The 61,576-nt window shown below is 34.4% G+C and overlaps 4 protein-coding genes across 12 annotated transcripts in view; 2 read left to right on the top strand and 2 right to left on the bottom strand.

Moving 5' to 3' along the window:
• The first annotated feature begins 5,315 nt into the window (after window positions 1-5,315).
• tipE (temperature-induced paralytic E) lies at window positions 5,316-16,482 on the top strand. 7 transcript variants are annotated; one of them, XM_028302152.1, is made up of 4 exons: window positions 5,316-5,490; window positions 9,573-10,687; window positions 11,278-11,333; window positions 11,797-16,482. In XM_028302152.1, the coding sequence occupies exons 2-3, from the start codon at window positions 9,726-9,728 to the stop codon at window positions 11,303-11,305; spliced, it is 990 nt and encodes a 329-aa protein (XP_028157953.1). In that variant the 5' UTR covers window positions 5,316-5,490; window positions 9,573-9,725; the 3' UTR covers window positions 11,306-11,333; window positions 11,797-16,482. The 7 variants fall into 7 exon arrangements, with proteins under 7 accessions (XP_028157953.1, XP_028157957.1, XP_028157955.1 ...); XM_028302156.1 differs by having other exon boundaries at window positions 5,366-5,490; window positions 9,614-10,687; XM_028302154.1 differs by having other exon boundaries at window positions 5,366-5,490; window positions 9,557-10,687.
• Window positions 16,483-21,476: 4,994 nt separating this feature from the next.
• Window positions 21,477-25,271, bottom strand: Gas8 (Growth arrest specific protein 8). Its single transcript, XM_028302171.1, is given in 9 exon segments — window positions 21,477-21,604; window positions 21,975-22,050; window positions 22,053-22,116; window positions 22,201-22,303; window positions 23,205-23,332; window positions 23,735-23,922; window positions 24,063-24,755; window positions 25,094-25,133; window positions 25,215-25,271. Coding segments are annotated over 9 exon segments (1,377 nt in total). The 5' UTR covers window positions 25,218-25,271; the 3' UTR covers window positions 21,477-21,522.
• A 382-nt stretch (window positions 25,272-25,653) lies between these two features.
• On the top strand, window positions 25,654-29,305 carry LOC114351109 (uncharacterized). 3 transcript variants are annotated; one of them, XM_028302174.1, is made up of 5 exons: window positions 25,654-25,849; window positions 26,696-26,830; window positions 27,394-27,510; window positions 28,303-28,395; window positions 29,003-29,305. In XM_028302174.1, the coding sequence occupies exons 1-5, from the start codon at window positions 25,745-25,747 to the stop codon at window positions 29,237-29,239; spliced, it is 687 nt and encodes a 228-aa protein (XP_028157975.1). In that variant the 5' UTR covers window positions 25,654-25,744; the 3' UTR covers window positions 29,240-29,305. The 3 variants fall into 3 exon arrangements, with proteins under 3 accessions (XP_028157975.1, XP_028157974.1, XP_028157976.1); XM_028302173.1 differs by having other exon boundaries at window positions 28,291-28,395; XM_028302175.1 differs by lacking the exon at window positions 28,303-28,395.
• Window positions 29,306-58,570: 29,265 nt separating this feature from the next.
• The window catches only part of LOC114351084 (uncharacterized), a 41,497-nt gene continuing 38,491 nt past the window's right edge, over window positions 58,571-61,576 (bottom strand). The window contains exon 3 of the mRNA XM_028302132.1: window positions 58,571-58,935. Within this exon, the coding sequence (XP_028157933.1) occupies window positions 58,786-58,935 (150 nt within the window). The 3' untranslated portion in view covers window positions 58,571-58,785. The remainder of the gene's footprint in view (window positions 58,936-61,576) is intronic.

Genomic DNA, 61,576 nt, shown 5'->3' with positions numbered 1-61,576 from the left:
TCATGATAGGAAAGTATCAACTGACTGAATTATTTTTTTTTTTAATTTTGGAAGAGTACTAAGAACTGTTACTAGTTATGTACAACCTGTGGTAAAACTTACAATGTAAGTGTACGTAGCAACTGAATAAATTCAGCAGCTTAAATTGTAACGCACTTGTTACACGTGCAGCGAACATTTTATTCAACAGCTTTAAAATCTACCTCTGTAAACGCTTGCAAAATGTAACCACCACAACTTACAATTGCTATTAGTGCATTTTATTTTACAGCGGGATATACAGGGTGGTTGCCCAACAAGCTATTCTGTTACTAAATATTGTAACTGGAATTAGACATTGTAAGTGGTATTGAGCTAGTCAATACTGGTCATATCTGCCGTAGAACTGATAGCCGTTGGGATGACTTTCAGTAGAGGTGATTGTGTCTTGGCAATCGCAGTAGTTCAGACGCGCTGCATATAAAATCACATCCGATGGATATGATTTGGCACATTTCATTTAAGCTTAAGTGTAGCAAGGTTTTACCAAAATCCACCCAGTATTTTTTGCGGGAAAAAGTCACAAACAATCATCCATCCATCCGTGGCCCTTTCACGTTTATACAGATTGTCTCATCTGGAAAAATAAGCATTAATTATTTTATAACAAAAGGTTTCTCTTACTCACGAAAACACATTAACTTACACCAGCTATTAAACTAACGTGTCCGTTATTTACCACCCTGTATGGCACGGGAAGCTCTTGCAACTATGAAAGTGGACGTTAAACCACCTGAAACAAAGTTAGCTACACGTGTCGAGTGTATCTAGGACGATACTGTAAGGCTATACGAAGCTCGGTAACCTTTGCTTGATGTCAGTACAGAATTAATTAGATACTATCCCGTACATTGTAGGAATGAACGGGATGATACGAAAAGTGACTATTTTAAAGGGTGACGGTAATAATTTAAAAAAATGAACTTTTTGGATCTCTTTAATTCAAAATATCTTGCCTTTTCCAAGCACAAGAGTAGGATAATTTCAATCCTGCAATTCTCTAGTCTACCTGATTACTGAGAACTCAAAGAGGTTTAGTTTTTACACCTTTTTTGCCCTGGGCTTTATGTTTTGAATTTGCTCTATTTAAATATAAGAAGAAACTTTTCATGTCTAACAAATCTTTTATCATTTAGGTTATAAAAATTCACAATTACAATTTTCGCAAGTCCTGGGAGACGCTCTCTAGAAAAACGAGTGACTATAATATTATTACTTAACTAGCGGCCGCCGGCAACTTCGTACGCGTGGATCCCGTTTTACCCCCTTAGGGGTGGAGTTTCGTAAAATCCTTTCTTAGCGAATGCTTACGTCATAACACCTACCTGCATGCCAAATTTCAGCCCGACCCTTCCATTGGTTTGGGCTGTGCATTGATAGATATAGTTACCTATATCTTTCGAGTTGTAAATATTTTGAAAGCAGAAATAAACACTTGACTAGAACTGGATAGTTACTTATATTTTTTTCGTTCCGTGATTTTGAAATATTAAATTTTCAATATGGTTCATAAAATCTAGGAGCTTAACTGGGTCAGCGCCTTAATTACCGGGTATTCACATTACTGCATGCAGTCAGGGTAATTGCGTGCATTTGACTGGCCGAGTGCGCTGTCGCAGGTGATTTGATAGACCTATTTAGTTGTAAGGTGGACAGACGACCTCATAGAGATAGCAGGAAGGCGTTGGATGCAGGCCACTAATAATGGGGCAATCTGGAAATCATTGACTGAAATGATGATTTTTAGTGGTGGTCTACAATTATATTCATCATCATTGATTCATTTAGTCTCCAATGCATAATCTTGACCATTTTTGACAGACCTAGGCTAATTGATGATTTGTTCTAGCCATCCCCATGCTGCTGTTACCTAACACGAGATGGGGAGGGTTGATTTTCGCATTATTTGTTGGTATCTTAGTTGCCTCCTACGATATTTAAGGTAAAAGTAAAAATATTTGGAACAAATTTAATAAAATAAGTAACAAGTGAACTCTACATTCAATACATGGTATAATCACACCCAAACTGCATTCGACGATGAAAGAACGACACGATATCATTTTGGCTGACAGCAAAGTTTTATGGGAATGAAAAAGAGGATTCTGAGAAATTCACTTGCCACTCATTCGATATGTAGTGCTTCGGAGCATAGCAAAAGACTCTCCTGTCTTCAAGCATTTACAAATTCCAAGTTGAACTTTTCAATTGATTAACAATTTTCATATTCGTCAGGTAATTTTATTGTAATTATGATATTGCGATTTGCAATAGCCTTGTTTCAGACCCCAGTCACGTGGCATTTACTCATTACTCTTGGGAATACCTTGCCAATATAGTTATTTACAAAGTATCAACAGCAATATTTAAGTACGATAGTAATTGCACTATAGGTAGTCAAATAAGCTATATTGTAGGTGTAGTTTAAATGGAGCTCTAGGTATAGGTTTTGGAAATACCAGTATAGGCTAGTTTCCTAAAAAAATTTTTTTAGTCCGTCATGTCTAATATCAAAAAATATTGGACACATATATTTTTATTTGTCAATCTAACAAATAATTACATAGTTATGGTTCGTTGAAGTTCCGCACGACGTCACAACGTGTGGCACTTTTATGCAAGCATTGACGTCACGGGCCTCTTCTTATGAACTTTGGCGCGCTTTATCTCTTTAAATTTTCATTAGTTTGAAAAAGTGAAAAATACGTGTAGGGTATTTTTTGATAAGTTAACTGACGGACTAAGTAAAACTCTTGCTTTTTGACCCAGGAAACATTCCTATTGTAATTAACTACTTACACAGATGCCTCAATCCTCAAAACTAAGGTACACCAGCTCTTAAGCTGTTCTTAAGACTACTATTCAAAACATTACTATGAGGTCTCACAGTGCGCGTGGACGCACAGGGTCACACATGAACCAATCACAGAGCTCTATTCAACGCTTTGCGTTCGATTTGCTTCTTTACTTAAGTAAGCGTCGTTTGTGAATACGGGTGTAACACACATAGCATAGTGCTTTGTAGGATTGTGCGGTAGTGAAGCGGCACGATACGAATGGGGTGACATGACAGCTTATTTCAGTATGTAAACATATCAAAAGCACAGCCTGAATTCCCGCTGACGTTTGACGTAACAAAAACCCGCACCACTATGAAGGATCCAACTCAACTAAGCACTATGCTTGTAGTTAACTGTAGAGTAAATATTTTATCTCAAAGCTGACTGACTGACTGACATAGTGATCTATCAACGCACAGCCCAAACCACTAGACGGATCGGGCTGTTTGGCATGCAGGCAGATGTTATGACGTAGTCATCCGCTAAGAAAGGATTTTACGAAACTCCACCCCTAAAGGGGTAAAACGGGACCCACGCGTACGAAGTCGCGGGAGGCCGCTAGTTAAATATAAACGAGAAAGCAGATAATTTTTCTCTTCGAGAAAACAGAATAAATTCAACTTGACAAAGTTAATATTCCTGCGCATAACTTTCCTGTTTTTAAGTTTCTTTCGACAGTGCAGCTGGCGCAAATTGCAAGCTTTTATTAAAATTTTAGTTCGGATTCGTGACAGAGACAGTGCTAGTTGAAATTGTAGAGCGGCATCCTAGTTATTAAGCCGATATTTTCATATTTTGATTGAAAATAAATGCCCCTGGTTTTTGGAATTAGATTTTGTATTTTAACGACTGCTTTATTTACCTTGTCAACTAAACTGTAGCTTTCTAAATAACAATTTACATAGTTTAATTTTTTCTGCATTTAGCAGACTATAAAAGAGAATTTCAGAATTTTTTTTAAGTGCAATTTTCTTTATTATTATTTCAGTATTTCTTTTTCCAGAAGTAGACAACCAGCGTTGCCAGTTTTTTTTTTCGCCAAGTCGGGACTTTGGTACTTTTTGAGTAAAAAAAGCGGGATTCTTCCGTCAGAAGCGGGACATAGTAAAAAACGTATACATATAATCAAAGGTTTTCAAATATTTATCCTTTTATTTGACTTAAAATTACGTTTACGTGACAATAGATAGCAAAAGTAGCCATAGAAAATGCATTTTAACAAAAAAATAATATTTTAAATCAGATTTACTCTATCGTTAAATTCGTCTTTAGAATAAAAAAAGAAAAAAAAAACAAAAATCGAAATAAAAAAAGTATTCTTTAGAATAATATGGCGTTTCAAACAGCAGTCTGGTGAAGTGAGTGTCTCTCTCCGAAAAGCGGGACAGAGCCTGTCCCGCGCGGGACATTTAAATTTGATTAAAAAATCGGGACGTCCCGCCAAAATCGGGACGTCTGGCAACGCTGTAGACAACTTCCTTATCTACATTTTTATAGGCTTTTAGAGTAGGCGCACACTGTTGATTTTTCGTCGGCCGATAGTTTAGTCGGGCAGTTGATCAGTATGGGCAACATGGGCATGTATGGGAGTCCGCACACTACGCCGATTCGATTTGGCCGATTCTTCATACAATTTAAAATCGGGCACAACTATCGGCCAACTAAAAATCAACGGTGTGCGCGCCTACTAAAAGTTTAAAATATACTGTACTTATTTAGTACCTACAACTAAAACCACATCAATGCTAAGAACTTTTATTGCAAATGTATTTTTTTCTACAATACGAAAGTTTTTTTGTACCTTATTGATAGGCCTCTTTCCCGAGGCTATTAATAGTCGCAGCAGTACTTAACTACTTTAACAGCGCTAATCAATTTGACAGCCTCACCTAAGCCAACCTACCCCAAACTACGTAACGGGCACTCGCCAACGAAACGTCATCCGCCATTACGTTAACGCCCCTTTTCGCGTGCACCAAAACACAATATCCCATGAATATTCTACGCGCATCGTTTAAAAAGCGCAAGCGAAAATAATCCCAATAAAAGCTGGCTGTGAAACCCCAGAATTGTAAAACAAGTAAGACTGTCTGTCGCCGTACAAAGACTCTCGCATGACATGGGCTGTATCGACCGGAGCGGGCGACGCGCGCACTCAAATAAACGAATGTTTGCCAATTTTGTTCAATTGCAAATTCCAATTCCAAATTCAAATGCTCTTTCTAACCCTTCTTTGTTTATTTTTAAATCATTCTCAATTCAAAAAAATGAATTTTTCTTTTTAATTGCAGCTTTAAATTTGAAAAACGATTCCATTTTCAGTTTTTGAAGTTTCAAAATGGGAACAGAATGATTTTTGTTTTTTAAACTCTATTTTTGAACTCTATAGTTTTCGAAAAGAGGTTCCAAGCAAATACATTCAGGTTTTTGAAGTGCCAATACAGCCAATACGAGGCACCCTGCGCCCAGTAGTGAGAGAGTAGCCGCGCAGTCACGACGCGTCCCCGTTCGCCGTCGAAAAAGAAACCAAAGACGTTTGAATTTGCGACATAATGGTCCAGTTGTGAATAGTAAAGTGTATCACTGCATGTGCAATACAACCTCCGCGAAGGTAACAGTGGTGCTTCAATTTAGAGCTGGTGTACCTTAGCCTTCTATTTTGGTCTACACATTTGTAACCGTTCTTTACTCGCCACTTAGTGGTATTAACTGCCACTATTTTGCCTTTGATTAAATTGATAGCTGTAGCTAGAAAAACGGCATTTGCGTTGTCAATATTTACGGGTTAATATCGATTGGATATGCGATACTAAATTATATAACCCCAAAATGCTTTTGTGTTTTTCGCGTATTATTTTACGTGTGTGTGGTTTTTTCGTGGAAGGTTAGGGTTAAACCTTAGAAGTGGCATGTTTATATAATATTAACGTGAATGTTATGTATATCTGATATGAGATTTTGTGCTAATAACTTTAAACAATGACGTCAAAAGTTTCTTTCTGCGGGGTTAGGTTATGTAATAGTAAGTTAATGTAAAAGCATGAAAACGGGAATATTGACCCGTAGAGCTTTGGGCTAAGCTTCTCAGAGCTTTGCTGAAAGAAATTTCGTTGGAAAGCTTTAACGTCTAATTTTAATCAATTTTGAAATGTTGGTAGATTGAAATTTCAATAATAAGTAGAAATAACTGAAGGTTTGATGTTTGAACCATGGCAGGGATTGTTTGTTTTTATCAAGATTAGTAAACAATAGCTTAACTTATTATCGTTAATTGAATAACTATCCAGTTATTTCAAGCAAGATCATTTTAATTTTATAAGCGAATCGATTATAGCACTTTGATTAAATAAAAGCTTAGTTGAAGCTTACGTCAAGTCGATCAAAGGGAATTGCGATCTATTTAAATAGAAATAAGGCTGGATATTGATTTTATTTCAAACTCATTTACTTTTGCACATCGCATTGTAAATAAATAACTTTGTTTAAGATTAATTATAGTAAAATACTTTGGTTTTGTTCATAAGTAACATTTTATTAGGTTACTATGTGACTCAAGTTAGTAAACTACTTTTTTATGATTTTAATCCCTAAATGCAAAGCTAGTTAAATATCCATCTACACTTTTCTGAAAATATGTAAGTGGAAAGCACACCGATTTCATAATGTTGTATCATAATGATAATAGATGGCGTTGCAGAGAAAAACTTTGTCACGCACCCTTAAAAGGTCCAAGTTAAAACTGATTTAATAACTGAGAATTAAATTATTCATCTCCCGAAAATATAAACATTCATAATAATTCATCTATCAAGTTTAATCTTCTTTCATATAAAGTTAACCTTTAAAAATAAGTCCCTAAAGTTAACGGTTTGTGTTGTTACGTATTTTATTAATTTATTTTGTTATTATTTCTTTAAAAAATACAAATTTATCAATATTTTTTCTGTGACTCTACTTTTCATTTTTACACAAAAAAGTTTGTAATATTGTAAAATAAAATTATATACAATTATGCACTATGGTTTTGGTATTCATAAACATTGTTTTATAAAACTTGCTGAAATATTTAATTTTTATTTACATTTCTAGAAGAAACTTGGCCATTAAACATGTCTTTTTATAGTGACAATTCAGCTTTGAGTACCTGCACCATAAAAAATATATCCTTCGTATAGTAGGTACTTACAAGTATGTTTATGTTCCGTGTAAAATGTTTATTATTGTGTCCCTTGAGATATTACGCTAAAGTGCATCCATTATAAGTATTAAATTATACACAATTTATCAAGAGTGGGTAGGTAGATAAGTATCTACTTACTTGTCTACTCAAAATAAATATGCCGTAATTTTTCATTGATTTTTATAACATGTCGACTATTCAAATAACTTAGTATTACTATTTAACTTTACATTATTATTTCTATTTATTTATACACAATTTCATAAAATTGTACCTACTGAAAATGAAAAGTTAAAAATAATAAGTCAAGCTAACAGCGACAAATGAAAGATTAAATTGAAATGTATAAATTGAACTTTTTCATAAAGTACCATCAATAAAGTTATTATCGCTTGTACAAATAGGTCAAGGGAAAAAATAATTGATTGGTAACAAAAATGTGGAGTTAGTTTAATTGAAATGCCACCGGAATTAGTCCGATAAACTAATTTTAGTGTGTGTTTTTACTCGTAGCTGTTTTCATTTAGGTTAAATTTTGATTAAAAGTTGCCTCAAATTTTGCGTACAAGGTTTCACATTATAAAGTTTCATAAAAAATCTTTGTACACAAACTTTTTCACATTAAAATATAGCTACATATACCATTTATACTTAATATAGCATTTCTTAAACCTTTATTTTAAAGCAGGTAGAGTCCATTTTCATTGATAGAAAAAACATCCATGTTATTCAATTTTCTATTCAGCATTGCAAACAAATGCGTCCACAGCTGTATTCCCCCACATTGTTTTGTGTCAGTCGCCATGCTTTCTATTTTGACCCTTATACCCAAGGCATAAAAGGCGTTGTTCGCCAGTGTGCTCCATTTCATGCATTCTACATTTGCCGGCACAAGCCCGTTGTATGAATAAACAGTATTCAATTTAAAATGCCCTCGGTTTATGGCAACTACTAGATTTTTGCGATCATTCAAAATTAATGTGGTTGTTGTTGCCAAAAACTGATCAGAAAAGGCAAGAAAAAAAAAGAATGCATGACTTCTCAAATGATAAATCTACTTACATTGAAGCAGTCAAATGGGAAAAAACATTGAATAAAAACAACAATTGTATGTTCAGGCCATTAAAAAGAACATTTTTGTAAAAACAATTTCACAAAGTTTATAAAAACAAAGATAACTAATTTGTTTATTTCATTAAAAACATAATTTTATTCAATAACAATACTTCATGAAATAGGTGTTCAGGTCTGAAAATCTCATTTTAAAACTTGACCTATTTGTATCGGTGCCAAATTCATAAACTCGTACCTTTCACGGTTACATAATTAGAAACTCGATATCTAGGTAAACTGCATTGTTATTTCAATGTCGCATAGCCACTATTATGTCTCAGCATTCTAAGCTAATTCTAGCCTGAATCGATACCACAAGGCTGGATTCCAGGCAGACAGTCTGGCGTCGTGAGAGCCGAGCGATTTTGTGGCTGTGTTTATGATCTTGTGATTTGATATTACGTGATGTTTCTTACACTATTCAGATTTTTACCTAGATTTGATTTTTAATTTTGTTTGCTATATTATTACATATAGTACCTACCTATTACTTATATTATAGCCACAGTGTTTAATTTCATGCAGCGTAGTTTTTCTTCCTTGAATTTATTGGTCAGATCAGATTTATTTATTCCTTTTGAACAACGAGTTTTGCAGATCTTAATTATAATCCGTCGTTTGGTCAATTTTCACCAAACTGTCATTATAGTCATCCACATTTGAAAGCTTTACAATAAAATTGCAATGTAATTATCATAAACATCGAGTGACTTTCAAAACTTTTCAGCTCATTGCGCATTTCTTGCAGATCTATTTGTCATGGTTTGTTTGTCGACTACAATACTTTTGGCAAGTCTGTTACATAAGTGATCGCCATTTCGACCTCTGTCCAATATACCGAAGAGCGTATTAGAAAAAGAAATTCCGACCTCTGTCGCATTACTGGCGACAGCGTCTCGCTCCTTTTTATTTTGTTCAAAAGAAAACAATACACTGACGCTTGGTCAATTTGGTTTCAATAATACTTTTTTAACGTGTATAGTATGTATAGTTTTGGCCGAAATTCGTGTAAATATTATGAAATATGTACTGTAGGTATGCAAAGTAAGAATCTCAAAAAAGTTTCACATTGCGATGTCAGTGACCGCTAAATGCCTTTGTATTTCGGGCTTTGTATTTCATCCCCGTTTTCGCTATAGACCGTAAAGAATTTTATTGTTTTATCATTGTAATGTCTTCCTTTGATGAACCTAATAAAGCCAGTGCCAGTCGTTAACGCTGTTATGATTTAATTAATCTCGTAAATATTGACAATGGTACCAATTTTTGCCATTTCGTATCTGATTCTCACTTCTATTTTTAAATATGTAGATCTGAGAAATTTATATTTTATCACGGTATTTATAAATAGTGCCTCAAAAAACTCAAACACTAAGTACACCAGCCCTAAAATTTTGCAGATACAAAAAATGTAAATAACGAACTGTGACAACACCAAAAGAACAAACATCGGTTTAAACAACGGAGTCATAAGATGTCATGAAACTTCAGATGACATGACGCAGCCCAGCTAAAACGAGCGCTATGGTCACTACTAAAGTGCCCACGCCAACATGGCCGATGAAGAGAAAATCCCCCCAACTTTTCTTGAGAAACTTCTCTTCTACACCACAGCAAGCTTCGTTCTTCTCGCCATATTCAGCCTGTTTGCCTTCCTATTCTTAGTACCGTTTGTGATCGAGCCGGCGTTCACGACTATATTCATGCAATTTGATCCAGTAGCAGCGTTATGCGTCACAGCCAATGTGAAGCATTTGTTTGGGGTGAGTAACTGCTCGTGGGCCTCCTGCAGGGAGGGCTGCACCAAAGACCTGTACGACTGCACTCAAATCCGAGTCAACTACAAACTTGGGTACGCTGCCAACATCACCGCAACCGAATACGAAAATTTGATCAGAGTTGAACGGGCACTGAGAAAGGACTACGAGTACGAGAACTACGAGACTGCTGCTGACAAAAACTATCCAGATATGGCTGAGGAACAAGACCTGGCTGACGTTCCACCTACAGGTCTCCAAGGAAACGATTCAGAGTGGTACTTCACAGGGGCACGCCTGTTCCCCAACGTAAAAGGATGTGGTTACCCACCAATTTTGAACTGCACCATATTCTATGGAAAATACCGACCAATAGGCACCAACTACACGTGCTACTATAGCAGAGTAGACCCAGGACTGGTGATCACTGAACTGGATATGTGGCAGAATACTTTGAATTTGGTGTATGCTATGGCTATACCAATACCTTCGTTCTTTATTTCGGTGATATACTTAACTTTTGCATACTTTAAGATCTATAATACTGAGGAGGAATCTGAGCAAGCTCCTCTTAAGAATGATGCAGAGGCGATGGCTACTGGTGATGACGAGAAGCCAACGACTCCTGGATCTGACACGTTCAGGGAAGACCTGGCTTGCTTCGGGCACCAGCTGAAGATGCAGCTAGCCAATGAGAAGCCGAAAGAAGGCTTCGAGTCCAACAGTCCACCTATCTCCAACTCGGCATCACTGTCTGGGTAAGTTTTCTTTTGATTTATTCATATTTTAGTATTTTTTTCGGTCAATTAATAATCCTTGCTGGAATTTCGTATAATTAAGTAAATATAAAATCTTGTAAATTCTGAACTCAGTGCTCGAATAAAAAATAAGGAGAGAGAAAAAAAGAAAACTGGTAATAAAATTAAAATGGTGCGAAAGACTCCCAATATTGTTTGTTTTTATACATTAAACATACCTAAGCCTTCTTTATAAAGACGTCTTAAAACACCTGTCTGTCAAAATGAAGTGCGTTAAATGTGCTCTTAAAACTTCATAAGAACAGCTTCGTCTTTGTCAGGCTTATGAGTTTTGACAATGAATATAGAGAATCTTCGACATATTGAAAATTGTCTTTAGTCAGGGGCTGAGCATCGCGCGCGTCCTTCAAAATAAATATTATGGGAAATCAATATCTTGCTCTAAGTCAAGAACTTTTAGTATATTAATTTATAGGTATCAAAGTATTTGATCGAATATAGTTTACTGTGGTCTATTTTCATTTTGTATACATCAATCACATACACATACGAACACACAGTATTGATAGATATTGTTATCTCCCCACCAGGACCAAGTCATCATTCGTGAACGCCTAATGTGAAAAACGACATTATTTACACAGAGGTACGTTGAAGGCTTCAGCTTTTATAACAAAACATCGTAAATGCAAAACACGCGTCTTTGACTACTGCACACAGTAAGAAAAATATAGAGAACATTAAAAAAAACAATGCTTCCAGACTTGGAGAATAAAATAATCTTACGCTAAATATTATTTTCGACGGGGTACATAAAAATAGGGCACAAAATATTTAAATTTTTATCCTTTGATAATTAAAAATAAACACAATAATATAACGCTACATTATGAAAGTTTTGGATCAAAATAATGCTTTGGACGCTTAAAAAAATAACACCATGCACAATGCACATGCATATTAATTAGCATTAGAACGTCAATTTAAAACCCTCATCTAAATAAGCAAAATCCATTTCTTTTTGTTATATCCCGCAGGTACACTTTTTTATTAAACTTAAAAAAACGTTTATTGAAACTTTGTTTAATCAATATCGTTTTCTATTTCAGATGACAGGGATCCTGAAGATTCGGATTTGGTTATAAAGTGCATCACGAATCAAGGTGAACAATGGAAAAATAACTTTTTGAAAGATAATGTGTGCTCTCTTGTGATTTTATTAAAAGAAGTTGAACGCAAGTCCTACTTACACGAGAAAAGTGAATAATTCATGAATATTAGCAAAAAAGTTCGTTAAGACGGAAAATTGGCGAAAGAGAATTTTTATAAAGCGTTGTGAAATTATAAAATATAATATTGAGAAAACAATTTCTGGCAATAATTTCTGATTATATCTGATACAAACGATTTGCCGTTAAGTAAGTCTTGAATTTAATCCTTTGCATTGGGAGTTATTTTTAAGCTACTATTTTTTAAAATGTGTTTTTTTTTTAGTAAGTAAGAAAGGAAAACCCATTTAAACACAAACTTAAGTTAATTAAGTTAATTAAATTCGCTATTAATTGATATATTGCTCAAATCCGCGCGATTTTTATTTCAGAAATTATTGCGAAGAAATCCAGTTGATATTAGATAATAAAGAATTTTATCTCCTATAGTGAATAAAGAAATGAATAAGATTTTAATACGCTCGTATGCTAAAAGTGTCAAATGCACGCGTGCTGTTAATATATACATGAATATATTGTATATTACGACTTATCATAAAGCTGTTTACAAAAAAAAATGTTAATTTTGAAAAGCAATAGTTAGAAGTTCATTGAAAATTATGAGGAGACAGTTATTATATTAAAAATAAAATTATTAGTACATCGACTACATTATAGTACCTAATAATCCCATGTCAATAATCACGATATCATTTTAATTCTAAGTAATAATTTTAATCAGTTTATAGGGATTTAGGAATTTAATTTTCTTAGAAGATTCCATAGATGTATTTTTAAATTAGTGTGGCCTCCTGGTTTTGGGTGTTTCCTAACACAATTAATTGTAATGAGAGTATTGAAGATTTTATTAGCCACCAGGGCGGCGCCACTGTGGCGCAATATTAATTTTTATTGTCCTTGGTCATTATGGAAATTATTGATTTGTGAAACTAGAAGTAAGGCTTTAGCCTGTTCTTTGTGAAACTTTTTTAAAAGGCAGACCAAGGCAACAAAGAGAAGAGATTTATTTGGTATGTTAAAAATTTTATTGGCCCCATAGAAATCGAACGGCGTGAGATGGTTAGTAATTCGTTTGAAATCTAACAGCTCGTATAATGAATGCGTGGAATGGAAACGTTTAAAATAATCCTAGCCATCGCTGTAGGCGATATCGATTCTTCCGTCCCATACCAATTCTATTTAAAAATTCATTAATATTATTGTCCAAGTCGAACCGAACCGTGTATCGCAACAGAAATAGAAATCATTACCTAATCGATATCTCACGTACGTCCCTAACCATTTTGGAAGTCGATTGATGTAATTTTTATATAAGAATTTAATTCTTGTATAAGACTTGTAATGTGCGTAAAATTTTGTGATATAAAAACGTCGACTCGATATGCTTGTGTGTGTGGAGGATTTTTGTTTTACATTTAAAAATATAAAAAGGCTTGTGAATTACTATCGTAATGCTTAAATTAACCCAACGAGACATTTTAACTCGTTTTTTTTATAATTTCAAATTTTTGTGCTGTATTCTGGGACCATTTTTCTGGAAGGTTCCAACTTCTGTAAATAACAATCACTGTTTATTGTTTAATTAATTTGAAATGTACGTACGCTATTGAAAAATGAATAATTATTGTTGGATTCTAATTCGAAGAGTATATGAGAATGCGAAAAATTAATAAATTATTTATTATCCACTTAGACTGGAAATGTTAAGATCTAGTTAGATATCGCTAAAACCTACGCACATGTTTAGAATTAATATTCGAAGATTAAAGTACTTACATAATTTAAGAAAAAGTCGTTCCACATCCATAAATAGAGGTTGAAGTTTAAGTTTTGGGTTTTATTTGGTCGCCTATTATTTATCTAGCTAAGAGGAAAGTAACCAGATTGGTTAAATAATGTGCGCTCAGATATTAACCACCCAATCATCGCTGGATCTTATTACTTTTAACCAATTAAGATTATTGATCTCATGTCAAACACTTTATTAAATTATTAAAAGGAGTAAGCAATATTGTTTACATTACATTTTTACGCATTTGTATATTTTAATTCAGTGGAAAATTCTTTAGTTTATAAATGACGAGTAGTACTTAACGTTTTCATGCCCTACAAATTTAATATTATTATTTTTACTGTGCCTCTGTAATGATACCTCAAGTACCTAACCTACCCTTAATATACAAAATATAATTTTATTCTTTAAAGTACGACTAAATAAATAATTAAAAATATTACAGCTTTAGAAATAAGTGAAAAGCAATTTATAAAATATCATTGTAATTTATTGTCAAATTATTTTAGAATATAAATGTTATAAATTATTTTATTTTCCCTATTGACGTCTGAATTTGGTTGTGTATGTTTAATGTTTAGAAATTTTAGTGTAAAGATGTAATTATTATTATGCCCAAAGTTGCAGTTAATATGTTAAGGATAGAATGCTTTATGTGATGAAACCACTATATTAAAATTTAATGTAATTCACTTTGCTTATGCATATTGATGAATATCAAACGCAACAAAACAAAAAGAAACCATGAAAAAAGTATTATGTAAAAGGAAAAATAAAGTTCACGCTTATGTACAAAAATCTAAATTTTGTTTATTTGCGTTTGTTGTTCATCAATGAAAATATTTACCTACGTTATATTTACATTTTCAATATAAGTGTCAGCTTTATACATTTGAAATCACAATTTTTTCGTGTGATAATCGTGGCGTGATGTATAAATTGTACGTAAAATATAATTGCAATAATTTTCACAACGGTATTATACATAAGTTTGATGTCAGAGTATTATGCTTATAGAATTTTTATTTAAATGTTGTAATTACATTAAAGAGTTTGAAGAATATCAGAGTTGATGAGAGAAATGACAAGCATTTTTGTCAAATTTGTTAACATTTTGAAAATCTGTCACCAAAATGTAACACCTGTATGTATAAATGTAACAAAAACTGAAATTAAAATTCAATCATGCTTGTCATTTAAAATATATTTATTTGGACTGAAATGACTGCTAACTTAAAGCTTTTTGGCTTGTGATTGTATGTGTTGAATGTATATAAAATATATAAATGAGCAAAATTATATGTATTTGACAGTTAGGTATTTTGTAAACGTTGGAACATACAACATTGTTCGAGCTGAAAATAAAATTATCTTACAGACATCAAATGCGAGACTTGACATCATGATAATATTCAAAACAAAAAATTGATGTTTTGTGTAGATGAAAGTCTAGCTAACTAACTTCGCACTGAATTTAATCTGAAATCTAAGTAAATCAGTCTGAGGTAGCAGTAGTAGGCATAATATTTGTATGAGCAATTGCACTCTGTGAAAACTCTTATTAAATTATCCAATCCAGATTTACGCCCGTATTCACAAGCAATGCTTGCTTATGTGAAGCAGCAAATCGATCGCACAGCGTTGAATAGAGTTCTGTGATTGGTCCGTGTGTCACCCTGTGCGTCCACTCGCACTGTTCAACCTCATAGTAATGTTTGTGAATACGGGCGTGAATTTAGTGCGTAATCGCTCTTAAGATTATCATGCTTTCACTGTTACAGTTGTTTCATGAGCATTTCACTGAAACCAGAAATTGATGAAGAGATCCGAAGACACGGAAATATCCTTAGTTAGGACCTATGTTGTATGTTCAATCATTTTACATGTACTTACCTAAGCTATAATTTTCATCCACTTAGAAGTACCTACTTAAGTAAATCAACTCCATATTTGTTTCAAATTACTAGGGATATGACTCGTAAAAGGTGTAGAGGTAAGAGCAAAAACTATTAGTAGTAAATCGCGTAAAAGACGGTTATACACGAGCGGGTTATGAAAGAAAGATAAATTCTTAATTATAGGATTTTCTTTATTACCACCACAGTCAATATGTAGAGTCAAAATTATATCTTGAAAATAAAAGACAAGGAGATATTGACTCATTGTATTACAGGCTTTACTACAAGCATTAATGCATGATAAATTAATGTAAAGATAAACAACTGTAAAAGGCAGATGGAAAAAATGGTAGTTTCTTAATGTCCCCATTGGCGCCCAAACGATGCATCATCTTAGAAAAAAGTGGAAGGTTCTTAGAGGTTACGAAAGTCACACCACCACCAGTGGGTCTAGACAAAGTGCAAATTATAATCGCAAACCAGTCGAAAAGTGGTCGAAAAGCCCCTTTTTTGCATGGAGTTTTGACAGATTCGATTTTCGATTCGATCAAAAAGTGCGTTTTGTCTAAGGGGGCAGGCATTCATAGACGTTTTTCGATTTTGTTAGTGTTGGTGTAATTTTTTCCACTCTTTTTTCAAAAAGTTCGTTCCATCGTTTGGACGCAAATAGGGCTGGCCACATACAGATTTTTTTAGCTAAAAGTTTTTTTATATAAAAGACGCTCGTGTATAACCAGCTCAGCAAAGTGTGGAGCTATTTCTCTTGCTAAAGCGTAAAGTTTTTAAGTCTTGGCCCTGCACTCGTGCGTACCGAAGCGTTCTATCATTTGGAACTGTTGCCTTATGACCGATTTTGTACATAAAGTAAATAAAAATGTTAGTAGGAAGTAAAAATTAAATACACTTATTGGCTTCGATGATGTTTGATTTATTTATTATTTTAATTACCCATTATTTTTAATGTTTAACCCCCATAAACAGCGTCCCAGTCGTGGCAAAGTTCCCAAAAGGATGTGTCCATTTCCACCTTGTTATTTGTTTGAGAGGTGACTCGATTTTCAGTCTTGCAGAAGTCTGCACAGCATTTTTAAATTATTTAATTATGTATCAAGTATAAATAAAAGCAATAAAACTACTACTGTAGGTTGTCTTATTAAATAAATGAATAAACTGACCTACTTTATGTAATTTGTTGATCAGATATTTTTATACATTTTGTACATTTCCAACCATACCTACTCGAAACCTGCAATGAAACTTGTCTTGTAGACCTCATTTTAAAATAATTAATAAACTTCTTCGCAACCTGTATATTGTTAGATATTAATTGCATAGGTATATTTTCTAGCTGAGGCTTGCCAAGATTTAATATTCAATAGGAAGAACTCAATTATTTACTTGCTGAAAAACAGTCCACTGAAAAGCAGTCATAATCGTAGGTAGTTTTGCAATGTGACTCATGTAGAGCATAGTAACAATTATTATGAAAATGCAGGATTCGCAAATAGCGACTTTAGCCATTTTGTATTATCAAAGTTACTGGTAAGAATCTACTGAATCGCTTTTCACTGGAAATTAGAGATAAGTAAAATCCACAGAAGCTAAAAACCATAGAGGTATAGAGATGCCAACTAATGCGCTGAGTTCGAAACTTACTCACATTCAAAAGTGCCACTTGTGGTCTAAATTTAATAAAATATTTTTGATTTCATTTGAGTGTCGCATTAGAAATTCACACACACAAAGTAATCAAAATAATAATATGTGCCCACTGCGGTATCGGTATCTTTAGTTACGCAAGAAATGGTTGCATTATGACGTCGCTGCTGTCATCATTGCTGTCACGAGCAATGTGTTCTGTTTTTGGGCATATTGCTGCGACACCGGCATCGGCCTCGCACCCTTGGCACATCTCCCTTTAGTTTCTGTGATCTGGTGCTAAAAATAGTGTCCAGGAATCACTTAAGTATAAGCTACAATCTACAGTTCACGGTCGACATTATTTCGTTCAAAACATGAAATTATCGTATCCTCCAACTACAAACGACGCCTCTATTAAGTTGCCAGTTGCCAGTCAAACCTCCAATCACACGCCCATTGAAACGACATGTTAGACCAGGGATGGCGAACCAATGGCATCAATGGCACGCGCCACAATATTTAGAGCACGCCACCAATCACCCCAAAATTCACGATGAAATTAAGTAATTAAGTAGTTTTTAATGAGGGCTATCGTATTTGCCCTCATCAATTGGCGCCACTGTAGAGCAAGGTACTGTCACTCGCCAGTGGCGTCACTTGTACGATGATACTCATTGCTAGCACATAGCACAGCATAGTGGCNCAGTGTAACCCTAACAAGGCTCACGAGTTTGATCCGCTTATCCTTGTTCGTCCCAGCCGTTCCTTAACTGCGGTTGCTGCACCTCTTCCTGGCACTCTCCTGAACGACTCTGTGTTACCTACTGTGGCTGCCCCTCTTTCTTGTAGAACGGTTTGTCCAAAACATATGAATTTGGTCTTATTCAATGCAGGATTAAGTGCCCTTTAACCGTCATGAAGACCACTTTTCGATAGGGTAAGTCCTTGACGCGGTATAACCGGAAAACCGAAAAAACGCCCCTTTCGGGGGCCCCCACCACTTAAGCACAACTTCGTCGAAGTCGAAAACTTAGGAGAATCTTAATGGGCAACCAATGAAGCCATTAAAGCAAAAAAATCTTTTGTAGGAATTATTTCCGATTTAATCAATTTTTGTGTTTAATTCTACTGGCCTACTTCGCAACCTGTTAGCTATTAATTGCATAGGTATATTTTCTAGCTGAGGCTTGCCAAGATTTAATATTCAATAGGAAGAACTCAATTATTTACTTGCTGAAAAACAGTCCACTGAAAAGCAGTCATAATCGTAGGTAGTTTTACAATGTGACTCATGTAGAGCATAGTATAACAATTATTACGAAAATGTAGGATTCGCAAATAGCGACTTTAGGAATATTGTATTATCAGTTACTGATAGGAATCTACTGAATCGCTTTTCACTGGAAATTAGAGATAAGTAAAATCCACAGATGCTAAGAACCATAGAGGTATAGAGATGCCAACTATTGCGCTGAGTTCGAAACTCACTCACATTCATGTGTCACTTGTGGTCTAAATTTAATAAAATATTTTTGATTTCATTTGAGTGTCGCATTAGAAATTCACACACACAAAGTAATCAAATATGTGATCATTAACCACTGCGGTATCAGTACTCAACGTTCGAATGATCTTTAGTTACGCAAGCAATGATTGCATTATGACGTCGCTGCTGTCATCATTGCTGTCACGAGCAATGTGTTCTGTTTTTGGGCATATTGCTGTGACACCGGCCCCCGCCCCCTTGGCACATCTCCCTTTAGTTTCTGTGATCTGTGCTAACTATAGTGTCCAGGAATCACTCAAGTATAGCAAGATAGCCACAATCTACAGTTCACGGTCGACATTATTTCGTTCAAAACATGAAATTATCGTTTCCTTCAACTACAAACGACGCCTCTATTAAGTTGCCACTTGCCAGTTAAACCTCCAATCACACGCCCATTGAAACGACATGTTAGACCAGGGATGGCGAACCAATGGCACGCGCCGCAATATTTAGAGCACGCCACCAATCACCCAAAATTCACGATGAATTAAAATAGTTTTGAATGAGGGCTATCGTATTTTTGTCCTCATCAATTGGCGCCACTGTAGAGCAAGGCACTGTCACTCGCCAGTGGCGCCACTTGTACGATGCCCCCTCATTGCTAGCATTAGGCTATGTTCAGATGGCAAAATATTCACGCGCGTTTCCAAATCGCGCGACTAGACATCGTAGTATTTACAGACAACCGATCACATGAGCATACGTTAACGTTACGTTACGTTGACGCGGCGCTCAGAGAAAAAGTCTATAGACGCAGGCGATCGCGCTTTGACAGCTATGTAACATCCGTTGACTGTTCAGATGAGCGCGCGCTTCCATCGCAATAGCTTCTTCCACGTCCATTTTCTAGGCTCTATCGAAACAGACTGACAAGCTCCTCGCAACGCGCGTTAGCGCTTGCCATGTGAACTCTTTATAAATTTAATTCCGCGTTGACCTGCGTTAACGTGCGGTACATCTGAACATAGCCTTAAGTGGCACGTCTNTGCTAGCACATAGCACAGCATAGTGGCACGTCTACGACTACATCAAAATTGTTTTTCGAAAAGTGGCACGTTGCTACATAAAGGTTCGCCATACCTGTGTGAGACCTAACTTATTCATGTTCCGCCTTGTTCAAAATAAAGATAGATCGATGATACCACGTGACTGGCTGGACTCGATCATTTAATGGCATTTACATTTGGCTATTTTTGTTTGACCTTTGATGATGATTGATTGGGGGAAAAATACAAATTATATGAGCAACTAAAATTATTTTAGAAATTGGTGGAGTTATTCTAGAGGTTTTAGTAGTCAGTCCATCTCCTAGAGCGATTGATTGTCATTTATTATCATCTATCTATCTATATAAATTAAAATGAATTGATGTTCGTTAGTCTGATTAAAACTCGAGAACGGCTGGGCCGATTGAGCTGATTTTGGTTTTAAAATGTTTGTCGTAATCCAGGGTAGGTCTAAGCGGTGAGCAAATACGCGCGCAATATTGTTTTTCTGTGACAGACAAAATTCCGTGCGGGCGAAGCCGCGGGCCGAAAGCTAATTACAAATAAATAGTCTATGATCAATCAAATTATGAAATGGACTTTTAGAACTTGTGACGTAAAAGGTGGTAAACATTTTCTGACCGCGACTGTCCATCACGCTATTCCAAATTAGGTACCCTTTCATACCTCCCAAAAAACTTACTTTTGTTCTGTTGTCCGTACATCTACTATATAAAAATAAGTCGGGTTTTCCTCCCTGACGCTATAACTCCAGAACGCACGAACCGATTTCCACGGTTTTGCATTCGTTGGAAAGGTCTCGGGCTCCGTGAGGTTTATAGCAAAGAAAATTCGGGAAAAGGGAGTAAAACAGGATCCACGCGTACGAAATCGCGGGCGGCCGCTAGTGTTCAATAAAATTATGAGTGGGAAGTTAACATTAACTGGTTACTTCAGCTGGAAGCTGGTAGGTAAAAGCTCAGCTTAGCTTTTAACCCATTTAGCCCTACCGTACCCTATGTGGTACGGTACCTTTATGAAAATATTTCGAAGAACCAAACTGTTGTTAATTTGTAAAAATGATTGTGACAGTAAGCTTAAAGTGATTATTTTACATAAAAATATTTAAAAATATGTTTTAACAAGTGGTTTTGGAAATATTTTAAAAATTCCTCGACAGAAAACAAAAAAAAATNATATGCCATGTGTAATACTAGTGATTATGTGATTTTATTTTTATTTTATATCATACAAAAATAAATAAAAACCTTCTTTGAACAACGACTATGTTTTGCTTGCTTATAGACCTACTGTACCCTATATGGTACGGGCTCCCCACGGCCCCCTATTTATGGAATATTTTTTAAAATATTTTTTTCATGATTTTTAGGCTCCCCTTTGTAAGTTTTTGCTGAAAAATCAATTTTTATTTACAAAAATAATTATCGGTCTAAATGGGTTAAGCTCTTGCTAAAATTTAGATCGTGACGTTTAGCCATATTTGGTGTTTCTAATTTATTTTCCGAGTTGAAGCTAAAATTAAAATTAAATAAAGGTTGTTAAATTTTATGTCTACTGCTTGAGTCTGACGAATGAAATTTAGATAAATTAAGAAAACTGGCTGTGAAAACAAACATCAAAAAGAAAAAATGCTGTAAGTAAAGAAAAAATATAGTATATTTTGATTGCACATTGATTACAGGATAAAAATAATATTACATTTCAACAGTTAGGTAATCCTCACTGATCTTTAGTGACCAACCCAGCAGGCCCTTGGCCGACCACTGGTGCCAGTCCTGCCACTGCTACAGCTCTTAGAGGTCTGTAAAGAAAATAAAACAAAAATACATTGTATTTCAATTTTAAGACTTGTCTGAAATGGTCTTCCTGAAAACGCTTGAAGAGACATCTACCAACAAACAAGTAACGATGTACAAAAGCAAGCAAGCTGCATAGTTTAAAGTTAGAAAGTCAATCGCTAGATGGCGCAAAACCATTTTTCTAAATAGCGCCCTCTGTTGCAACTATACGGAACTTTATAGTTACGGTTCGTATTTCCAAGTACAAAGGTGATAGCGTTATGAAGTGCAAAAATAAACTCATAGGTGTCGCTTTACAAGTTCCCTTCTTCTCATTAGTTCCAGTATTGTGGTGTAGATGGCGGTTTTTAGACATAACTACGGAAAACTTACTTGAAGCCAAGTTCTTCAGCTGGGACACCAAGTTTGGCAAGTTTCGCTTCATAAGTTGCTAGCAGATCATCGTGGCTTTTCTAAGTCTGGCAGCTTCGTATCTAAGGTCTTCAACTTGCGTATCTTTTAGTTTGAGCAACTCCTACACAGAAGGAAAAAATTATTAAGTAAAAACCTTATAATTTATTTCGTCGACTTTTCTTTGTCTTCTTATGTAAACACTTACATGCATTTCTCTTGGTCCAAGGTCTCTAGCTTCCATGTTTTTCAGCTTCGCTTCAAGCAGCGCTGTCTTCAATGAAGCCTTTTGTTGAACTTCTAGCACAGCTCTAAAACAACATCAAAAAGAACTTGAGGCATGAAATTTCACGAGTAAATCTTATTTCTTATAAAATTTAAGAAAAATTTTTTAACACCCTTCACTATAATTCATTTAGGCTGGGTTGCACCATTGTACTTTAACTTTGACAAACTTATTGTCAAAAAGTTAAAGTTATGTCACAATCACAGTTACCAAATTATGAATATTGAAACTATACAGACCTTGAGAACCTGGTCTTCAGTTCATCCCTCTCAGCCAAGACTCTGTCAAATCGAACCTGCAACACCTCATACTCCCACTTCAGGACTTCAAACTGCTTCTCCAAAGAAGCCAACTGCTTCGTTTTGGCCTAAAGTAGAAAGAGAATTAAGAAAATGGAATCAAAACATTGGTTACTTAGAGAAGATGCGTAAAGTGCCGTACAATACCTAATCATTGAAGCGGCTCAGAATGTGCTCTTTCAAATAAAAAAATCTAACTGATTCAAGTTTGAATTGATCTCGAACCATGTTATTTTATTTTTAACACCAAGACCTCCATGTTTTTTATGTTTTTACACCCTCGCAACTACGCCGATAGTTGTGCCCAATTCTAATTTGTATCNAACATTTTAGAAATGACTTGAAACATGAAAGTTTCACAATATAAATCTTATGCATATTGAAAGATTAGCTTTCCGCCCGCGGCTTCGTTCGCGTGAAATTTTGTCTGTCACAGAAAAACTTTATTCCGCGCGTCCCTTTTTCAAAACCCGGGATAAAAAAAAAAACTATCCTATGTCCTTTCTCGGGACTCAAACTATCTTATTGCCAAATTTCATCAAAATCGGTTCAGTGGTTTAGGCGTGAAAGCGAGACAGACAGTTACTTTCGCATTTATAGTAATATTAGTATAGATAAGATACAGACCTTGAGAACCTGGTCTTCAGCTCATCCCTCTCAGCCAAAACTCTGTCAAATCGAACCTGCAACACCTCATACTCCCACTTCAGGACTTCAAACTGCTTCTCCAGAGAAGCCAACTGCTTCGTTTTGGCCTAAAGTAGAAAGAGAATGAAGAAAATGGAATCAAAACAGTTATAATTCATTGGTTACTTAGAGAAGATGCGTAAAGCGCCGTACAATACGCAATCATTGAAGCGGCTTAGAATGTGCTCGTTTCAAAGACATAAAAATCTAACTGATTCAAGTTTGCAATGATCTCGAACCACGTCATTTTATTTTTAACACCAAGACCTCCATTGTTTAGGTTTTTACACTCACCGCAACTACAGACTTTTAGTCGGCCGATATCAAATCGGTGTGATGTGCGCACTTTTATAAATCTCTATTGACAGCCCGACCCAACTATCGGGCAACTAATCGGTGGTCTGCGCCTAGGCTTAGTTTCATATTTCTATGGGTACTTATTAGTAAGATAGTCCGTAATGCATACTTACAGCTAGTGCAGCCTTGTCCCTATCATAATTTGACATCTGCCTCTTCAACTCCTTATTATCAATGATAGCAGCTTCTAGCGGCTCCCTCAAACTCTTGGTCTCAGCGACCGCATCTCGAGCGATCTTCTCTGCTCGTTCTTTAACCTTCTGCATGTCTTCCATTTGTATCTTTAGACTGCTGATAAGACCTAGAAAATTGAGTTTTTAATCACGATAATTAACTATGAACTTTATCTTAGTAGGTATCTATTTATAATACGAACTTTACGGAACACAACAGGACATAAAGATTATTGAATGTAAATCAATAGATAGTAAACGCACTTACCTAGATTATTCAACGTGATATCGTTGTAATAGTTTTTCAAATCAGAAAACGCCCTTTCATGATGTGCAATCAGATCTGAAAGCTGTTTATTCTTTCTTTCTTCTACTTCTGAAATTTCTGTTCTGTGCTTCACCGTCAACTCTACTTTTGTTTCATGTAATTTCTTCTCTGCTTTGTCTTCTATCTGACGTGCCCTTTCTTCAAAAACCTCTCTAGCTTTCGACAATTCTTCGGCATGAATCAATTTAGCTCGCCTTAACTCGTCCTGTGCAGCCAATACCTTCTCTCTCATCTCTTGCCTCAGAACTCTTTTGTCATTTAGCAGCTCTAACTCTTGTTCAGCATGCTCCTCTTTAGCAGCTTTTAGTGCTACAAGATTCTCAGCTCTTAAAGCTGCTGCAGCCGCTTGCTGCTCATACTTCAAATGCTTTATCTTTTGCTTTTCAGTCTCCAAAAGCGCTTCATTCTCCTCTTGAGCTTCTTCGGTCGCCCTTTCTCTGTTTCTTAGTTCGGCTTTGGCTTCTTCCAACTGCTGTCGAGTAATTTCCCAGAAGGTTCTTATTTTGTCTCTTTCTAGCTGAAAGTAGTTGCGCTCCTCTCTTTCTTTGTCAAGTTCTTCTTTGACTCTGAGTGTGAACTGCTCGAGCTTTTCTCGAGTCATTTCAGAGGTGTCTACTCCATCGATGATGATTGCTAAAAAATAAATAAACATTAGAATACCTGCAATCTAAGCCTGATAAGAAATGTATCTATATATATAAAAGAAAGTCGTGTTAGTTACTTCGCTTATAACTCAAGAACGGCTGAACCGATTTAGCTGAAAATTGTCAGGGAGGTAGTTTAGAGCCAGGAGAAGGACATACTTTTTATCCCGTTCGAAATAAAAAAAAAAGTCTGCTTATTTATTGCCATTAAGGCGGAACAAAGTTCGCCGGGCCAGCTAGTTAATTATAATGCCCACTTATCGAGTTTGTTATCATCGTGATCGTTACGAGTTTTTAGAACATTTTCATGAAAGAAATTATAAATACCTGGAGCCTTTTTTCCACCTCCTTTCCCTCCTTTTGGTGGCTAAAATAAACAGATAAGTAGGGTAATTAAAAGATCACAAGAAACGTAGACAATGAGACAAACAGTGATCCAAACACTTACCATTGTGATAGTTTATGTGTAAGTCTTCAAATATTTACAATTTTATAATATTTTTAGGGAGTTTAAACGATTTGTTTTAGCTTTACAAAATAAAATGTTTTTACAAGTGGCACGTTGTTGTCAAAATAAGTTTTGACTTGTTGTTATGGTAAATAAACACTCCATGCGTTGTTATGGTTACCTTAGGTTCCGTAACAATTTATCAACCTTATCTTTTCTAACAAAGCGCAAAGAAGATAATATTTTTTAAATATCAGTTGGAATTATGAACAATTGTACTATCTATTAAATATTTTTTCGTTTTAATCACAATTTATTTGATAATATTTTACATCCATCTGCGTCATTACAACCTTCACCGAAACAAACTATGACCTCATTAAAAAATACGATTGCCAAAGTTTCGTGTCATTTTGACTTTCTTGAATCCACAATCCGCAGATTTGTGATCTAGAAAAATTACCCGTTTATCCTGAGAGCCATGTAGGAATTGACCGAAACCTGGATTTGAAGGCCCAACCCTGATCAAAATGCTGGCCCAGGTCTACGACACGCTCGTGTATGGAGCCATATTCTTGAGCCTGTTCTTCATTGACTATATCTTGGGGAATGGCTTTGTCGATGTGTCACAGAAGGTGAAGACAACAGTTTATATTCTTGTAGTTTTGTTTTGTATTTGACCATCGCGAATTTGAGTAAAAGCATTAAGGTTTGAGTCTTCTGCCTCTACTTTTGTCAAAATAAATAATCTCATTAACTCTTTGTGGTAAGTTAAATATGCTTGTGTTACCAGTGGTTTCACCAGATTATTCCAGTGGCGGTGGGGTTCAAACCCGCATTCCTTGGAACTCGGCCAGTTGGACACCGTAATCATTGTGGGCTATTGTCGCAAAAGACAATTCCGGAAATTGGCGTCTTTTTTTTTCGCGCGGCCATCGGCCAAACTTTGTTTTTATACAAAATAGTGTAATAAACCAAACTTACTATGACATGTATACCTCTAAACTCAGTCTGAACTGAGTTACGAGCATTAGAAGTTTGATGATTTACATACTAGATTTGTTTTTTGCGCGCAAAGTTTTGTAAGAAATTGCAACAAAATAGTGAGATTGTATGTGCAAACAAACAATATCATCCATTAAAGGCTCCAGACATCAGTATGGAGCAGAATCAGTGCAATAAAAAATAGCGCAATATTTTGTTGCAATTTCTTACAAAACTTGCGCACAAAAAGCAAATCTAGTATGAAATCATCAAACTTCTAATGCTCGTAACTCAGTTCAGACTGAGTTTAGAGGTATTCATGCCATAGTAAGATTAGTTTATTACACTATTTTGTAAGCAAAAAACAAAGTTTGGTCGTTGGCCGCGCGAAAATAAAAAGACGCCACTTTCCATACAAAATCTGGCATTGCCATTTATTGGGCTATTTTAACCATCAAATTTTTTGTTGGCATTTCTAAATTGTTTCACTCTCTTAGGCCTTCTGCAAGGTAGCATGCTTCATCAAGCGGTCGATCAGGGAGGAGGCGAAGGTGGCGCAGCTCACCACCGAGAATCCCATCAGTGTGCCCGTTCTGTTTGCCGAAATTTTGGCGTTGTCACTTACTATTGCAGTAAGTTACTTTTTTATATTCCTATATTTTGTACGGACGACGGCACGTCAACGTAACCACTGTGGGTTCTTGTGCAGTTGTAATAGGGGCGAGTTTGCAACAAAAATGGGTAACCTGATGTGCTGTCGTGTGTACAATTTGTAAGATTGCCTATGGAGTGTACAATAGAGACGCTTGCGTTTGGGACTATGTCTGTCAAAGATTAAATTTTTAGAATCTAATATGAAAGACAATTTTAAAATTGTGATCGATTAGAAATTCGTCTTAATTAATGTTATGAAAAATCAAAGTATAATGGTAAGATGAAAAAAAAAGTGACGAAATGTTATACGCATAAAACGCTTTCTGAAACTAGACGTGCTTAAAAATTCTGCAAAAGAACCCAATGGGGAACTGAATTCAGAACCTCGAGTCAAGAATTTCCAAATCGCTAACCAATGGAAAAGTAGACATCATTTACAAAAAAAAAATCACTGACGTTTAAATTCTTTTAATGAAATTATTGAGGGAGGCCTATGTTCAGCTGTAGACGTCCTGTTTCTGTAATGATGATAATGTTCTAGATCCTAAAGAAATACAAGCACATCCGCGGCAAGGATCGAATGGATGAACTGCTGCAGGAGAGCCGCGATGCGCTGCGGCAGACCAACGAGTTCCTGGAGAAATGGCGGCTTAGACGAGTGAGTAAGCCAAGGTATCATTAGTTTGTTCTTTTCAGCCATATTGACGTCAACTTCTGGGCAAAAACCCCACAAGGATTTCCACAACAATCGGTCCTGTGATGCCTGCATCTAAAGCCTGGTCCGTGAGCACGTAGAATCCCGTCCAATGACCCCAAGCTACCCATCCTTATCGCTCGCGCGTAATTATATTGCTGTCGCGACTGTGCGACGCGCGCCCGCAGTGAGTGTGCGAACTCGACAGCAACGTAATTACGTGCGAGCGACAAGAATGGGCAGCTTGGGGTCATTGGACGGGATTCCACGTGCTCACGGACCAGGCTTTAGGTAGGTACTTACGTCCCACGTTCCCAAGTATTGTTCGTTCGTTCTTTTTAACCAAATGACGTTCACTGCTTGATAAATAAAGCCAACTTCCACAACGACTGGTCCTGCGCTGCCCGCGTCCAGGTACTTCCCGCGACCTTCACCAGATCGTCGGTCCACTTAGTGGGGGGCCTGCCTACACTACCATTTTTCTGTCATCCTCTGAGTAAGAGTAACCTTTCTTATCTGTTCTGAAAGCAGTACATCAGGATTACCATTATGGAATCTTGTGTAGTTGTAAAAATGAATTTGTGATTTGTTGTTGACTGTAAAAAATCTTCATATGTACATAAACTTTGAAGACACTATCGTTTGATATCTACCAACAATACCAGTCATTTTCTTCATCTTCTCTAATGAGCATTTTAATCAAAGCATTATGTTCCATATTGACGGTGTCAATTAAACTTTTAGATAAATTGGCAGGTGCCCACCGAGTACTCCTACCTGGATGACGAGCCGCAGGAGATCAAGCCCCTCAAACTGGAGGTGCCTATACTCCATATGGCTATCATAGATGTAAGATCTGCTTGGTACATCCTTAAAATATTTAGCGCTTTCTGACTAGCAATTTGCCTCGCCGTCACGGCGTATACTGAGCTGATGCCATTTTGGTGCTTGTAGACGTTCTGTTGTCTAGTTTTAGTTAAATTATCTTGCTGTGTACCTACTTGCATCGAATAAATATTTTTCTTTCTTTCTTTCTTTCTTTCGCCTTCTCACTGTGAAATTGCCGGTCTAATTGCGAGTGATTACTGACTAAACCTACGTTATGTAGGTACAAGTGGTAGAACATAGGTACTCGTAGTTCACCAGATCTTAGTGAAGTAACATTTAAATTATGGACAAGATAAAAATTTANAGAATTAAGGTTGTGAGATCAGCAATATTTTAGTCAAAGGAAAACTACTTAATTTGGTGAATTCATTATGAATTAATTTTGAAACCTATGAAAATAAAACTGCGCCGTGTGGGGACGGCCGTAAAGAATACTCTTCCCCACCGCCAACAGGAGGCGTGTCGTAAGAGGCGACTAATTCCTGCAGTACCGGACGGGCAGCAGCGTCTGCTTGCGAAACCAAACAAAAAACTGCGATCTATACTATCTTTTATATTATCTTTTCAGACTCTAGGAACCACTCGGAGCCAGCCTGAACGAGGGGACGCAGGTGACACAATCAACATCACCGACTCCACTCTCCTCTCAGTAACTTCTCTCCTAGATGACGAGCTGGAATCCTCTGACAGTCAGGATCCAGTCAACGCGAATGGCGAGAAAGCTTCAGAGAACACCCGAGTGGAGTTCCGCAATAGGTACCTCTGGGACGTCATGGAAGAAGATGCCGCTAATCTGGAGGATTGATAGAAACACATGATCAAAAGCAGTCAGACTCAATGTGAATAGTTTTAACGCGATCACAGTACGGTGATGCAGTGTGTATATTTTTGGTTTTAAATAAATATTTGGTGTTTTAATCAGAATTTGACTTTTTGTTGTTAATTAAACAGTTTATCTTTCTCCCTGTACAGCTAGATCCTACAGCTTGACGACCAAATTACCTTCATACATTATTACTTTTTAATAATACTATGCTAAAAAAAAGTATTTAGTTCAACTGCTGAAATCAGTAGTGCTAACAATATTCCGTATACTAACACCATCAATAATGATTATATTTTTATAATTTGGTATTAGTCTTATACACTATACGAGAAATTAATGAAACAGAAACGCGAGCACGCACGCCGAAGTACAGGCGACACACGGCGAAATTAACTGAAGGGAGTGCTTACACTATGTCTCAATAAACTTGTTGCATAGTGTACCTGCGCCATACTGCCTCTAATCGGCGACTGGCAATCGCACGATAAAAATTAAAAGAGGGTAGTTCGGTTTTACTTTTCAAATTCTAACGGTGCATTCTAGCTTCGGACAGTTTCTCAGTGCGTGTTACGCATAAAAGTCGTGTCTCGTACTTTATAAAACCGTAGGATTTGGACTTTATTTTCAAAATTGACTTTACTACATTTTATTGTGTGTGAGGTTGTGAACTATCTAGTTTGTGTCAAGGGTGTGTTAACCAGCAATAAAATGGACCTTGAGAAAAACGTTCCAGGTCAGTGAATGTTTAATTTTTCACCGAATTTATGTAGGTAACTAGCTTTTGACCGCGGTTTCACCCGCGTTATTAACTTTTATTCCCATCAAGCTTGCCACCCGGGGTGGTGGTTGGCACTTAATAGGTCACGTTTATATTCCCATCTGCCCCCTTATAACTTACCACCGGGGTGGTGGTTGGAACTAAATAGGTGGCGTTTATATTCCCATCTGCCCCCTTATAACTTACCACCGGTGTGGTGGTTGGAACTAAATATGTGGCGTTTGTATTTCGCATATGCCCCTTTCAAACTTTGCCATCAGGGTGTTGGTTGGCACTAAATAGATAGGTAGCGTTTGTATTCCCATCTGCCCATTTCGAACTTTACCACCGGGGTGGTGGTTGGCACTACATACGTGGCGTTTTATATTCCCATCTGCGGCATTAAATAGGTGGCTTTTGTATTCCCATCTGCCCCCTTTGAACATTGCTAACGGGATGGTGGTTGGCACTAAATAGGTAGCGTTTGCCACCTCAGTGGTCGATGGCACTTATTTTGTTTCATATGCCCCCTTCAAGTATACCTTCGGGGTGGCGGTTGGCACTAATCTAGTGTATTATCAGTTTTTGTAGACGGTGAACATAAAACAAGTAATAATCTGTTTGGTGTTATAAAAATTAAATATGCTTTATTCTAAGAATCAAATCACAGCCATGAAATCGAACCCAATAATTTCGTTGTTCAAAAANTCCAAAATCCCTGTTCATCACGCAACTACCACTTTACAAAGTGACAACTGTCACTTGTTCCTATTAAACTGTGATTAGTTAACACTTTCGGCGTCAAACGTTACTTTATAATGGCTGGATTGTCATTTAGAGCTGTCCATTACTAATTTGGTGCTTTCACTTAACAAACTTATTAAGTACTTATACAAAACACTAACGGTTAAATCTTTGAACCTTAATTGGTTAAACATAAGGTCTACGGTTATTTTTAAGCTATATTAAAGTGGTAGGAATCCAGAATGTGGATTTGATGATCCAATTGAAGGGTATTTGATCGAAAAGTGATTTAACGGTTTTCATGGAAGCTTGATTAATGTAATTGAGTATGGTAACACTAAAATGCATTTGGTTCAATTGTTTCCAAGAAAAATAGCTTTTGACGAGTACTTTCCCGAGTATGCATTTTTACAATTTGCAGCTTTAGTAAAAGATTTCTTTAGGAGAATTTTTTTTAGGCGATGACTAATATCCTTGTTAACCCCTCCAAGTAGTGTAGTGCTAAATATTGGTATGTTATACTTGTGTTCGGATTAGATTCACCACAATTAGTGCAGTGGTCGACGGGGTTCGAGCCAGCGATCTTCCTTACTGGCATCGTTGGGCAGCAGCTGGCACTATATAATTTTTAGCCTTATAATTATACCTATATTTTTAATCACATTTTTATATATTTATGATTTTTCGTATATCTTCTACAGTACAAAAGGCGAACATAATACCGTATCTAATTTACCAGTTACTTTATTTTTGCAAAATAATTACCTTAAAAATTACAATTTATTGAACAATGATTTTTATCCCATTAGAATTATAACTTAAGTATTGAACCTATTTTTATCCCATTTTTAATTAAACTGTCTACCGACATCCTGCTGTTATTGTGACATCAAAGCATTCCGCTTTTTCCTTTCAACTTTCATCCCCCGTTCTTTATTGCCTTTGAAATAAAGTCTACAAACGAACCAATATAGATAGATGATGTAATATTACATGTGTCAAGATAGTGGCAAAATTAATATCGTCTGCTTTAGTACTATCGATTGGTTGAGGGTCTGTTCGACACCAGAAGTGTGGGATATTTTAGTCCCTTTGTGGATTAGCGAGGATTTACAATGTTAAATAGATAAGTAGCGCGGTTGTTAAGCTGCTCGAATGAAATGGTTCTAATTATTATTCGTGGTTTTCATAAAGATAGTTTTAAGATAATTATTTTAAATAATTATAAATTATTATCAAAGTACAAGGTTTTTTTTTATGTGACAGGTGGCAAACGAGCAGACGGATCACCTACGTTGTTATTAAAGGAGTCTTAAATGTGACTACTTACCTTCTTTTTCAAAATTAGCAGTGTAATTAGGTGCCTAGTTTGCTGCATGGTTTGTTTCTTTCGTAAATCACATTCATGACATAATTTATTAGATTTTTCAATGCTAACAATTTCGGCTGAAACGAGCGAATAAGTTCAGTTTATCCCGTACTTCTATAACCCTCATCAATTATATTGTAACTATCTATACGACGAAGTAGTACTAGCATAGCGTTATTATTTACTGACTTATAAATAATTGTATATCTCGCCAACTAGTAGGTACACTAAGCCCCTATTCCTCAAACCGCGCGACATTTTTCTCGCGTCTCCGGGATTAGCCCCCGCTTTGTGGTATTACAGCAGCTTACGGCGCTTATTAAGGGCGGTAGAGATTATTTATGCATTGCTGGCTGTTAATAAGTTTGAGGTAATACACTCGACATCAAATAAATCGCACCTCCCACGAGAAGCATTTTCAAACGTATGCATCCCCACTTCCCACCAATATTGTAATATATTCGGCCACTTNTGTCGTTTTTATCGTTAAATCGCAACTACACACAGAACTCAACAAAATATCTATCAAAATCAATATGTACATTTTTATTTTCATTTAGTGTGGTGCAGCAGTCATCTTGACATTTACTTTTTTTAAGGCAAAGGAATAATTACATTATGCACCCAAACCACAGATTACATAATAGCCCAAATATCTTTTTTGTCTTTAATAATAACTCAAAAATACAAAAAGACATCAGTTTTGGTCAACTATTTCTTAGTTTTACTTTTATTTCATTTGTTTCTGTGAAATACGTAAGATATTCCCAATAAAATATTTTATCGGAAAGTACTTACCGGTTTTTCAAACGTCACTAGGCGCACGAAGAAACGCCACCTGACAAAAGAGTCCCTACTTAGGTTTACTATAGCATGGTGAAAACGAACTTAGGTTAGTGGGCAGTTTAGGCGATCGTTTAACCAAAGTGATATTTAGTTAGCAAACGCTTAAGGGATCGATGGTGAAAACGGGCATTAGAGTCTTAAATGTGACTACTTACCTTCTTTTTCAAAATTAGCAGTGTAATTAGGTGCCTAGTTTGCTGCATGGTTTGTTTCTTTCGTAAATCACATTCATGACATAATTTATTAGATTTTTCAATGCTAACAATTTCGGCTGAAACGAGCGAATAAGTTCAGTTTATCCCGTACTTCTATAACCCTCATCAATTATATTGTAACTATCTATACGACGAAGTAGTACTAGCATAGCGTTATTATTTACTGACTTATAAATAACTAGCTTTCCGCCCGCGGCTTCGCCCGCGTGGAATTTTGTCTGTCACAGAAAAACTTTATCGCGCGCGTCCCTGTTTCAAAAACCGGGATAAAAACTATCCTATGTTCTTTCCCGGGACTCAAACTATCTCTATGCCAATTTTCATCAAAATCGGTTGCGAGGTTTAAGCGGGAAAGCGTAACAGACAGACAGACAGACAGACAGACAGACAGAGTTACTTTCGCATTTATAATATTAGTTGGGATTGTATATCTCGCCAACTAGTAGGTACACTAAGCCCCTATTCCTCAAGCCGCGCGACATTTTTCTCGCAACTCCGGGTTTAGCCCCCACTTTGTGGTATTACAGCGGCTTACGGCGCTTATTAAGGGCGGTAGAGATTATTTATGCATTGCTGGCTGTTAATAAGTTTGAGGTAATAGTAGATTTGTTGTAGGATTTGGTGTTTGGTGTTTGATTTCGAATGTGAGAGACTTTTTTAACTCAAGTGATTTATCTTCTTACGCATCTTTTTTTTTACTTTTTTATGTAGCAAAATGCAGGTATTTTTTTTTTATTTGTCTTTGTTTTAACCTCGTAAGCCCGGATGTGCCTCAGAAGGAACTGAAACTTTGTAGTCAGTAACGCCGACACATTTTCGGAGGTGATTATGTCACTGTCAAATTATCATTTTTCTTTGACAAGGTGGTTCGTCCGAGAAGACGATCGATGATGTACGATTAATTTTTTTTCTTCACGGTAGTTTAATTGCAAAACTGACCAGTATAATTTAAGTTAAAATACTGCTAAACAAGCAAAAAAAATATTTTTCCCAATTTGAAGTAGTTTTGTAAGATTTTTTTTCGTTTGAAAATAAAAGTTCTTTGCAAGGAACATTCGGTCTTGATGGTGAAAGTTTTATTTTTGTATATTTTTTCTATTGAGATGGGATTGAGTATTGGACTTTTAAAATTATGATATGATTGAGAAAATTTACCATAAGAACGTTCTGATTTTTAGTTTAGTAAATATTATAATTAACATGAATATTCACTTTACTTCTTGTACATTTTAACCTATCATTAGTGTATGTTATAAAACCGATAGTACTTTTAAAAGTACTAATTATGAAACATTAAATAAAATTAAAACCGTTGTTCCTTTTCAGTTACATTTATTAATATCGTTATTGTATCTTTATGTAGTATTAATTTATTAAGAAGGTTACATTTATGTTTTACTTTAAAGTATAAAATACAATTTATTTACTTTTCCTTTTTAAAGTCTGCAATACCGAATGTTCTTTTAAGAGAAAACATTTTTTTATTATTTTTCACCTAAAATAAGCTCTATGCACTATTATATAGGGCCCCTGAAAATATGAATGCAAAAGAAAATCTCTAACATAGAATTTTTTTTACTCGAAGTGCTCGGCGTTTACTACTTCAAATTATTCGTTCTTCTGAAAGCACATTCGGCGATACTTAGAAGTCGACCAATTTTATTACAACTTTTTTTTGTAATTCCAGTAATTTTATAGATTTCCGTGATTTATTTTATTGTTTAGCTTGAAATGTAATTTTAAGGATTTGCCTACATACTTAAATGTATAAAACTGTACACATGCTAATTCACAATTTTTAACTGAAACTAAATCTTCAAAAACACAATTTTTAATGATGTCCAATTTCAAGAAACAATATTTTCTTACAGAAGTTATTTTAATTTATTTATGAATCTTTTTAAGTATAGCCTAATAATAATTGTCCCAGTCACAGCGCAAGTTTAATTTTGTAAAGAAGGTACAAAACACTCATTTCATACCTACATTATATTTTTCAACCCTAAAACGCTCGATCAGCACCTAACTAACCCTAAAATCAATCGAACAACAAACCGAAAGGCGGGGACATATCCATCACAGAAACTGTCATTACTCTACGATTACCGGGGGCCTGTTAGACCAGACACGTGTGCATTGTCTGCGACCACCGAAATTATGGTGTTAAACTTGCATCGATGGGTTAGGTAAAAAGTGGTCTTATTAGATGAATTTTGGGGTTGGTGTGGGGTTAGATGAGGTTTTTAATCTGTGAATTTATATGAAATTAATTATAACGTTGTTAAAGGTTATTAAAATCAATTTAAGAGGTTACTTTATACCACACTTAGGTCCGTATTCTGAATGGATATTCTAAATTCAGAAACCGGGCATGGTGAACCACACCACACCTGTATATAACACTGAAACTCAAAAATTGCAGTAACTGTAAAACTAACCTTCACTGGTCGACTACAAACTTGACTTGAAACAGTGATGCTTGGGTTTTTGTTGGCGGTCAAGCTGTAGATGATTTTTACAAGATTTTCTTTACCTTGAAAATCCTTGGAAACCTTTGAAATCCTTTGAAACCTTAAGTTAAATCACTCTAGACCATTTCACGTTACTCCCAGCGAAGTAAATTTTAAATTGAAGGAAAGCTTAACCCCTTTAAAGCTTGGTCCTAATTATTAGCTCAACCTAATCAATCATTCCTGAACGTCAGTGAAACAATACCGGCTATCTAGTTTCCAGTCGCCGCACTGGTATTGACAGCTAGCTCGTTTGTCATTCGCTATCCGACTTGGGACTGTAAGTGTAAAGTATTTGAAGTGCAAAAATGGTCAGAGTAGTGTTTATTAAAAAAAAAATTTGGCCAATTTGATAATCAAAAGTCAGTAAAAAGTCAGTTAAGTCTTTAAAAAGCATATTTACTCATCCTAGTATTACTTTAACCCTATCATTACTGCACTGCTTTGGTGCAATAAATGGACCAGAGTTATTATAAATTGTCGATTGAAATGGTCAGTTATTGTGAATTGCTGCAGGTAGATTAAGATTTTGAAATAAATATGCGTCAATGTATTTTTTTATACTTATAGCCTCGCAGAAAAAAAAATCTAATAGTCGAAATTTTTGAAGTAGGTAACACACATTGGCAAAGTCTCAAGTAGTAAAAAGTTCTCAAGTTCCATCTTTCGTTTGTTCTTTACTCAACTTCGTATGTATCACTTTAGCTGATTATAGTTCCGATAGCGATAGATAACTGAAGCTAAGTACTTTATGGTTAAAGTGTCAAGTTGAAGGAAACTTTCCAAGAGAATTACCAGGCGCCCAGATCATGCCAGGCGATCCATTTATCACTCACCGGCTTTTTTGTCCCGCTCTATTCAATACTTTTTGCGCGGGAGATTAAATTTCGCACGTCTCGTTCGAGGTCCAAACCATTAATACTGCACGACCAATCTAAAAAGACCCCTGTTTTATAACTAATATAGTAAAGTTTCGAAGGCCAGCAATAATTGGTCCTGCCTGTCCCCATCTTGTCATTGTGCTTTTTTATTTTTTTACACGTCTGGTTGCTGTTACACTGATTATGATTTTTGCGGCAACCCAAATTACTGTGAAGGGATGAATTGATATTTGATGACACGTCTCTGATGTTTTGTTTTTGTTGGTGCAATTTTTGTTAGCGCGGGGTCGATTTCACCCACTCTAGCAGTGAAAGTGTTAAATGAAATATATTTTACTATAAGCTGTTCTCTAATTTAAAATAAAATATAAATAGAAATATCTTAGATAGGTAGGTACTTCATAAAATTGTAATGCCTAGTTAATTTTTTTTAGAAAAACTCAGTGGCTCAAAAACTGGCCTTTGGGTGTCATTTCGACAATGTTTATTTTAGTAGGCATTGCTTACATAACAAAGCACTGACGACACATAATTACAAGACATAAATAATCACCATATAAATAACTAAAGGCACGTGCACTCACCAAACAAAAGATGACGAATTACTATAAAATCATAGTCAAGTCGCCGCCTACAAAATTTTACAACCGAAAATCGTAATCTGTTATTTGATGAAAACCATCCTCTTTTCGGTTAAATTGCTTGAAATTACCACTTTATATTTACTTATCCATCACTCTTATGACTTTAAAATAAGACTCATATTCCACTAAACTGTAGATTATAAAGATGGCATTCGAATTCCAGATTCAAATGTTTGTTATAATCACCCTTAATACGTCCACCATAACTTGACCTCTAATACAGTTTTGGCTCTTCCCACGAGGAGTTCAAGTAAGACTGGTTCATTTTTCCAAGATGGCGCCCAACTGAACGGTCACGTGTCGGTCACGTGACCACGAAGAAACTGGACGCGTTGGTTTGGAATAACAGCATAAATACCATCATTAGGGATTTCATTATTTTTACTATTGTTTGCGTATTCGGGCTTGTATTTTGTAATAGATAGGGGTGTGAGTAAGCAGTTCTTTGATAATGATTTTTTACTAACGTACCTACACAATTACGTATGAGTAATTCAAATTTTTTTGCCTCATCACAGTATTTATGGATGCTAGGGTGCTAGCTTGGATCGTCCAAGGGTGCTAGGGTCAATCATCAAAATAAATGTTAATAATAAATCACCAAACTTAGTAGGTGTCAATGACATTGGTATCATAAAAAGTTTTTGAGCTAAATCATAGCAACTTGCACTGGGTAAAACATAAAATAAGCGATGAACATTTTAGAAGAAATGAAAAAGCAAAGGCAACTTTAATTGAAATAAAACTCAACATTAAATGTTATTTTTTATACGTATACCTACTCGTACATGGGAAATACCACGGTAATGAAATACCTACCTGCTAAACTAGCTGACCCGGCGAACTTCGTACCTTAGTACTATTACTAATAATAGCCTAATGTTCATCAGAAATTATGTAAAATTCTAACGGTGAAAGAAAATTTTAAATTGATCCTGTAGTTTCGGAACCTATTCAATACAAACAATCAAAATCTTTCCTCTTTATAATATTAATATAGACAAGCACTATCGACCATTGCGCCAATATTGGTTTAATACTCAGTAACGAGTAGTTCGTAAACGTTGATTCCGTACAAAGCGTGAAATTCGATAAGTGTTTAATTAATAGCTACATACACAAGTACTTNCGCCAACAGATATTAATGCTAGAGCCAATCATCTTTTAATATTAAATCACCAAACTTGGTAAATTTAAATTCAAATAGTTTATTCAGTACATAGGCCCTTTCCAGGGCACTTATACTAGTAGGTAGGTGCAAATGACATGGGTATCATAAATAGTTTTTAGAGCTAAGACTAAAGTTTAAGCAACTCGCACCTAATATCAGAAGAAATGAAAAGCAAAGTCAATAACTTATTTATTGAAACAAAACTCAACATTACATTATTTTTTTATATTACTCGTAGATGGATTATGTTAATGGTGAAAGAAAATTTCAAATTGATCCCGTAGTTTCTGAACCTATTTAATACAAACAAACAAACAATCAAAATCTTTACTCTTTATAATATTAATATAGACAAGCACTATCGCCCATTGCGCTAATATTGGTTTAATATTCAATAACGTGTAGTTCGCAAATGCTGATTCCGTACAAAGCGTGAAATTCGATAAGTGTTTAATTAATAGATACATAGGTACACAAGGACTTGTACACAACATGCGATGACTGCACTTTCCCCATCAACATTTGCATCGATATTGTATGTCCGGCTACTGTGCTTACAATCAAGGGATGATTTTACTGACAAAGATCAATGAAAGTTTAAAAATGTACAGAAGGTTTTATTGGTTAAGACTGCCACTGAAATATGTTTATTGTTATAAGTTTTTGCAGAATTTTTAAGAAAATAATATTATGATTATCGAAATAAAAGCCGATTACCAATCGGTGTCTAAATCAATTTGACTCAAAAGGTTTGTTAGAAAATCTCGTGAAAAAATCATACCCAAAAAAATTATCCCGAACCAGATTTTTCATTATTGGCGAGACGAGAGTACATTGAAATTATTTCAATGTACTTTTATACGTAAATGGGTACCTACGTATTTCTTAACTATGCGCAATCTTCTAGTTTCTCAGTCATCACTTTTAGAATCAAAAACAAATAATCATATTTCGAATTACTATTTTGAACGTATCAAAGCTTAGGCATAAAACAAACGTTTCAACTTACAATATTGACTTCTGTTTCGTACATTGTCTATACCCTCATAGGAATATTATTAAGGCTTCCATTTGGGGGATGAGCTCGCGTACCTATAAGTGATATTAGGACGCGACATGATTGATTCCGACTGTTAGAGGCACAGGCGGCTTATACAGGGTGTTAGGTAAATGGGTATATGAGCCGACACTAGCCCATGTTAACATGGGCATATAAATGGTATGGTGAAGTCAGAAATTTGATATCATCATTTTAATTTTTTTAATTTTCATACAAATAAATTTGATAAAATCCGTCTTGTATGAAAATTAAAATAATTAAAATGAAGATATCAATTTTCTGACTTCACCATACCTTTTATATGATCATGTTAACNAGTCGCGGTGGTATAATCCATAGACGGAGCTTCGCCTTCTGGGTTTACTTGATAAGCCTCTTTCTTCTTAATATATCTTGACAAGTTTAGATTGTAAGAGGTCGCAGGCAGCATATTATCTTAAACTTTAACCCTTTTTAACCTAATCACTTCATAAGCCAGGTCCTATATTTCGACTCCAGCAAGCAGTTCCTCTATATGGCATTCATGTATAGTTATTAGGCATTCAGGATCAAAAAAGTAGCATCAGGCAATTATACAAATTATGAACCTACTAACACACAAAAAAACATCTATAAAAACATCGTGGAAATGGCCCATCAGAAAAATTAAGTAAGCTAGGAGAGTTGTGACAGGCTGTCACAACTCTCCTAGGTGTTTAAAATGACGACTTGGTTCGAATAATAATTTTTATTTTCTAAACAAGCTGCGCACACAAAATATCAGTGCTACATTTTGAGACCTGAATAACCATGCAACTTGAGAAAAAATAACACAACAGTGCATATATACTAAAACATGATATAAATTGAAATAAAATTTTGACGAAAAACTTACTTTTCGCATTTTTTTGTACACAGACGTCATATTTACGTAACCGTGCCTCTAGCGCCGCCCGCAGGTACTTAGTCAAGAAGAGCGTCTTAAAAGCGACAAACAAGCGTTTTTTCCAGCTTCCTAACTATATTAAGTAAGGAGAAATCGTCCTTGTCACAACTCACCTCTGTCACAACTCTCCTAGGTCTCCCCTACACAACATGTGATGACTGCACTTTCCCCATCAACATTTGCATCGATATTGAATGTCCGGCTACTGTGCTTACAATCAAGGGATGATTTTACTGACAAAGATCAACAAAAGTTGAAAAATGTACAGAAGGTTTTATTCGTTAATACTGCCACTGAAAAATGTTTACTGCCTACGTTATTTTTATTACTTTTGTTGAAACTTTAAGATAAAATGATTATCAAAATAATAACTGATTACCAATCGGTGTCTAAATCAATTTGACTCCAAAGGTTTGTTAGAAAATCGCGTGAAAAAATCATACCCAAAAAGATTATCCCGAACCAGATTTTTCATTATTGACGAGACAAAAGTACATTGAAATAATTTAACTCAATACTTTTATACGTAAATGGGTACCTACTTATCTTATAACTATGCGTAATCTTCTAGTTTCACAGTCATTACTGTAGTGTAGGATAATCAATGAAAAGACAGGCATAAGTTCAGCAGAGTAACCATTTTGAAGCCTCCGTGCTCCTCTAAGAGACCGCGTGCCGCCAAGAGGCGCGAAAAGCAAAAACTTCAATGTCATCTGTCAAACTTTTTATAGACCAACAATCAATGACAGCACAATTACTTTTAGAATCAGAAACAATATTCCGAATTCCTTTGAACGTACTATAGCTTAGGTATAAAACAAACGTTTCAACCTACAATATTGACTTCTGTTTCGTACATTGTCTATACCCTCATAGGAATATTATTAAGGCTTCCATTTGGGGGATGAGCTCGTGTATAAGTGATATTAGGACGCGACATGATTGATTCCGACTGTTAGCACAGGCGGCTTAGTGCTAGGTAATGCGGTTACTTAGCCGATGGACGTCTAAGCTACATTTACTGTTGGAACGATTTTCCACGACGATCCGATCCAGTTGTACGGGACCCAGTAATGCAGGATCACGCAAAACTGGGCAGGCTCGCAGGCTAGTTATTAAATTTATTTAAATCGGGGGCTTCAACCACGGGTGCGTCGAATGCTGGGGGACTCGGCCACGGACCCGTGGTGTGGTTACAGCCATTGGACATTTGGTAAAATGCCTGGTTTTGCCTACGACATTAAGTAGGTAGGTATAATAAAGTGACTAGGTACTCGTACATGTTTTAAATTTTTGATATTATGAAATTAAATAAATCTTTAATTGCTGTATGACACTGTATGTGTAATAAAAAATATGAAATCCGCATATTTTGCCGCTGTCGAATATTTGTATTAACTTGATTTTTATATTTTAAATTATTGTTTCAGATTACAAGCAAGCAGACTGAAGGTAGCAGGATCTTTGGAGTAATGTAAGTAGGTACTACAAGCACAATTTCAGCGAAGGCATGCTGCGTGGCATTACGTTCGCCTTTTTGGGTCGCTTTTTTGTGTGTGTAAAAATTAAGATTTTAAATAAATAAATTAATTAAACAATGCGCTTTAAATACTTATGTATTAACGTGACACAAAAAAACTCAGTGACGATGAATTTACTACTTTTACATATAAGTTTATTCAATAAGGCAGACAATTTTCACAAAAACCTGTATCTTAAACCGCGCTACCGTTTAAGATTGTTATTTTCAAATTAAATTAACTTCCATTTTTTAAATCCACCCATCACCCCTAAAATTAATATCATAAACCGTTAAGCTCATTACAAAAGATAATTCATATTGCCGTCGATTTGAAAACTATTTGTACCCCATAATTTCACACATACAACTTTGTATGGGATGTAAAATATTGTACAATGGGCTAATTTTTAGACACGTGACCATGGTATGTGTGCCTCCACCCATGTTGGTACCTGTGGGAATATTTGGTGGAAAGGGTGACTTTTAGAAACTACCCTCTTCACGGTCCCTAAGTCTGGTGTTAGCGGGTTCGTTTTCCGTAAAGGGCAATTTTTTTGTATTGAGGACGAGTATTTTATTATCCATAATATTGGACATTAATTAGGTAAAAGTTGAGATTAAACCTTCCCTTTTATCTACTCTAAAAAACTGTCATCTAGTTGTCTGAAGATTATGCATATAAATGGTATGGTGAAGTCAAAAATTATATCATCATTTAAATTTTCATACAAATCTGATTTTATAAATTATGTTTTGTATGAACATTTAAAAAATTAAAATGATGATTATCAAATTTCTGACGTCACCATACCATTTATATTCATAATTATGTTAACATGGGCTAGTGCCGGCTCATATACCCATTTACCTAACACCCTGTATACTAAGTATAATAAAGATACATTAATAAGTTTATACAGGGTGGAATTTTGTAATGCGACCTAGAGGGAAAGAACCTCAAAGAAAAACTTCCTTTATTTTTGAAAAGAAAGAGACAACTACATTCAAAGATTTTCTAAAACAAACAACATGCAAGCCGTCTAGTCTACTGGTGAGTGTATGTATATGCAGTCTCCAATAGATGGCACTGTGCTCCTTTAGATCGCGGTATCATTTGATTTTTTCCTGACTTTGAAGACAAACGAAAATTGTTCACTAATTTAAACGGACGGTACAGACATGTATCCGTCCCCCGGACACGGCCTGAGCCGAGGTCCGAGCCTACCGTGGCGCCCTCAGGCCGCGTCCGTAGTCCCCTCGATCGGGCCCACTAGAGTGAGCCCGCCGTAGGCTGGACTTTGGTCCAACGCCGCGGTGGGCAACCCTCTTGTTGGGTTCGCCACTGATCGGGCGCCTTATGCGCTCGAAACGGCCCGATCGCGAACGTCGGTCTGCGACCGACGATCGCTAAACGGCTAGAGTACCTTCTGTACTCGCCACTCTGCCCGGTGAAGCTGGAAAAGCTCCTCAAGCTACCAGCGCGCGTCCCTTCAAAAAAAAAAAAAAAAACTAATTAATTTAAACATAACATAACTAGACATTTACAATTTATGAGAACGTCCACTTCTTTACAAGTGGATGTTACGTGATTACTATACCCACGATTCTGTAACGATAAGTGGCAAAAAACTTAAATTAAACCCATTATTGACAGTGGCGCCCTCATTTATAATATTAATTTGTCGGCGCCGGACACAGATGCTGCAAATTATTATTGATGACTAGCGGCCGCCCGCGACTTCGTACGCGTGGATCTCGTTTTACCTCCCCTTCATCTATCTTACGCGGTTCAGATTTTTTCATACATTTTTTTTCCCGCTAACTCCCGTTCCCGTGGGAATTTTGCAATATCCTGTTGTAACTAAGCTTTAAGTTTACTAAGGTACCTGCATGCCAAATTTCAAGCGTCTAACTTAAGCGGTTTAGATTTTTCATGCAAAATGATTTTCCCGCTAGTGTAGGTACTTCATCTATGCTTTAAGATAACCCGATACAGAATTTAGCTAATCGTTCGATAGTTTGGTCGGCTTTGAATTTTGATGAGGAATTGGCTGATTCTAAATCGGTGTAATGTGCGCACTTTCATACATGTCCATACAAACTATCAGCCGGCTAATAGTGTGTGTAGGCTGAGGGATGTCTTTTAAAATTACTCGTTTATTAGTGAAATTTTATATGAAAAATAAAATTAGCCAAGTGCGTGTCGTGTCACGCGCAGTGTAGGGTTCCGTAGTAGTCCGTCGTTACCCTAATACAGGGTGTTAGGTAAATGGGTATATGAGCCGAAACTAGCCCATGTTAAGATAGGCAGACATATAAATGGTATGGTGAAGTCAGAAATTTGATATCATGATTTTATTTTTTTTAATTTTCATACAAAAAAAAATTTAGAAAATCCGATTTCTATGAAAATTAAAATAATTTACCAAACACCCGGTATATTTCAGAAGCAAGCAATTACTTCACTTAAAGTCACTTTTAATATTTTCTTTCAAGGAATTTTTATTAGATATGAAACTTTGTATGTTATACATGAGATAAACGACTATTACTCCTAAACAAAACCGTTATGGTTTTCCTTGAAAGTTCATAAAAAGCACTATTATTATAAATGTTTCCAGATTTTTCAAGCCAACAGTTTAGTTTTGAGAGGGGGACTCCCTACTCGAACAAAAATTGGCACTTAAAAGTTTAAACTTAAAAATTAAATTACTTAAAAACCCCTAAACCATTTTAATAATATAATAATAACAATAAACCCTTTTGTTCCAAACCTTGAATTTACATTACAGATTTTTGCAATTACGTACGACATATTAAAAATGGCAATGCCAGATTTTGTATGGAAGGAAAACCATTTTAAAAGACCTATATAATACGACACCCTACACGATGAGATAGAAGATGAAAAAAAAATTCATCCCCACTTTACTTGTAGGGAGCTACCCTAAAAAATTTTTTTTTTTTTTCAAAATTTTATTTTACCGTTTTGTCGGCGTGATTAATATACATACCTCCACAAAATTACAGCTCTCTAGTGCCAATAGTTACCAAGCAAAAACCTCGGACAGACAGACAGACAGACATAACGAAACTTTAAGGGTTCCTTGTCAGGACTACGGAACCCTAATAAATGGCAATTTAAACTATTATTTAACGCGAGTTACCTTTTTATAATACATATTACTGAGACCTTGTGATTATCTATAGTCTCGAATAATAACCACAAACAACATGCAAGCGCCATCTGTTGGTGAGTGTATATGCAGTCTCCAACAGATGGCACTGTGCTTCTTTAGATCGCGGTATCATTTGATTTTTTCCCGACTTTGAATACAAACGAAGATCTGCAACCGGTTAACTTTTACTTACGTTATAATTTTTGAAAACATTTACTTTTAGGAAGTAAATGTAACGTGAATACTATACAGGGTGGAATTTTTAAAATACTACCTAGGGGTGGCGGCGTTAAATGGGTACTTTTCTTCCACCCTAATTACTAAAAAAGTACCCTTAATACTGTAGATAGAAATACCTACTCAAAGAAAACACCTTTATTTTTTAAAGGAAAGAGAACTGAATTCAAAGATTTTCAAAAATTTACCACCATACCATACAATTTTCTGTAAATAATTTAAGATTTCATGATTTTCCTTTCATTTGATTTATCAAATCTGTTTGAGAGATTTAGTTGGTTCGATTCCCGGGTGTAGTAAGCAAATTTTTGGAAATCTTTGAATGCAGTTCTATTGAATTTATTGTTCTATTTGAATGTTTAATTTACTTCCAAATCACATTCAACATTTGCAATTCAATCTTTTTAAGAGAACTATTTTCCGAATTCTCACTGAAAACTGTTTTTATGACATAGATGAATTTATAAAATTCTGCCGTGGTAACCTATGCGAATTGCTAATTTATGACATTCTTGTAATTTTGATACTGACATTGTATTCTCACATTTTATTGTGATCATAAAATTGTTTAATTTTTTATAATTTATGTGACATCCTAAATTTTAATCCTTACCTGAATTACCTAATTGTTTTAATTGATATTGTAATTGCATTGTAATAAATATTTTTGACATTTAAATTCTATTGGAGCTAGATCATGTAATATTGATAATGACTATTAATAATTTAATAATAATACTGCATGACGACTAAATGTTTGCATATCGCTATGTCGATGAAACATGTTGTTCTCGTAATAAGATAATAACTGAAATGTACCATGTTTTATGCAAATAAATAATTTTGAATTTGAATATTGAATTTCTTTACAAAAATAAAGGAATGTTTTCTTTGAGTAAACTTTTCTATCTACAGTATTGAGAGTACTTTCCCTTCAAGTGGCATTACAAAATTCCACTCTGTATAAATTATATAAATATCTTTGGACATTTTACACTGTGCCTTTAGTCCCAAACTAAACAAAGCTTGTACCTATGGGTACTAGACAACGGAAAAAAACATACTCAAATACTCTTTTTTAATTACATACATTTTATTGCATACATTATACATAGTAACACCCAGACCCGTCACAGAAATTCAAATTTATCATTTCAATTTCTGCCCGGCCGGGAATCGAACCCGGGACCTCTCGGCATAGTAGTCCGTTCTGAACCACTACACCAAACGGCCGAGTTTAAAATATTATGTGCATAAAATCCAACCACAATAACAGTGTAACCCAAAAAATCCAAAAATGAAATGTCTATTGTAACATTCGTCCGCGTGTAATACTGGTTTAATGAAGTAACATGACGCGTCGGCGTGTGACAACCCCTTTGTGTAGGGCAATTCTGTATGAATGAGATTGTTTTCTTAAACAAAATAATGAAAATAAAAAGTTACCGTTATTATTATGGTTGATATTAAAACACTTGATAAGTGTACATTTTTCATAGTAAAGTTATGAAATTATTCTTATTTTCATAACTTTTTTAAAAATATTGAATGGCGGCTCTAAACGAATTATAACTAGAAAGATATTTTAATTTAAGAAAAGTACCAAAAACTATTGCTAAGAACTCTTTTTAATAGTAAAGGTCATCATACTTGCAAAAAAGGTTTCTACAAAAGAATAGTGACTAAGTTTCTTACGCTGCTTCTTCACAGCACTGGTCCATAACCGTCCCAAAGCAGTGGTAGGGTGTAAAAGTATTTTTGGGAGCCTATTTGCACAAATAAACGATTTAATTGATATCTGTGTTTTCCTAAAATCGTAATAATATTTAAAAAGTAAAATATTGAAGTCCGCCACAGAATAACCCGCGCCAACCCGTTCCCCGCCGAATCAAAAACGCAATATGTAACAAATTTGTTTTTCAATTTCATACCAATTTTTGCATACGGACCCGACGTTGGGGAAATAAAAAGCTGTATTGTGGTTTTTACGATGCGTATATATTTCTTTGTCGTTTTTTCACCAAACTTTTATTGGCATACGCAAGGTGGAAATGAAAAGAGGATTTCTTTAACGACACTGTATTGTCGTGGAAATTCGTTAATAACCCCTTTGTGTTGCGGTATTAAAATTTTTACAGCTTTCCCGTTGCAGGAAATGTTTTCTCGGTAATATTAAAAAAGAAAGATTTATTGCGGACGACAGATTACATTTCAAAATTTTTGTGGACTGTTGAAGATGTACGTAATTTTTCCCTCTAAAAAATTGAGATTTCCGGGACATTGTTTTTATTTTTTCACATTCAAACTTCAACTTTATTAAAAGCTTAAGACATGTAAATAGTTTGCTTACCCAACCATAATGAAATTCTTAAATTAGTTTAACCATAATCTTAGGCGATAATGATCAATTAAACATCTAATTCGGTCTACACCCAAACAATCTATTACCAACAGAAATGGGGCCAAATTGCTGCGGTGGCGCATAATTTGGGGGCGATTAGCGAAGTATACGTCACGTGTACGTCACGGCGATCGTGTAATTATGCGCTTATGTCCGGCTGGATATTGGAATTACATTGCATTAGTGATTAAGTGTGGCTATACTATAACTACAACTGAGGGCTGAGTGTGACTTTACATCAAATGTCCTCACTGGTGACTGCGTAAAAAATGACATTAAATGTATGAAGGATTGTACAGCGACCCTAGCGGATACTTTCAAGAAATAAAATATTCATAGATTTTTTGAACGCGTTCACTAGTGACGACGTTTGGTGTAAACTCACACTCAACCCTCAGTTGTAGTTTATGAGAAAGTAACGAATAACTCAACTTTGGTAAGAAGGAAACTTCATTTGTGTAAGAGGGGAATTTGTCCAATGCTTGCTTGTTATCTGTTAGTGGTTTTGTTTTAGTGGCCAATTTTAAGTACCTATATCATTGCTTGTGTAAATCGAAACTACATCTTGGCTTAAAAGACAATCAATTACCATAGTTATTTATTTTTTTTGCGTTAAGAGTCGCATCTCAAACTAATTTGAAAATTATTTCCGCCTTAGGCAGTTCGATTTTTTCTAGTTATTAATAATTTTCAAACAAATTACCAGTTATGCCAAAAATCTTACTACTACAATGCTACTTAAAGAACAGCACGTTAAATACATTATTACGATACCATTGCACATTTAAAAAAAATATTCATTCATCATTATTCAATTAATGTAGAGAAAAATAAACTTATGTGTGAAAATCACACCCCAACACTTTTTAAGCACCGCAAATAATGCTAAAGTATTAAAATACGTGATCGATGATTGCCACCTTGTCTATATGCAAATCCGATAGTTCGGCTGCCAAAAATTTGAATTTCAAATGTATTTGTTTATTTTTTCGATATGCGCACCTAATAGTGCGTGTGCATTTGAATATTGCGTATGCAAAAATGTTGATTTGTTGGGTTACGACGTTTTGTCCCTCGGCCCCCGATTTTGATGGTACAATTGGATTTTTGATGGGTGCCAATCTTTTTGACTGATTTTTTTGGGAAGTGACGAGGATCTAATTGATATTTATTACTTGATTGATTCATTCTTGAGGATTAATTTAATGATTTATATTGATTATGTAAATAGCATTCGCTGAAAAATATTTGTATAGGTACAAAATATTTTTTAACTTGTATATAAGTACAGACTGACAAAATACCTACTGTTGGACAATTTCTCATACTTTTCAATAATTACTTTTATCAACCGCAGTCAGTTTTCGGCAGAAGTTTTATCGACGTACTGGTTAGCATACTGGACCACAATGCCATCAAGTTGCGGGTTCGAGTCCTACCGGGATTCATTTATTGTGATCAAAACGACCATAATTTATAGTTCCTTATCATGAAAATTCCTCAACATCTAGTTCTTCCGTAAAAAGCAAAATATGACGTTAATAATTAACAATTTCTATCGTTAAAAGTTGCATCTAAAACAAAATGTTTAATAACTTAAAAAGTCAAAAGGCCTAAGGTGGGAATCGAACCCACGACCCTTCGCTTTCAAACTACTCTGACTTCTGAACACGTTTAATTCTAAAATAAGTATGAAACCTACGTGATGTTCTTTGGGAAAACCCAATCAAATATCTAAAACTGTTCTCACGATACCTACTACAGAGCATAGATATAATCAAACTATGAACAAAAACATCCCTACAGATTATGCACACTCACAGATTAAAAAAATCTCACCCCTAATGTTTTGGATAGGTGTGAGTTTTGTTTAATCATGATCTATTGCATTGATTTGAAATAGGTAGGCACGCACGAATCATCAAAATAATGTGACGAAATATTTGAACAATATTATTGACGGTATTTTCAGTATCTTCATTAACTTTTTATGCTACTTGGCTCATAAAGTAATTATAATGCCTAGTTGATTAAATACTTTATGAGTTAGGTAGCTTATGTAACTAAGCAGTAAGTAGGTAGGTAATTGGAAAAAAAATCAGTTCAACCAAACCGGATAGATTATGTTCAAATTTTATTTTCAGGATTTCAGTCTGAAATGTCCTAATTTTAATTTTTTATCCTGCTAGGGAATCGAACCCGGGTAGGTACTTCAAATAAAAAGAGTAAAACTCGGGAACTAGTTAACCAAATATTATAAAAAAATATGAAATATTTTTTTCTACTGTTTAAAACTGCTTTCTATAGAGTTTCTTAAAAAGTACTGAAACGAGCTGAAAGTCTGATACTTAACCATTACAATGTATAAATCTATTAACTTAAAGACTTCAACAGACTTCCGTCCACGTCGTAAAACCATCTAAGTCACATCTCTAAGTGAAATAGATCAAGTCTAACTGACCACATTAAGTTAACTGCTTCTTTCTGGATAATGTTTTTATTGTTGTAAAAGACATCTAACTTGGATGGATAGTGCTCAGGCTCCATATAAGTTTCATAACTTTAACTTTATAGAACAGTTTCAAAGTTTTGATCGATAGATTTAGGTAGGTAACTTTAAATTTAGTTTAGAGAAAATGTGAAATAATATAAAGTATCCATTTTGTACGGATTACAAGAAAACTTTTACTTAACTATTGTGAATGCTTCAGTAGCTATCCTAAGTAATAATCACCATAATAATCTAACAAGAGACGTTCTTAATTAACAACCATTTGTTTGTTTGTTTGGATAGATGATTCTTCAGGTTTTAGCAAAATAAAAACACACATTCATACAAAAAAGTATATTTTAAAATAAAAACATATTGAAAAACAGAGATAATTGGCAGTTGAACTCAAATAATCATAATTAAAATCAATAATTACAAAATTCATAATTAAGTCACTTGGTATGACTAAAATAATATGGAGGCTACATAAAAGCTAAAACTAATAAATGTTTAAACTAAATTAGCTAAAATATACAGGCCGTTGCATGTAATTTACTTTATGTAGATCACACATGATTATTATTTACTAAAACATAATACATTATGATAATAATATGATAATGATAATAAAATATTTTAAATTGCTGAATATTCTTAGCAATTTTCAAGCAAAATATTAATTAAGAAAGACGTGGTAGTGAAATGTTCTTATAAATCTAAGTAATATTTTATTTTACGATATTATTGCTTAGTGTTTCAATATTAATTCACGATAATACTTGATTTTATTAAGCAGCAAACTGTTTTATTTCTATAAAAAACACTTTTTCCAGAAATTATAATACCTAGTTACTTTAAAATTTATCATTTTATAAAAAACTACAAAACTTCATTATTAATGAGACGGATACGTTTAAGTGTTTTTTATACAAACAAATTGTATTTTTATTGAGAAGCAATTTAGAAAATGGTTTCTACGAGGTACAAAATCTTATGAGCGAAAAGCATACCAATTGTAATTTATGTACAAAACTCTTAAATGCAATTTTTCCATCTTTATTTGCTTATTTTAACTTTGTGCTAATGAATATAAATTGGATAAAACAACAACTAAAAATATGAGATACAATCACATNAAAAATGAAATGTCTATTGTAACATTCGTCCGCGTGTAATACTGGTTTAATGAAGTAACATGACGCGTCGGCGTGTGACAACCCCTTTGTGTAGGGCAATTCTGTATGAATGAGATTGTTTTCTTAAACAAAATAATGAAAATAAAAAGTTACCGTTATTATTATGGTTGATATTAAAACACTTGATAAGTGTACATTTTTCATAGTAAAGTTATGAAATTATTCTTATTTTCATAACTTTTTTAAAAATATTGAATGGCGGCTCTAAACGAATTATAACTAGAAAGATATTTTAATTTAAGAAAAGTACCAAAAACTATTGCTAAGAACTCTTTTTAATAGTAAAGGTCATCATACTTGCAAAAAAGGTTTCTACAAAAGAATAGTGACTAAGTTTCTTACGCTGCTTCTTCACAGCACTGGTCCATAACCGTCCCAAAGCAGTGGTAGGGTGTAAAAGTATTTTTGGGAGCCTATTTGCACAAATAAACGATTTAATTGATATCTGTGTTTTCCTAAAATCGTAATAATATTTAAAAAGTAAAATATTGAAGTCCGCCACAGAATAACCCGCGCCAACCCGTTCCCCGCCGAATCAAAAACGCAATATGTAACAAATTTGTTTTTCAATTTCATACCAATTTTTGCATACGGACCCGACGTTGGGGAAATAAAAAGCTGTATTGTGGTTTTTACGATGCGTATATATTTCTTTGTCGTTTTTTCACCAAACTTTTATTGGCATACGCAAGGTGGAAATGAAAAGAGGATTTCTTTAACGACACTGTATTGTCGTGGAAATTCGTTAATAACCCCTTTGTGTTGCGGTATTAAAATTTTTACAGCTTTCCCGTTGCAGGAAATGTTTTCTCGGTAATATTAAAAAAGAAAGATTTATTGCGGACGACAGATTACATTTCAAAATTTTTGTGGACTGTTGAAGATGTACGTAATTTTTCCCTCTAAAAATTTGAGATTTCCGGGACATTGTTTTTATTTTTTCACATTCAAACTTCAACTTTAGCTTAAGACATGTAAATAGTTTGCTTACCCAATCATAATGAAATTCTAAAATTAGTTTAACCATAATCGTAGGCGATAATGATCAATTAAACATCTAATTCGGTCTCCACCCAAACAATCTATTACCAATAGAAATGGGGCCAAATTGCTGCGGTGGCGCATAATTTGGGGGCGATTAGCGAAGTATACGTCACGTGTACGTCACGGCGATCGTGTAATTATGCGCTAATGTCCGGCTGGATATTGGAATTACATTGCATTAGTGATTAAGTGTGGCTATACAGTTGTAGTTTATGATAACGTAATGAGTAACTCAACTTTGGTAAGAAGGAAACTTCATTTGTGTGAAGGGATTTTAATCAATGTCTATTTAATTTTGATGTCGCCTAGCTTTTTTTTTGGTGAAACAGTTTTCATTGCTTGTGTAAATCGAAACTTTTACTTAAAATCGAAACTTCTGGATCAGTTATGCCGAAAATCTCAATTTGTCATAACAAGCTCTTTCTTTTAAGTAACTTTTACTACAATGTTACTTAAAGAACAGCACGTTAAATACATATTACGATACCATTGCAGATTTAAAAAAAATATCCATTCATCATTATTCAATTAATGTAGAGAAAAATAAACTTATGTGTGAAAATCACACCCCAACACTTTTTAAGCACCACAAATAATGCTAAAGTATTAAAATACGTGATCGATGATTGCCACCTTGTCTATATGCAAATCCGATAGTTCGGCTGCCAAAAATTTGAATTTCAAATGTATTTGTTTATTTTTTCGATATGCGCACCTAATAGTGCGTGTGCATTTGAATATTGCGTATGCAAAAATGTTGATTTGTTGGGTTACGACGTTTTGTCCCTCGGCCCCCGATTTTGACGGTAGAATTGGATTTTTGATGGGTGCCAATCTTTTTGACTGATTTTTTTGGGAAGTGACGAGGATCTAATTGATATTTATTACTTGATTGATTGATTCTTGAGGGTTAAATGAACGATTTATTTTGATAAAGTAAAATAGCATTCGCTGAAAAATATTTGTATACGAAATATTTTTTAACTTGTGTATACAGAAGGCGAAAGTACTGATGGAAATTTCTCATACTTACAATACTTACTCTCATCAATCGCAGTCAGTTTTCTGCAGACGTTTGTTCCTGGCGTACAGAACTATGAAGTTGCGAGTTCGATTCTTACCGGTATCCAATTCTTTTAGTGATGACCACCGCCTTTATTATATTTATCATAAATAGGTCTTTGTTTGTTAGTTCTTTAGCATAGCAACTAGGTAGTTCTTCCACAAAAAAGCAAAACACGTTAATAATTAAATCTTCCACAAAAAAACAAAAGGCGTTAACAGGTGCATCTCAAACAAAATGTTCAATAACTTGAAAAATCGAATAACCTAAGCTGGGAATCGAACCCACGACCCTTCGCTTTTAAACTACTCTGACTTCTGAACACGTTTAATTCTAACATAAGTATGAAACCTACGTGATGTTCTTTGGGAAAACCCAATCAAATATCGAAAACTATTCTCACGATACTAAAGAACACAGATACAATCAAAATATGAACAAAACATCCTTACAGATTATGCACACTCACAGATTAAAAAAATCTCACCCCTAATGTTTTGGATAGGTGTGAGTTTTGTTTAATCATGATCTATAGTTTTGAAATAGGTACATAACATTTTATCTTATATGTTAAAAAAGAAACTTATCAGTTTATATTATAACTTTTTAGTAGTGTGGGTTTCTAGGTAACAACAAAAGGCCTTAGGAGGCTTAAGATTACCTAATTTCTTAGCTCTATCATATCAGACAGAGGCTCAATGAGATGTTCAAATTTTATTTTCAGAATTTCAGCATGATTTAAGATTGAAATGTGCTAATTTTTCAGTTATCCTGCTAGGGAATCGAACCCAGGTACTTCAAATACCTAAAGAGAGTCAAACTCTGGAACTAGTTAACCAAAAATAATTAAATATAATAATATAAAATAAATATTCCACTGTGCAAAACTGCTACTTACAGCTTTCTAAAGAGTTTCCTGAAAAGTACTGAAACGAGCTGATAGTCTGATAGAAGTACTTAAACCATTACAATGTATAAATCTATTAACATAAAGACTTCAACAGACTTCCGTCCAGGTCGTAAAACCATCTAAGTTACATTCAAGTGAAATAGATCAAGTTTAACTGACCACATTAAGTTAACTGCTTCTTTCTGGATAATGTTTATCTTGTTGTAAAAGACATCTAACTTGGATGGATAGTGCTCAGGCTCCATATAAGTTTCATAACTTAAACTTTAGAGAACAGTTTCAAAGTTTTGATCGATAGATTTAGGTAGGCAACTTTAAATTTAGTTTAGAGAAAATGTGAAATAATTTAAAGTAGGTACTACCCATTTTGTACGGGTTACAAGAAAACTTTTATTTAACTATTGTGAATGCTTCAGTAGTTATCATAAGTAATAATCACCATAATAATCTAACAAGAGACGTTCTTAATTAACAACCATTTGTTTGTTTGTTTGGATCGATCATTCTTCAGGTTTTAGCAAAATAAAAACGCACATTCATACAAAAAAGTATATTTTAAAATAAAAACATATTGAAAAACAGAGATAATTGGCAGTTGAACTCAAATAATCATAATTAAAATCAATAATTACAAAATTCATAATTAAGTCACTTGGTATGACTAAAATAATATGGAGGCTACATAAAAGCTAAAACTAATAAATGTTTAAACTAAATTAGCTAAAATATACAGGCCGTTGCATGTAATTTACTTTATGTAGATCACACATAATTATTATTTCCNTTAGCAAAATAAAAACGCACATTCATACAAAAAAGTATATTTTAAAATAAAAACATATTGAAAAACAGAGATAATTGGCAGTTGAACTCAAATAATCATAATTAAAATCAATAATTACAAAATTCATAATTAAGTCACTTGGTATGACTAAAATAATATGGAGGCTACATAAAAGCTAAAACTAATAAATGTTTAAACTAAATTAGCTAAAATATACAGGCCGTTGCATGTAATTTACTTTATGTAGATCACACATGATTATTATTTACTAAAACATAATACATTATGATAATAATATGATAATGATAATAAAATATTTTAAATTGCTGAATATTCTTAGCAATTTTCAAGCAAAATATTAATTAAGAAAGACGTGGTAGTGAAATGTTCTTATAAATCTAAGTAATATTTTATTTTACGATATTATTGCTTAGTGTTTCAATATTAATTCACGATAATACTTGATTTTATTAAGCAGCAAACTGTTTTATTTCTATAAAAAACACTTTTTCCATAAATTATAATACCTAGTTACTTTAAAATTTATCATTTTATAAAAAACTACAAAACTTCATTATTAATGAGACGGATACGTTTAAGTGTTTTTTATACAAACAAATTGTATTTTTATTGAGAAGCAATTTAGAAAATGGTTTCTACGAGGTACAAAATCTTATGAGCGAAAAGCATACCAATTGTAATTTATGTACAAAACTCTTAAATGCAATTTTTCCATCTTTATTTGCTTATTTTAACTTTGTGCTAACGAATATAAATTGGATAAAACAACAACTAAAAATATGAGATACAATCACATGAAAGGCATACGATATTTCAATGTTTTACTAAACTCGTTTAGCGAAATGTTGTTTTTAGTTAAAAACTAATTCACTCAAATTACATTTGTTAGCGCAAAGCAGCAAAACTAATCAACAAATAAGAGTTTCCAAGAGATCATTAGGAAAACTTCTTTTTATGAATTATAATTTTCTTAAATAAATACAATATCACATTTGAACACATTCTTCCGTATAATTTGTAATTCTTAAAATAAATCGCTACGTATGGATAAAAAAAATTACGGCAATAAAAAAATTGTTCCCTTTTTTATTTGTTCCCTCTTTCTCAAAACAAAACTGTCTAATTGTTGACATTCAATTATTAAGGCTGATTTTATTTTAGCGCTTTTGGGTTGTACCTATCTGTTTTAGCGAATCGAGTTCAAAGGTAGTTCAACGCCCAGCCTGTGTTTCACAATCTTACTTTAACACTGTAACAAACGTAAAAAATCTGTCGAACTCTTATCAATATCACCGGTTATCGTTAAAGTTACGGTTAAAGTTAGGCTGCAACTCAGCCTAGGCGTAACTATAAAACCAACCTCAAATTATTTTATTTTATATTTTTGACTACTTTAAGTATTAATAAAAAATCCAAGAACGAATGTTTTCAATCCAACCAACAATTGATTGCATGTGACAAAATGAAAGCCTCAAACTTAATTTTACAGCTAGCATCATACTAAACGAGTATTACATACTATTTACATAACTATAATATTTCCCTATAATAGCCCTTCCTTTTCAATCTTCCGTACCAAATTAAAATATTTAGAGAAACATGGCCCATGAATTCCCGTTTCCAATTTGATTAATTAATCATCTTTAATCTGGAAACGGTAGAGTCATTAATCTCGCTTAGTCAAATTATTTACAATAATCAACCGTATTACTAAAATATACACTCTGATAAAATCTCCACTTCCACCAACTTGGCACAATCCTTCACAAAATGGTCTACGCATAAATACATTAAAATATTTCTAAAATAAACATTTTCATTACAAAAATAATAAAATGAGATCAATCGATGATCATTTTTAGGTTTGCTCTCTTTGGAACAATTTGTCGGAAAATGTACTTTATTCCTTTTTAAAATAAAATCTATTTTACCGTACGCTATATAAAACTGGTCCATTCTTCGAATACTCACAATTAAGATTTTATCAAATATTTATATAATTATGCAGGTATATAATATGATTTATATCTATTGATTATATTTCAACATCAAAAGCGGAATGTAAATTGACACACGATTAATATAATAATTATGTTTTCCACTATCAATAATAATGCTGTATTTTCATGTTATCGTAATTTCTGTTGAAAGAAATCCTTGTGTTCAAAAAACGTTATGGGCGGGATGATACGGGTCTTGTTATGTAGAAAAAATAAACGAATAAACATTGGATGAACTAAGAGTAGAGCTTTTTTTATTTCATAAATAACTCCACTTAATTAAGTAGAAACAACTTCTTAATTAATCTCTGTCATCAGAAAAGTCTCTCGAAACAGTTTAGTTAACGATTTGCGTTGTTACAATTTATCGTTTTAAATACATAAAATAATGTCATACATGTTATACAAATGTTTTAGTATAAACAGGACTTATTCAATACACGTACAAAATGTTTTTACAAAATGACATCATAAATTATTCATTATATTTTTTAATGTGTGCGCGTATCAAGACGTATTTACAATAACACAACTTCATACAAAATTGTGTATGAGGACGCCTAACGATGTGTGTTATTTTAACACAACCATTAATCAGAAAAATGGCACATACTGATCAATAATGGTAGTTTTATAACCCATCATATTTTTTAGAAATAAAAAGTTATTTTAATTCTAGGCAATATCGTAGATTAATATTGGCCAATGTCTTTTCATAAAGTATTGATACAACATTCACACACTGACAATGAGACGATATTAAAAAGTGACACATGAAATCTCGAAATTGAAAAAATATTTCATGAATAAAGACGAGTTCTTAGTTTGTGAATTTTTGAGTTGTGACATTCTCATTGCCGATGTGTGAAATGTAACTGGAATAAAACACTCAAAACTAAATAACAGAATATTATGTACTTCCTAATAATAATACTACATATTATTAAATATTTAAGAAATTACTAATGACGGCAAAATATGAAAGGTTATAAAACACCAGCAGACCAGTACGTAGTAAAAAGTTATAAAAAAGCGTGACGTATAAAATAGCCTTTGGGCTATTCTCCGCACGCGTAATATCCCATCGCCCAATAATATACCGCTCTATTAGGCTGTGGTCTTCTCTAAATGCTGTAGGCCGCGATTCCCGGGACAAACTTGACCTTCACTGGTTGAAAATCATAAAAACTTATAAAACTCTTTTATTTTTGCGAATAGGCTTTTAAAAATCACTTTTACACGTCCCAGTATTAACCCTACCACTGCTTCGGGACAATAAATGGGCCAGTGCTGAGAAGAAGCAGCGCAAGAAACTCAGTCACTATTGGGTTGGGTTTTTATTGGCGGTCAAGCTGTAGATCCTGGCTCCACAGAAGGTGCAGCGGTGGGAACGAGAGGTGGGAATAGTCCCGTACAGCGTCACGCCATAGGCCGCGTCACAATGCTATATAAATTTTATGGTTTCTTTCTGACCTAGACGTATAGATGTCGTTGACGTTGATATCGTGCGCCACGTACAGCGTTTAATAGGAGACCGTAGCCTTACTAAGTTTGTTCACCGCTTGTTTGCTAGCAGCTTCCAGCCTAGCATGAAGAGCACAGCAGTACAGATCGAGCCTGACAGCTTGTCAGGGATGATGGACGAGAAGATTGAACTTTCGGATGACCGGTCGGATTCGTCGGGTGGTTCGGATACGGCGTCGGTCTGTAAAAAAGAGAAAAATAAATATTAATTGTGTTAAAGTATCTGTAGATGTGAATCACCCTCAAAAACGAGTCTTTTGAAAATACATTTGAAAATAAATTCCTATTTACAATAACTATGTATAATAATAATGCCGTATTATAATATGTATATTAAAAATAAGGAAACTAAAAAAGATTCTTTTCAAATTTATTCACCCTACAAAAGACACATTTTTACAGATGTATTTTACTTTTTATTTAATATTTTTTTAATATTTTACCCTTTTTTTAAATCAAAACGTGGATTCTAATGTTGCTTCTTCTCTACAAAATACCATTCCATGCTTACTACAAACATGACCTGACAAAGCTCACACCAATATAACGTAATGAGTCTCAAACTGCCATAGACACAAGAAGCCCAATAAAAGACTGATGCAATATTAGAGTGCATTCTATTGCACCTATATTTGGAAACGGTAACACTTTACGGCATAGACTATGCAAATAGAGCAGAGTTATGTCTAAAAGTAGGGTTGTCACTTCTGTGAAAACGTATGGTACTTACTCCATTATGTTAAAAACTAAGCCAAAAAAGTTCAAAAACTAAATTCCATTTGCTGAAAAAAAGCCTTTAATAAACACAGATTATAGTATGGGGTTAAAATGTTACTTTGATAAACTTATCAACTCAATGATGTTTTTTTTATTAATAGAAATAATATTTTTATTATGCACTTCCTACGCTGCATTGACCAGACTGATTGAGTGGTTTATTTTATTTAAAAAAAAATTGAAACTACATTACTTATGAAAAAACACGTCATGTTTTGGCATTCCGACACATGGTCATGATGATCAAACATTTATTTTATTTTATTTTATTGTTAGGAAAACAAACATCATTCTATAACACATATACCTAGAGTTACCAATTAAACTTCACATTTGCCAAAATAGTTTTCACAAATAGTTTATACATAGGTGTCGTTTTTAAAAATTGAGTAAACAGAAACAGAAAATAAGTTTTTTAGATTTTATATTGAATACAGTACTATGACTTGGCAATTAATTTAAACTCGAAATATCGCATCGTTGTTAAAACAGTAAATAGTTAGGTAATTACTGTTTTAACAACGACCTAAATGTGTTTGGTTTTAGGCTGAAATTATTTTACTAGAATGAAAACGGTGTGTCATTAGGATTTTAGTGAGAATCTGATAGCCCTACCTAAAACTAAACTAAGCTAAAGCCCAATAAACTTAGCACACCCATAAAGGCTGTAAACAGCGAGCGTTATAAGAAATATTAGAGTCAGTACTTGGAAGCACTTTTTATAGATATTAATAAAACAATGCCGCCGTAAACTTTATAGGAATCGTATAGAGTTTACAACGGACGACGCGGTGGCGATACGACGCTCTTTCTTTATTGTGTCGGATGATGTTTACTTGGTTCTTGCTAAAGATTACGTAAATTGGTCTTTGAAATTCTTTAATTGAATACATTTTAAAAATTTTATTAGGTATACAGGGTGGCCAGGGAATGCTAAAATTTAGATTCCTTACATCAAAGTGTATCTAAATCACCCCCCCCCCCCATATATGTAATTTAATAAAAATATTATTTACTTTTCTTGAGAAAATGGTAATATCATTTTTGTTTCAGATCCAAGTTCAAATCTTCATCTTCTTTGTCGTCGTTGGTAAGTTTTATTTAACGTTTGTTTTATAAAATTACGACTTTTTTTGTATTTTTGGACTTTGATACATTCTTTTCAGCCAAAAAAAGCCTTTTGCATTAGGTAACCTAATTGTATTTTTTTAAATAACAATTGTATCATAAAAACTTTTCTAAATACTTACAATGTCCTAGCGCTACAGCCTAATAACTTATTTTTTGGTATTAGACTAGGTTACAATCAAATTAAAAAAGTGACGCTACTAGATGAAAACGCAACTTACACGCTTATGTCCTTAATTCCAAACACCCTGTATAAAAGCACCATAGAAGCAATTCAAGTAAGTGATACACTCGACTGTTTTATTGTAAGTATAATTTGAATGGCATTTTTAGTGCGGGGTGGGGATGCGTGTTACGGCCACATTAAACTCTTCGATTCCTAGTCAATATTATTTAAAGCCATCGTAAAGTTTAGTGGACATTGTAACAGTTGGCTGTAAATACTTAGTCCTGATTTTAATTTAGATATTGTTTATTGTGTTAGCAAATTTTATGCGATTTAGTACTAATATTTGAACCTTGATTAGTTTGTTTTCAATGCTTTGTGAGTATATTTTTTAAATATCTTATTATCACATCGACACCGACTATCTACAAAGTTTTTAAGCTTATAGTGGCGTGCGTTGTATTCCATTATTGTTGGATATGTCACCGTAAAATTGAGAATTCCGTCAGATTATAATCTGACGTAGTTAAATTACAATCTAACCTAACCTAACCCACAGTTAGTTTACAATCTAACGCGTTATATTATAAACTGACAGAGTTCACAATTTCACGTTGACATAATATTATAATAATTAGTACCAAGTACCAACTTTTTCGAAAAACTTTTTATTCCACCACAAAATAATTACAAATAATATTATTAAAACGCCATATGTGATCCTAATAAGAAGATTACTAACCACCAACAA

Source organism: Ostrinia furnacalis, unplaced genomic scaffold (assembly GCF_004193835.3).
Source record: "Ostrinia furnacalis isolate ACB-3 unplaced genomic scaffold, ASM419383v2 OfSCF1084, whole genome shotgun sequence".
In the NCBI taxonomy this organism is placed as follows: Eukaryota; Metazoa; Arthropoda; class Insecta; order Lepidoptera; family Crambidae; genus Ostrinia; species Ostrinia furnacalis.
This window is presented reverse-complemented; position numbering and strand designations above follow the sequence as displayed.

What these genes read in the sequence shown, in the direction of transcription:
- tipE (XM_028302152.1), top strand. Translation starts at nt 9,726, where the DNA reads ATGGCCGATGAAGAGAAAATCCCCCCAACTTTTCTTGAGAAACTTCTC. An exon ending in AACTCGGCATCACTGTCTGG is followed by an intron (nt 10,688 to 11,277) that starts GTAAGTTTTCTT and finishes TCTCCCCACCAG; the next exon opens with GACCAAGTCATCATTCGTGA.
- LOC114351109 (XM_028302173.1), top strand. Translation starts at nt 25,745, where the DNA reads ATGCTGGCCCAGGTCTACGACACGCTCGTGTATGGAGCCATATTCTTG. An exon ending in AGAAATGGCGGCTTAGACGA is followed by an intron (nt 27,511 to 28,290) that starts GTGAGTAAGCCA and finishes TTAAACTTTTAG; the next exon opens with ATAAATTGGCAGGTGCCCAC. An exon ending in TCCATATGGCTATCATAGAT is followed by an intron (nt 28,396 to 29,002) that starts GTAAGATCTGCT and finishes TTATCTTTTCAG; the next exon opens with ACTCTAGGAACCACTCGGAG.